Raw genomic sequence first — 71,452 nt, forward strand, 5'->3', positions numbered from 1 at the left:
TCTCCTTCACTAGCCCCCTATTCTTTCTGTTTTTTGTTTGTTTGTTTGTTTTTTGCGGTACGCGGGCCACTCACTGTTGTGGCCTCTCCCGTCACGGAGCACAGGCTCCGGACGAGCAGGCCCAGCGGCCATGGCTCACGGGCCCAGCCGCTCCGCGGCATGTGGGATCTACCAGGACCGGGGCACGAACTCATGTTCCCTGCATCCTCAGGTGGACTCTCAACCACTGCGCCACCAGGGAATCCCCCCTATTCTTTTTATAAACGCTCATTCCCCCTGAAGGTCTGTAAACAGAGCCAGAACAGGACTCATGTCCCCTCGGGCTATTCAGTGGACAGAAATAAGGGCGGCAGTATTAGCTAGCAATCAGAACAGCAAGCACTCTCATCTAGACTTAGCCGTTCCCTGCCCACGTATATACCCTGGAGAAACACACATGTTCTAAGAAACAACTCTGAGAATGTTTAGAGCAAAAATAACTTAACAGCAAAACACGGGAAACAGCCCAAATTTCCATCAGCAGAATTCATACAGCAGGATAGGATGAGATTGGAATATTCAATAGTGAAAAATAAATGAGCTACACACATTAGCATAGATCAACTTCTCATGATTTTTAAAAACATCAAAAGAATGGGATACAGTTCCACTCATGGAACCATTCTGAAACAAGCTCAAACAACAGATTGCATAGGGTACATGTTTAAAACAACGGTAGCTAAAAATGAGGGAAGAGTAAACACAAAATTGAGGACAGTTTTCTCTAGGGTGGAAAGGCTAGGTCAAGGAGGTGGACACAAGGCTGTTAGTGCTGCTGGGAATTGTTCTGTCTCTTAAGCAAGATGGTAGGTACACAGGTGTTGTATTTTTCACATTTTACTAACTCTGAAATCAGGATGGTCCTACAATCACCGTGGCAGTTGTGATGAAGTTATTGCCAATGCCTTTCTCTTTCTTTCACTTTTATTTATGCACAAAAGTGATGTCAGAAAGGCTTGGCATCTTTAAAGTACCTTTATTTAAGGTAAAGTACAAGAACACTTGTTTGGTTATTAGGAAAAGAAGGAACGAGATGCCTATTTTACAGATGAGAACACTGAGGCTCAGAGAAGGTAACCTGCTCCAGTCGCACAATGGGATCTTTGCAGAACAGTGATCCACCAGCCCACTTCTCTATGCAAAGCCCTGTCTGTAGTTTGAGAAGGAAGCAAGCAAACAAGCCCGAGATAGGGCCAGCACAAGAACCCGAGGCACCACCATTCTTACCATCATGTTCCAAAACTACAGAGATGAGCATCAATTTTACTAGATTGAGGGGAGGGAGGGGTGGGGGCTGGGAGCCGGTTTTCGAACTTCAGTGAGCTCACAGCTCTTAGCTGGCCTTTTCTCGAGAGCATCCAGTCCACCCTTGAGCTGTGTCTGGCTCCCAGGCTTCTACCTCTAGCCTCTGGCATGACCCGGGCTGCGGCCAGAAACAGGCTCCCACCTGGAATTCCAGCGTTCACTCCTGGAACGTCCAGCGTCCAGTCCTCCTCCAGCCACTAATTCAACTTTTCAATGCCCTGCTCAGAAGGGTTTCTCCACACCAAATCTGCAGGCACTTTTTTCTTCTGGGGCTCCAAAACCAAATCCTTAAACCTCACATGAGGGAGAGTATTTGTTAGGTCAGAGCATCCTTGTTGATTGGACCTACAGTTTGTGACTTCCACAGACCTCATCACGGGAGGCTGGGGAGAGGTCTCTTCTGTTGGTGGACGGAATGGTGGGCACTTGGTGGGGAGCACTGCTGAGAAAGGGAGCCAGCCCAAGACCTACACATGTGCACTGTTTCCCCTGGCCAAACAAGGTTCCTGACCCCAGAATTAACCCAGAGTTTCCGAGAAGACTAGGAGCTGCAGGGAGCCGCAATTAATGCTTTACTCTCCACCAGCTTTTCCTTGGACCCAAGGAGGAGAAGTTACAAAAAGATCACATCACACTCCTTTGATCTTATGACTTCCACACAGGCAAGTGCAGGGAAACACTAGTCTGAAGGAAGAAAATGCATTAAAAACACGTGCATAGGGACTTCGCTGGTGGCGCAGTGGTTAAGAATCCGCCTGCCGACGCAGGGGACCCGGGTTCGAGCCCTGGTCCAGGAAGATCCCACATGCCACGGAGCAACTAAGCCCGTGCGCCACAACTACCGAGGCCCGCACGCCTAGAGCCCGTGCTCCCCAACAAGAGAAGCCAAAAATAAATAATAAAATAAATTTACAGAAAAAAAAAACAAAAAAAAACCACGTGCATAGCCCTTAGCTGTTTATAAAGTTCTTGAATGTGTGTGCCCCCTTCCGATTCTCACGTCTTTCCATTTTGCAGATAAGCAAACGGAAGTTCAGAGCATTTAAAGGACTGGCTCAAGGTGGCAGGTGATGGTGCAGAGAGGGAGCTACCTCGGTGCAACAACTTTCAGACAGTGTGCCACCCCGGTCCCGCACAGAGGTACACAGATGGTGGAGGAGACAGGACAGCACGAGTAATGATCACAACTCTGAGTGACAAATACAATGAGAGGCGTGTGTTTGGGGACTGGATCTATTCAGAGGAGGGGGTCTGGGGCATGGGAAGGAGTTCTGGGTTAGGGAAGGCTTCACAGGGGAATTGGCACTCACCATCGTCCACGTTTACTGAGATTTTATGAAAGGACAGACTAAGGACCGCCACTGCCAACTCTGCCTTATTCGATACAATTAAACCACGAGCTTAAATGGTTCAAATTGATCCCATCATCTTACATTCCTATAGATTTCATCCAGTAGCTGAATTTGGGGGAGGAAAAGAAAAAGGACCCACACAAAACTTTCCCACTTGAAGACATTTTTATTTTGGTAACGCACCTGAGTCCCTGGCAGGATGGGCCTGTCCTCCGTGGGGGCAGTGGGGTGTTTGGGAGAGGATGGGGGCCCTGCCCTGAGGGGGCAGCTGGGGGATGAGGCAAAGGGCTTTGTGACAGTGATAGGTCACAAAGGGCTTTGTGACACTGATAGGTCACAAAGGGCATCAGAGGATAAATAGGCTGTGCCAGGGGGTTAGGCTGACAAAGTGGTTACTTCTCTCGCTAGGACGGAAGTTCACCACGGCCTCTTGGGGAGATAAAAACCCAGAAGCAGAAGTGAGGTGAGGCGGAGGGGGAGCCTACCGTACCTCTCGACACACTTGAAGAGAGTCAGCCTGGGCTCCAGGCGCCCTACAGCGTCCCCACTGTGATCATCTGTGCCCCTACTCACAACCCGGCCTCTGGGAGACCCTGAGGCAAACGTGGGGGCCTGTGGGGCGGGCTTGGAAGACCTGCCGTAGGGCCGCCTGTGTGACGCAGGAGCATCGCGGCTCGCTCTTCGGCCAGTGAGGCCGAGGGAGGGAAGAGCCAGGGACCCGCCTTAACCGCGCTGCCTGTCGTGATCAAAGACAGCCATGAGTGGGGACTCTCTGCTCCCGTATCACACGGCCCGGAGCAGCACCTGGGTGGACCTGTTCAACACCACCACGGGGAAGCTGCAGCAGCAACTGCACAAGGGCGAATACCACATATTCAAGTACGCAGCAATATTCGAGAGCGACTTCATCCAGGTCACGAAGAGGGGAGAAGCGATTGACGTGCACAACTGGGGCGGCATGGTGACCATGGGCATCACATCCACCAGCCCCGTCCTCCCGCTCCCAGACATCATGCTGCTGGCCCGACGGGCCACCGGCTGTGAAAAGCACGCCGAGCGCAGCCCGGCCACCAAGGGCAAGAGCCACAAGGCTGCAAAGACCTTAGAGCTCACCAGGCTCCTTCCCTTGGAGTTCGTGAGGATCTCCACTCACAATCGTGAGAAACAACAGCTGCGCGTGAAGCTTGCCACTGGCCGCTGCTTCTACCTGCAGCTGTGTCCCCCTCTGGACGCGCGGGAAGACCTCTTCGCCGAGTGGGAACAGCTGATTGACCTCCTGCGACCACCAGTGGACAGTGAAAGCAACACCTATGCCGTTCCCGTCTGGGACATGACCTGCGTGCCTGTGTTCGAGGAGGAGGAGGACGGGAGGAGCCCGGCCGTGGAGGATTTCCAAGGAAAGGGGCGTCAGGACCAGGTGAGCGTCAGCAGCCTCCACACGTGCCCTGAGGTGGCCGGGGCCACGTCTGCAGCTTTTGCGGGGGGCGAAGGGATCCAACTGGACTCCCACAAGCCCGATACCATGCCCGATGTGGCCACTGCGAAAGCAAAACCTACTACAGGGCTTGACAAAGCGTCCGCATCGCGGGCAACGACAAAGGTGGAGACAGCAGGGGTGGCAGGAGGCACCGCAGCGGGTGCTTTGAGCTCGGCAGTGATCAAGTCTCCTGCCGCTGAAGAGCAGAGCACGGCCATAGCAGCCACAGCCAGCGACGGGCCTGGAGGAAGCAAAACCAACATAGCCACTGGGGACACTGCCAGAACATCCCTGAGGAGCGGGAAAACGGCCTTGGCAGGTGCTGAGAACAATCCACAGTATGCTTCCAGCACGTCCACCAGCCTCTCCCCAGGGGCCGGCATGACTGTGGTCGGAGCAGAACCTACCAGCAAGACTGTCAAAGGAAGAGCCGACAAGGACGATGACGGGACCCTCGTCTCAAGCTTGCCACAGGAAGGCAAAGTGAGCGAACAGGATGGCAGCTCACAGAGAGTGTCCCAGGCCCACAAGGGAAGAAGGGAGAGGAGGGAGCACTGGGGAGAGGACAGAGCTCTTACGAGCCCCTCGCTCTGCAGTTCCGTGGAAAGCCACCACAAGGCAGCGGGGAGCAAGACAATCCCCAAAGCAGCTGGCCCAGGCTCAGGCGGCCGCAGAGCCACTAGAGATGACCAAAAGGCCAAAGGCCACGGCAGCCCGGGGGGCAGCGAGCAGGGCACTGCTCCCAAAGGCATCAGCCGTGCTCCCATCACCAGTGAGTCCAAGACCTCGCACAGATCGGGCAGGAGCTTATCTCCAGCGCGTTCGGGTCCCACCACCAACATACTCAGCAGGATCAGCTCTTGCTTCAGGAATATGAGAGCCAGACTCACAAAAAAGACAGTGGCCTCATCACGAAATAAACATGGGAGCATCCTGGCGAAGCCAGTGGAAGGGACCCGAATGGAGGCCATCACAGAGACAGCAGAGAGTGGCCAGGGGCTGGAAATCACTGGTGTGACATCTGAGACCATGGAGCCAGTGACCGTTGAAGCCCATCAATAGGACCTAGAGCTGGGAGCTGCAAAGGGGACCAGGGCTCTGGGAAATACCCCTGGAGAGCCCATTTCAGCTTCCTTACTGCAATTTAAATAAAAAAACATACAGTCTGAGAATGCACGCAGTGTTTTGTCTGAAGTTCTAGGTCCCGAAGCACAGCCGTAGCCTCACAGTGGATTCTGGGATGTCAGCTGTGCCACAGTCTGAGACCCAGTGTCCAGGCAAGGGCAGCCCCACCTCACACGCATGCTCAGCGCCAACAGCAGTTGGCTTCCATCTGGCTTCCACTCCTTTCTGGCTTTGCCCCTCAGGGCCATGGCTCAAAGTCAGACTATGGTCTGGGAAGCTCTCCTTCACTAGCCCCCTATTCTTTCTGTTTTTTGTTTGTTTGTTTGTTTTTTGCGGTACGCGGGCCACTCACTGTTGTGGCCTCTCCCGTCACGGAGCACAGGCTCCGGACGAGCAGGCCCAGCGGCCATGGCTCACGGGCCCAGCCGCTCCGCGGCATGTGGGATCTACCAGGACCGGGGCACGAACTCATGTTCCCTGCATCCTCAGGTGGACTCTCAACCACTGCGCCACCAGGGAATCCCCCCTATTCTTTTTATAAACGCTCATTCCCCCTGAAGGTCTGTAAACAGAGCCAGAACAGGACTCATGTCCCCTCGGGCTATTCAGTGGACAGAAATAAGGGCGGCAGTATTAGCTAGCAATCAGAACAGCAAGCACTCTCATCTAGACTTAGCCGTTCCCTGCCCACGTATATACCCTGGAGAAACACACATGTTCTAAGAAACAACTCTGAGAATGTTTAGAGCAAAAATAACTTAAGAGCAAAACACGGGAAACAGCCCAACTTTCCATCAGCAGAATTCATACAGCAGGATAGGATGAGATTGGAATATTCAATAGTGAAAAATAAATGAGCTACACACATTAGCATAGATCAACTTCTCATGATTTTTAAAAACATCAAAAGAATGGGATACAGTTCCACTCATGGAACCATTCTGAAACAAGCTCAAACAACAGATTGCATAGGGTACATGTTTAAAACAACGGTAGCTAAAAATGAGGGAAGAGTAAACACAAAATTGAGGACAGTTTTCTCTAGGGTGGAAAGGCTAGGTCAAGGAGGTGGACACAAGGCTGTTAGTGCTGCTGGGAATTGTTCTGTCTCTTAAGCAAGATGGTAGGTACACAGGTGTTGTATTTTTCACATTTTACTAACTCTGAAATCAGGATGGTCCTACAATCACCGTGGCAGTTGTGATGAAGTTATTGCCAATGCCTTTCTCTTTCTTTCACTTTTATTTATGCACAAAAGTGATGTCAGAAAGGCTTGGCATCTTTAAAGTACCTTTATTTAAGGTAAAGTACAAGAACACTTGTTTGGTTATTAGGAAAAGAAGGAACGAGATGCCTATTTGACAGATGAGAACACTGAGGCTCAGAGAAGGTAACCTGCTCCAGTCGCACAATGGGATCTTTGCAGAACAGTGATCCACCAGCCCACTTCTCTATGCAAAGCCCTGTCTGTAGTTTGAGAAGGAAGCAAGCAAACAAGCCCGAGATAGGGCCAGCACAAGAACCCGAGGCACCACCATTCTTACCATCATGTTCCAAAACTACAGAGATGAGCATCAATTTTACTAGATTGAGGGGAGGGAGGGGTGGGGGCTGGGAGCCGGTTTTCGAACTTCAGTGAGCTCACAGCTCTTAGCTGGCCTTTTCTCGAGAGCATCCAGTCCACCCTTGAGCTGTGTCTGGCTCCCAGGCTTCTACCTCTAGCCTCTGGCATGACCCGGGCTGCGGCCAGAAACAGGCTCCCACCTGGAATTCCAGCGTTCACTCCTGGAACGTCCAGCGTCCAGTCCTCCTCCAGCCACTAATTCAACTTTTGAATGCCCTGCTCAGAAGGGTTTCTCCACACCAAATCTGCAGGCACTTTTTTCTTCTGGGGCTCCAAAACCAAATCCTTAAACCTCACATGAGGGAGAGTATTTGTTAGGTCAGAGCATCCTTGTTGATTGGACCTACAGTTTGTGACTTCCACAGACCTCATCACGGGAGGCTGGGGAGAGGTCTCTTCTGTTGGTGGACGGAATGGTGGGCACTTGGTGGGGAGCACTGCTGAGAAAGGGAGCCAGCCCAAGACCTACACATGTGCACTGTTTCCCCTGGCCAAACAAGGTTCCTGACCCCAGAATTAACCCAGAGTTTCCGAGAAGACTAGGAGCTGCAGGGAGCCGCAATTAATGCTTTACTCTCCACCAGCTTTTCCTTGGACCCAAGGAGGAGAAGTTACAAAAAGATCACATCACACTCCTTTGATCTTATGACTTCCACACAGGCAAGTGCAGGGAAACACTAGTCTGAAGGAAGAAAATGCATTAAAAACACGTGCATAGGGACTTCGCTGGTGGCGCAGTGGTTAAGAATCCGCCTGCCGACGCAGGGGACCCGGGTTCGAGCCCTGGTCCAGGAAGATCCCACATGCCACGGAGCAACTAAGCCCGTGCGCCACAACTACCGAGGCCCGCACGCCTAGAGCCCGTGCTCCCCAACAAGAGAAGCCAAAAATAAATAATAAAATAAATTTACAGAAAAAAAAAACAAAAAAAAACCACGTGCATAGCCCTTAGCTGTTTATAAAGTTCTTGAATGTGTGTGCCCCCTTCCGATTCTCACGTCTTTCCATTTTGCAGATAAGCAAACGGAAGTTCAGAGCATTTAAAGGACTGGCTCAAGGTGGCAGGTGATGGTGCAGAGAGGGAGCTACCTCGGTGCAACAACTTTCAGACAGTGTGCCACCCCGGTCCCGCACAGAGGTACACAGATGGTGGAGGAGACAGGACAGCACGAGTAATGATCACAACTCTGAGTGACAAATACAATGAGAGGCGTGTGTTTGGGGACTGGATCTATTCAGAGGAGGGGGTCTGGGGCATGGGAAGGAGTTCTGGGTTAGGGAAGGCTTCACAGGGGAATTGGCACTCACCATCGTCCACGTTTACTGAGATTTTATGAAAGGACAGACTAAGGACCGCCACTGCCAACTCTGCCTTATTCGATACAATTAAACCACGAGCTTAAATGGTTCAAATTGATCCCATCATCTTACATTCCTATAGATTTCATCCAGTAGCTGAATTTGGGGGAGGAAAAGAAAAAGGACCCACACAAAACTTTCCCACTTGAAGACATTTTTATTTTGGTAACGCACCTGAGTCCCTGGCAGGATGGGCCTGTCCTCCGTGGGGGCAGTGGGGTGTTTGGGAGAGGATGGGGGCCCTGCCCTGAGGGGGCAGCTGGGGGATGAGGCAAAGGGCTTTGTGACAGTGATAGGTCACAAAGGGCTTTGTGACACTGATAGGTCACAAAGGGCATCAGAGGATAAATAGGCTGTGCCAGGGGGTTAGGCTGACAAAGTGGTTACTTCTCTCGCTAGGACGGAAGTTCACCACGGCCTCTTGGGGAGATAAAAACCCAGAAGCAGAAGTGAGGTGAGGCGGAGGGGGAGCCTACCGTACCTCTCGACACACTTGAAGAGAGTCAGCCTGGGCTCCAGGCGCCCTACAGCGTCCCCACTGTGATCATCTGTGCCCCTACTCACACCCCGGCCTCTGGGAGACCCTGAGGCAAACGTGGGGGCCTGTGGGGCGGGCTTGGAAGACCTGCCGTAGGGCCGCCTGTGTGACGCAGGAGCATCGCGGCTCGCTCTTCGGCCAGTGAGGCCGAGGGAGGGAAGAGCCAGGGACCCGCCTTAACCGCGCTGCCTGTCGTGATCAAAGACAGCCATGAGTGGGGACTCTCTGCTCCCGTATCACACGGCCCGGAGCAGCACCTGGGTGGACCTGTTCAACACCACCACGGGGAAGCTGCAGCAGCAACTGCACAAGGGCGAATACCACATATTCAAGTACGCAGCAATATTCGAGAGCGACTTCATCCAGGTCACGAAGAGGGGAGAAGCGATTGACGTGCACAACTGGGGCGGCATGGTGACCATGGGCATCACATCCACCAGCCCCGTCCTCCCGCTCCCAGACATCATGCTGCTGGCCCGACGGGCCACCGGCTGTGAAAAGCACGCCGAGCACAGCCCGGCCACCAAGGGCAAGAGCCACAAGGCTGCAAAGACCTTAGAGCTCACCAGGCTCCTTCCCTTGGAGTTCGTGAGGATCTCCACTCACAATCGTGAGAAACAACAGCTGCGCGTGAAGCTTGCCACTGGCCGCTGCTTCTACCTGCAGCTGTGTCCCCCTCTGGACGCGCGGGAAGACCTCTTCGCCGAGTGGGAACAGCTGATTGACCTCCTGCGACCACCAGTGGACAGTGAAAGCAACACCTATGCCGTTCCCGTCTGGGACATGACCTGCGTGCCTGTGTTCGAGGAGGAGGAGGACGGGAGGAGCCCGGCCGTGGAGGATTTCCAAGGAAAGGGGCGTCAGGACCAGGTGAGCGTCAGCAGCCTCCACACGTGCCCTGAGGTGGCCGGGGCCACGTCTGCAGCTTTTGCGGGGGGCGAAGGGATCCAACTGGACTCCCACAAGCCCGATACCATGCCCGATGTGGCCACTGCGAAAGCAAAACCTACTACAGGGCTTGACAAAGCGTCCGCATCGCGGGCAACGACAAAGGTGGAGACAGCAGGGGTGGCAGGAGGCACCGCAGCGGGTGCTTTGAGCTCGGCAGTGATCAAGTCTCCTGCCGCTGAAGAGCAGAGCACGGCCATAGCAGCCACAGCCAGCGACGGGCCTGGAGGAAGCAAAACCAACATAGCCACTGGGGACACTGCCAGAACATCCCTGAGGAGCGGGAAAACGGCCTTGGCAGGTGCTGAGAACAATCCACAGTATGCTTCCAGCACGTCCACCAGCCTCTCCCCAGGGGCCGGCATGACTGTGGTCGGAGCAGAACCTACCAGCAAGACTGTCAAAGGAAGAGCCGACAAGGACGATGACGGGACCCTCGTCTCAAGCTTGCCACAGGAAGGCAAAGTGAGCGAACAGGATGGCAGCTCACAGAGAGTGTCCCAGGCCCACAAGGGAAGAAGGGAGAGGAGGGAGCACTGGGGAGAGGACAGAGCTCTTACGAGCCCCTCGCTCTGCAGTTCCGTGGAAAGCCACCACAAGGCAGCGGGGAGCAAGACAATCCCCAAAGCAGCTGGCCCAGGCTCAGGCGGCCGCAGAGCCACTAGAGATGACCAAAAGGCCAAAGGCCACGGCAGCCCGGGGGGCAGCGAGCAGGGCACTGCTCCCAAAGGCATCAGCCGTGCTCCCATCACCAGTGAGTCCAAGACCTCGCACAGATCGGGCAGGAGCTTATCTCCAGCGCGTTCGGGTCCCACCACCAACATACTCAGCAGGATCAGCTCTTGCTTCAGGAATATGAGAGCCAGACTCACAAAAAAGACAGTGGCCTCGTCACGAAATAAACATGGGAGCATCCTGGCGAAGCCAGTGGAAGGGACCCGAATGGAGGCCATCACAGAGACAGCAGAGAGTGGCCAGGGGCTGGAAATCACTGGTGTGACATCTGAGACCATGGAGCCAGTGACCGTTGAAGCCCATCAATAGGACCTAGAGCTGGGAGCTGCAAAGGGGACCAGGGCTCTGGGAAATACCCCTGGAGAGCCCATTTCAGCTTCCTTACTGCAATTTAAATAAAAAAACATACAGTCTGAGAATGCACGCAGTGTTTTGTCTGAAGTTCTAGGTCCCGAAGCACAGCCGTAGCCTCACAGTGGATTCTGTGATGTCAGCTGTGCCACAGTCTGAGACCCAGTGTCCAGGCAAGGGCAGCCCCACCTCACACGCATGCTCAGCGCCAACAGCAGTTGGCTTCCATCTGGCTTCCACTCCTTTCTGGCTTTGCCCCTCAGGGCCATGGCTCAAAGTCAGACTATGGTCTGGGAAGCTCTCCTTCACTAGCCCCCTATTCTTTCTGTTTTTTGTTTGTTTGTTTGTTTTTTGCGGTACGCGGGCCACTCACTGTTGTGGCCTCTCCCGTCACGGAGCACAGGCTCCGGACGAGCAGGCCCAGCGGCCATGGCTCACGGGCCCAGCCGCTCCGCGGCATGTGGGATCTACCAGGACCGGGGCACGAACTCATGTTCCCTGCATCCTCAGGTGGACTCTCAACCACTGCGCCACCAGGGAATCCCCCCTATTCTTTTTATAAACGCTCATTCCCCCTGAAGGTCTGTAAACAGAGCCAGAACAGGACTCATGTCCCCTCGGGCTATTCAGTGGACAGAAATAAGGGCGGCAGTATTAGCTAGCAATCAGAACAGCAAGCACTCTCATCTAGACTTAGCCGTTCCCTGCCCACGTATATACCCTGGAGAAACACACATGTTCTAAGAAACAACTCTGAGAATGTTTAGAGCAAAAATAACTTAAGAGCAAAACACGGGAAACAGCCCAACTTTCCATCAGCAGAATTCATACAGCAGGATAGGATGAGATTGGAATATTCAATAGTGAAAAATAAATGAGCTACACACATTAGCATAGATCAACTTCTCATGATTTTTAAAAACATCAAAAGAATGGGATACAGTTCCACTCATGGAACCATTCTGAAACAAGCTCAAACAACAGATTGCATAGGGTACATGTTTAAAACAACGGTAGCTAAAAATGAGGGAAGAGTAAACACAAAATTGAGGACAGTTTTCTCTAGGGTGGAAAGGCTAGGTCAAGGAGGTGGACACAAGGCTGTTAGTGCTGCTGGGAATTGTTCTGTCTCTTAAGCAAGATGGTAGGTACACAGGTGTTGTATTTTTCACATTTTACTAACTCTGAAATCAGGATGGTCCTACAATCACCGTGGCAGTTGTGATGAAGTTATTGCCAATGGCTTTCTCTTTCTTTCACTTTTATTTATGCACAAAAGTGATGTCAGAAAGGCTTGGCATCTTTAAAGTACCTTTATTTAAGGTAAAGTACAAGAACACTTGTTTGGTTATTAGGAAAAGAAGGAATGAGATGCCTATTTGACAGATGAGAACACTGAGGCTCAGAGAAGGTAACCTGCTCCAGTCGCACAATGGGATCTTTGCAGAACAGTGATCCACCAGCCCACTTCTCTATGCAAAGCCCTGTCTGTAGTTTGAGAAGGAAGCAAGCAAACAAGCCCGAGATAGGGCCAGCACAAGAACCCGAGGCACCACCATTCTTACCATCATGTTCCAAAACTACAGAGATGAGCATCAATTTTACTAGATTGAGGGGAGGGAGGGGTGGGGGCTGGGAGCCGGTTTGCGAACTTCAGTGAGCTCACAGCTCTTAGCTGGCCTTTTCTCGAGAGCATCCAGTCCACCCTTGAGCTGTGTCTGGCTCCCAGGCTTCTACCTCTAGCCTCTGGCATGACCCGGGCTGCGGCCAGAAACAGGCTCCCACCTGGAATTCCAGCGTTCACTCCTGGAACGTCCAGCGTCCAGTCCTCCTCCAGCCACTAATTCAACTTTTCAATGCCCTGCTCAGAAGGGTTTCTCCACACCAAATCTGCAGGCACTTTTTTCTTCTGGGGCTCCAAAACCAAATCCTTAAACCTCACATGAGGGAGAGTATTTGTTAGGTCAGAGCATCCTTGTTGATTGGACCTCCAGTTTGTGACTTCCACAGACCTCATCACGGGAGGCTGGGGAGAGGTCTCTTCTGTTGGTGGACGGAATGGTGGGCACTTGGTGGGGAGCACTGCTGAGAAAGGGAGCCAGCCCAAGACCTACACATGTGCACTGTTTCCCCTGGCCAAACAAGGTTCCTGACCCCAGAATTAACCCAGAGTTTCCGAGAAGACTAGGAGCTGCAGGGAGCCGCAATTAATGCTTTACTCTCCACCAGCTTTTCCTTGGACCCAAGGAGGAGAAGTTACAAAAAGATCACATCACACTCCTTTGATCTTATGACTTCCACACAGGCAAGTGCAGGGAAACACTAGTCTGAAGGAAGAAAATGCATTAAAAACACGTGCATAGGGACTTCGCTGGTGGCGCAGTGGTTAAGAATCCGCCTGCCGACGCAGGGGACCCGGGTTCGAGCCCTGGTCCAGGAAGATCCCACATGCCACGGAGCAACTAAGCCCGTGCGCCACAACTACCGAGGCCCGCACGCCTAGAGCCCGTGCTCCCCAACAAGAGAAGCCAAAAATAAATAATAAAATAAATTTACAGAAAAAAAAAACAAAAAAAAACCACGTGCATAGCCCTTAGCTGTTTATAAAGTTCTTGAATGTGTGTGCCCCCTTCCGATTCTCACGTCTTTCCATTTTGCAGATAAGCAAACGGAAGTTCAGAGCATTTAAAGGACTGGCTCAAGGTGGCAGGTGATGGTGCAGAGAGGGAGCTACCTCGGTGCAACAACTTTCAGACAGTGTGCCACCCCGGTCCCGCACAGAGGTACACAGATGGTGGAGGAGACAGGACAGCACGAGTAATGATCACAACTCTGAGTGACAAATACAATGAGAGGCGTGTGTTTGGGGACTGGATCTATTCAGAGGAGGGGGTCTGGGGCATGGGAAGGAGTTCTGGGTTAGGGAAGGCTTCACAGGGGAATTGGCACTCACCATCGTCCACGTTTACTGAGATTTTATGAAAGGACAGACTAAGGACCGCCACTGCCAACTCTGCCTTATTCGATACAATTAAACCACGAGCTTAAATGGTTCAAATTGATCCCATCATCTTACATTCCTATAGATTTCATCCAGTAGCTGAATTTGGGGGAGGAAAAGAAAAAGGACCCACACAAAACTTTCCCACTTGAAGACATTTTTATTTTGGTAACGCACCTGAGTCCCTGGCAGGATGGGCCTGTCCTCCGTGGGGGCAGTGGGGTGTTTGGGAGAGGATGGGGGCCCTGCCCTGAGGGGGCAGCTGGGGGATGAGGCAAAGGGCTTTGTGACAGTGATAGGTCACAAAGGGCTTTGTGACACTGATAGGTCACAAAGGGCATCAGAGGATAAATAGGCTGTGCCAGGGGGTTAGGCTGACAAAGTGGTTACTTCTCTCGCTAGGACGGAAGTTCACCACGGCCTCTTGGGGAGATAAAAACCCAGAAGCAGAAGTGAGGTGAGGCGGAGGGGGAGCCTACCGTACCTCTCGACACACTTGAAGAGAGTCAGCCTGGGCTCCAGGCGCCCTACAGCGTCCCCACTGTGATCATCTGTGCCCCTACTCACAACCCGGCCTCTGGGAGACCCTGAGGCAAACGTGGGGGCCTGTGGGGCGGGCTTGGAAGACCTGCCGTAGGGCCGCCTGTGTGACGCAGGAGCATCGCGGCTCGCTCTTCGGCCAGTGAGGCCGAGGGAGGGAAGAGCCAGGGACCCGCCTTAACCGCGCTGCCTGTCGTGATCAAAGACAGCCATGAGTGGGGACTCTCTGCTCCCGTATCACACGGCCCGGAGCAGCACCTGGGTGGACCTGTTCAACACCACCACGGGGAAGCTGCAGCAGCAACTGCACAAGGGCGAATACCACATATTCAAGTACGCAGCAATATTCGAGAGCGACTTCATCCAGGTCACGAAGAGGGGAGAAGCGATTGACGTGCACAACTGGGGCGGCATGGTGACCATGGGCATCACATCCACCAGCCCCGTCCTCCCGCTCCCAGACATCATGCTGCTGGCCCGACGGGCCACCGGCTGTGAAAAGCACGCCGAGCGCAGCCCGGCCACCAAGGGCAAGAGCCACAAGGCTGCAAAGACCTTAGAGCTCACCAGGCTCCTTCCCTTGGAGTTCGTGAGGATCTCCACTCACAATCGTGAGAAACAACAGCTGCGCGTGAAGCTTGCCACTGGCCGCTGCTTCTACCTGCAGCTGTGTCCCCCTCTGGACGCGCGGGAAGACCTCTTCGCCGAGTGGGAACAGCTGATTGACCTCCTGCGACCACCAGTGGACAGTGAAAGCAACACCTATGCCGTTCCCGTCTGGGACATGACCTGCGTGCCTGTGTTCGAGGAGGAGGAGGACGGGAGGAGCCCGGCCGTGGAGGATTTCCAAGGAAAGGGGCGTCAGGACCAGGTGAGCGTCAGCAGCCTCCACACGTGCCCTGAGGTGGCCGGGGCCACGTCTGCAGCTTTTGCGGGGGGCGAAGGGATCCAACTGGACTCCCACAAGCCCGATACCATGCCCGATGTGGCCACTGCGAAAGCAAAACCTACTACAGGGCTTGACAAAGCGTCCGCATCGCGGGCAACGACAAAGGTGGAGACAGCAGGGGTGGCAGGAGGCACCGCAGCGGGTGCTTTGAGCTCGGCAGTGATCAAGTCTCCTGCCGCTGAAGAGCAGAGCACGGCCATAGCAGCCACAGCCAGCGACGGGCCTGGAGGAAGCAAAACCAACATAGCCACTGGGGACACTGCCAGAACATCCCTGAGGAGCGGGAAAACGGCCTTGGCAGGTGCTGAGAACAATCCACAGTATGCTTCCAGCACGTCCACCAGCCTCTCCCCAGGGGCCGGCATGACTGTGGTCGGAGCAGAACCTACCAGCAAGACTGTCAAAGGAAGAGCCGACAAGGACGATGACGGGACCCTCGTCTCAAGCTTGCCACAGGAAGGCAAAGTGAGCGAACAGGATGGCAGCTCACAGAGAGTGTCCCAGGCCCACAAGGGAAGAAGGGAGAGGAGGGAGCACTGGGGAGAGGACAGAGCTCTTACGAGCCCCTCGCTCTGCAGTTCCGTGGAAAGCCACCACAAGGCAGCGGGGAGCAAGACAATCCCCAAAGCAGCTGGCCCAGGCTCAGGCGGCCGCAGAGCCACTAGAGATGACCAAAAGGCCAAAGGCCACGGCAGCCCGGGGGGCAGCGAGCAGGGCACTGCTCCCAAAGGCATCAGCCGTGCTCCCATCACCAGTGAGTCCAAGACCTCGCACAGATCGGGCAGGAGCTTATCTCCAGCGCGTTCGGGTCCCACCACCAACATACTCAGCAGGATCAGCTCTTGCTTCAGGAATATGAGAGCCAGACTCACAAAAAAGACAGTGGCCTCATCACGAAATAAACATGGGAGCATCCTGGCGAAGCCAGTGGAAGGGACCCGAATGGAGGCCATCACAGAGACAGCAGAGAGTGGCCAGGGGCTGGAAATCACTGGTGTGACATCTGAGACCATGGAGCCAGTGACCGTTGAAGCCCATCAATAGGACCTAGAGCTGGGAGCTGCAAAGGGGACCAGGGCTCTGGGAAATACCCCTGGAGAGCCCATTTCAGCTTCCTTACTGCAATTTAAATAAAAAAACATACAGTCTGAGAATGCACGCAGTGTTTTGTCTGAAGTTCTAGGTCCCGAAGCACAGCCGTAGCCTCACAGTGGATTCTGTGATGTCAGCTGTGCCACAGTCTGAGACCCAGTGTCCAGGCAAGGGCAGCCCCACCTCACACGCATGCTCAGCGCCAACAGCAGTTGGCTTCCATCTGGCTTCCACTCCTTTCTGGCTTTGCCCCTCAGGGCCATGGCTCAAAGTCAGACTATGGTCTGGGAAGCTCTCCTTCACTAGCCCCCTATTCTTTCTGTTTTTTGTTTGTTTGTTTGTTTTTTGCGGTACGCGGGCCACTCACTGTTGTGGCCTCTCCCGTCACGGAGCACAGGCTCCGGACGAGCAGGCCCAGCGGCCATGGCTCACGGGCCCAGCCGCTCCGCGGCATGTGGGATCTACCAGGACCGGGGCACGAACTCATGTTCCCTGCATCCTCAGGTGGACTCTCAACCACTGCGCCACCAGGGAATCCCCCCTATTCTTTTTATAAACGCTCATTCCCCCTGAAGGTCTGTAAACAGAGCCAGAACAGGACTCATGTCCCCTCGGGCTATTCAGTGGACAGAAATAAGGGCGGCAGTATTAGCTAGCAATCAGAACAGCAAGCACTCTCATCTAGACTTAGCCGTTCCCTGCCCACGTATATACCCTGGAGAAACACACATGTTCTAAGAAACAACTCTGAGAATGTTTAGAGCAAAAATAACTTAACAGCAAAACACGGGAAACAGCCCAAATTTCCATCAGCAGAATTCATACAGCAGGATAGGATGAGATTGGAATATTCAATAGTGAAAAATAAATGAGCTACACACATTAGCATAGATCAACTTCTCATGATTTTTAAAAACATCAAAAGAATGGGATACAGTTCCACTCATGGAACCATTCTGAAACAAGCTCAAACAACAGATTGCATAGGGTACATGTTTAAAACAACGGTAGCTAAAAATGAGGGAAGAGTAAACACAAAATTGAGGACAGTTTTCTCTAGGGTGGAAAGGCTAGGTCAAGGAGGTGGACACAAGGCTGTTAGTGCTGCTGGGAATTGTTCTGTCTCTTAAGCAAGATGGTAGGTACACAGGTGTTGTATTTTTCACATTTTACTAACTCTGAAATCAGGATGGTCCTACAATCACCGTGGCAGTTGTGAGGAAGTTATTGCCAATGCCTTTCTCTTTCTTTCACTTTTATTTATGCACAAAAGTGATGTCAGAAAGGCTTGGCATCTTTAAAGTACCTTTATTTAAGGTAAAGTACAAGAACACTTGTTTGGTTATTAGGAAAAGAAGGAACGAGATGCCTATTTGACAGATGAGAACACTGAGGCTCAGAGAAGGTAACCTGCTCCAGTCGCACAATGGGATCTTTGCAGAACAGTGATCCACCAGCCCACTTCTCTATGCAAAGCCCTGTCTGTAGTTTGAGAAGGAAGCAAGCAAACAAGCCCGAGATAGGGCCAGCACAAGAACCCGAGGCACCACCATTCTTACCATCATGTTCCAAAACTACAGAGATGAGCATCAATTTTACTAGATTGAGGGGAGGGAGGGGTGGGGGCTGGGAGCCGGTTTTCGAACTTCAGTGAGCTCACAGCTCTTAGCTGGCCTTTTCTCGAGAGCATCCAGTCCACCCTTGAGCTGTGTCTGGCTCCCAGGCTTCTACCTCTAGCCTCTGGCATGACCCGGGCTGCGGCCAGAAACAGGCTCCCACCTGGAATTCCAGCGTTCACTCCTGGAACGTCCAGCGTCCAGTCCTCCTCCAGCCACTAATTCAACTTTTCAATGCCCTGCTCAGAAGGGTTTCTCCACACCAAATCTGCAGGCACTTTTTTCTTCTGGGGCTCCAAAACCAAATCCTTAAACCTCACATGAGGGAGAGTATTTGTTAGGTCAGAGCATCCTTGTTGATTGGACCTACAGTTTGTGACTTCCACAGACCTCATCACGGGAGGCTGGGGAGAGGTCTCTTCTGTTGGTGGACGGAATGGTGGGCACTTGGTGGGGAGCACTGCTGAGAAAGGGAGCCAGCCCAAGACCTACACATGTGCACTGTTTCCCCTGGCCAAACAAGGTTCCTGACCCCAGAATTAACCCAGAGTTTCCGAGAAGACTAGGAGCTGCAGGGAGCCGCAATTAATGCTTTACTCTCCACCAGCTTTTCCTTGGACCCAAGGAGGAGAAGTTACAAAAAGATCACATCACACTCCTTTGATCTTATGACTTCCACACAGGCAAGTGCAGGGAAACACTAGTCTGAAGGAAGAAAATGCATTAAAAACACGTGCATAGGGACTTCGCTGGTGGCGCAGTGGTTAAGAATCCGCCTGCCGACGCAGGGGACCCGGGTTCGAGCCCTGGTCCAGGAAGATCCCACATGCCACGGAGCAACTAAGCCCGTGCGCCACAACTACCGAGGCCCGCACGCCTAGAGCCCGTGCTCCCCAACAAGAGAAGCCAAAAATAAATAATAAAATAAATTTACAGAAAAAAAAAACAAAAAAAAACCACGTGCATAGCCCTTAGCTGTTTATAAAGTTCTTGAATGTGTGTGCCCCCTTCCGATTCTCACGTCTTTCCATTTTGCAGATAAGCAAACGGAAGTTCAGAGCATTTAAAGGACTGGCTCAAGGTGGCAGGTGATGGTGCAGAGAGGGAGCTACCTCGGTGCAACAACTTTCAGACAGTGTGCCACCCCGGTCCCGCACAGAGGTACACAGATGGTGGAGGAGACAGGAAAGCACGAGTAATGATCACAACTCTGAGTGACAAATACAATGAGAGGCGTGTGTTTGGGGACTGGATCTATTCAGAGGAGGGGGTCTGGGGCATGGGAAGGAGTTCTGGGTTAGGGAAGGCTTCACAGGGGAATTGGCACTCACCATCGTCCACGTTTACTGAGATTTTATGAAAGGACAGACTAAGGACCGCCACTGCCAACTCTGCCTTATTCGATACAATTAAACCACGAGCTTAAATGGTTCAAATTGATCCCATCATCTTACATTCCTATAGATTTCATCCAGTAGCTGAATTTGGGGGAGGAAAAGAAAAAGGACCCACACAAAACTTTCCCACTTGAAGACATTTTTATTTTGGTAACGCACCTGAGTCCCTGGCAGGATGGGCCTGTCCTCCGCGGGGGCAGTGGGGTGTTTGGGAGAGGATGGGGGCCCTGCCCTGAGGGGGCAGCTGGGGGATGAGGCAAAGGGCTTTGTGACAGTGATAGGTCACAAAGGGCTTTGTGACACTGATAGGTCACAAAGGGCATCAGAGGATAAATAGGCTGTGCCAGGGGGTTAGGCTGACAAAGTGGTTACTTCTCTCGCTAGGACGGAAGTTCACCACGGCCTCTTGGGGAGATAAAAACCCAGAAGCAGAAGTGAGGTGAGGCGGAGGGGGAGCCTACCGTACCTCTCGACACACTTGAAGAGAGTCAGCCTGGGCTCCAGGCGCCCTACAGCGTCCCCACTGTGATCATCTGTGCCCCTACTCACACCCCGGCCTCTGGGAGACCCTGAGGCAAACGTGGGGGCCTGTGGGGCGGGCTTGGAAGACCTGCCGTAGGGCCGCCTGTGTGACGCAGGAGCATCGCGGCTCGCTCTTCGGCCAGTGAGGCCGAGGGAGGGAAGAGCCAGGGACCCGCCTTAACCGCGCTGCCTGTCGTGATCAAAGACAGCCATGAGTGGGGACTCTCTGCTCCCGTATCACACGGCCCGGAGCAGCACCTGGGTGGACCTGTTCAACACCACCACGGGGAAGCTGCAGCAGCAACTGCACAAGGGCGAATACCACATATTCAAGTACGCAGCAATATTCGAGAGCGACTTCATCCAGGTCACGAAGAGGGGAGAAGCGATTGACGTGCACAACTGGGGCGGCATGGTGACCATGGGCATCACATCCACCAGCCCCGTCCTCCCGCTCCCAGACATCATGCTGCTGGCCCGACGGGCCACCGGCTGTGAAAAGCACGCCGAGCGCAGCCCGGCCACCAAGGGCAAGAGCCACAAGGCTGCAAAGACCTTAGAGCTCACCAGGCTCCTTCCCTTGGAGTTCGTGAGGATCTCCACTCACAATCGTGAGAAACAACAGCTGCGCGTGAAGCTTGCCACTGGCCGCTGCTTCTACCTGCAGCTGTGTCCCCCTCTGGACGCGCGGGAAGACCTCTTCGCCGAGTGGGAACAGCTGATTGACCTCCTGCGACCACCAGTGGACAGTGAAAGCAACACCTATGCCGTTCCCGTCTGGGACATGACCTGCGTGCCTGTGTTCGAGGAGGAGGAGGACGGGAGGAGCCCGGCCGTGGAGGATTTCCAAGGAAAGGGGCGTCAGGACCAGGTGAGCGTCAGCAGCCTCCACACGTGCCCTGAGGTGGCCGGGGCCACGTCTGCAGCTTTTGCGGGGGGCGAAGGGATCCAACTGGACTCCCACAAGCCCGATACCATGCCCGATGTGGCCACTGCGAAAGCAAAACCTACTACAGGGCTTGACAAAGCGTCCGCATCGCGGGCAACGACAAAGGTGGAGACAGCAGGGGTGGCAGGAGGCACCGCAGCGGGTGCTTTGAGCTCGGCAGTGATCAAGTCTCCTGCCGCTGAAGAGCAGAGCACGGCCATAGCAGCCACAGCCAGCGACGGGCCTGGAGGAAGCAAAACCAACATAGCCACTGGGGACACTGCCAGAACATCCCTGAGGAGCGGGAAAACGGCCTTGGCAGGTGCTGAGAACAATCCACAGTATGCTTCCAGCACGTCCACCAGCCTCTCCCCAGGGGCCGGCATGACTGTGGTCGGAGCAGAACCTACCAGCAAGACTGTCAAAGGAAGAGCCGACAAGGACGATGACGGGACCCTCGTCTCAAGCTTGCCACAGGAAGGCAAAGTGAGCGAACAGGATGGCAGCTCACAGAGAGTGTCCCAGGCCCACAAGGGAAGAAGGGAGAGGAGGGAGCACTGGGGAGAGGACAGAGCTCTTACGAGCCCCTCGCTCTGCAGTTCCGTGGAAAGCCACCACAAGGCAGCGGGGAGCAAGACAATCCCCAAAGCAGCTGGCCCAGGCTCAGGCGGCCGCAGAGCCACTAGAGATGACCAAAAGGCCAAAGGCCACGGCAGCCCGGGGGGCAGCGAGCAGGGCACTGCTCCCAAAGGCATCAGCCGTGCTCCCATCACCAGTGAGTCCAAGACCTCGCACAGATCGGGCAGGAGCTTATCTCCAGCGCGTTCGGGTCCCACCACCAACATACTCAGCAGGATCAGCTCTTGCTTCAGGAATATGAGAGCCAGACTCACAAAAAAGACAGTGGCCTCATCACGAAATAAACATGGGAGCATCCTGGCGAAGCCAGTGGAAGGGACCCGAATGGAGGCCATCACAGAGACAGCAGAGAGTGGCCAGGGGCTGGAAATCACTGGTGTGACATCTGAGACCATGGAGCCAGTGACCGTTGAAGCCCATCAATAGGACCTAGAGCTGGGAGCTGCAAAGGGGACCAGGGCTCTGGGAAATACCCCTGGAGAGCCCATTTCAGCTTCCTTACTGCAATTTAAATAAAAAAACATACAGTCTGAGAATGCACGCAGTGTTTTGTCTGAAGTTCTAGGTCCCGAAGCACAGCCGTAGCCTCACAGTGGATTCTGTGATGTCAGCTGTGCCACAGTCTGAGACCCAGTGTCCAGGCAAGGGCAGCCCCACCTCACACGCATGCTCAGCGCCAACAGCAGTTGGCTTCCATCTGGCTTCCACTCCTTTCTGGCTTTGCCCCTCAGGGCCATGGCTCAAAGTCAGACTATGGTCTGGGAAGCTCTCCTTCACTAGCCCCCTATTCTTTCTGTTTTTTGTTTGTTTGTTTGTTTTTTGCGGTACGCGGGCCACTCACTGTTGTGGCCTCTCCCGTCACGGAGCACAGGCTCCGGACGAGCAGGCCCAGTGGCCATGGCTCACGGGCCCAGCCGCTCCGCGGCATGTGGGATCTACCAGGACCGGGGCACGAACTCATGTTCCCTGCATCCTCAGGTGGACTCTCAACCACTGCGCCACCAGGGAATCCCCCCTATTCTTTTTATAAACGCTCATTCCCCCTGAAGGTCTGTAAACAGAGCCAGAACAGGACTCATGTCCCCTCGGGCTATTCAGTGGACAGAAATAAGGGCGGCAGTATTAGCTAGCAATCAGAACAGCAAGCACTCTCATCTAGACTTAGCCGTTCCCTGCCCACGTATATACCCTGGAGAAACACACATGTTCTAAGAAACAACTCTGAGAATGTTTAGAGCAAAAATAACTTAAGAGCAAAACACGGGAAACAGCCCAAATTTCCATCAGCAGAATTCATACAGCAGGATAGGATGAGATTGGAATATTCAATAGTGAAAAATAAATGAGCTACACACATTAGCATAGATCAACTTCTCATGATTTTTAAAAACATCAAAAGAATGGGATACAGTTCCACTCATGGAACCATTCTGAAACAAGCTCAAACAACAGATTGCATAGGGTACATGTTTAAAACAACGGTAGCTAAAAATGAGGGAAGAGTAAACACAAAATTGAGGACAGTTTTCTCTAGGGTGGAAAGGCTAGGTCAAGGAGGTGGACACAAGGCTGTTAGTGCTGCTGGGAATTGTTCTGTCTCTTAAGCAAGATGGTAGGTACACAGGTGTTGTATTTTTCACATTTTACTAACTCTGAAATCAGGATGGTCCTACAATCACCGTGGCAGTTGTGAGGAAGTTATTGCCAATGCCTTTCTCTTTCTTTCACTTTTATTTATGCACAAAAGTGATGTCAGAAAGGCTTGGCATCTTTAAAGTACCTTTATTTAAGGTAAAGTACAAGAACACTTGTTTGGTTATTAGGAAAAGAAGGAACGAGATGCCTATTTGACAGATGAGAACACTGAGGCTCAGAGAAGGTAACCTGCTCCAGTCGCACAATGGGATCTTTGCAGAACAGTGATCCACCAGCCCACTTCTCTATGCAAAGCCCTGTCTGTAGTTTGAGAAGGAAGCAAGCAAACAAGCCCGAGATAGGACCAGCACAAGAACCCGAGGCACCACCATTCTTACCATCATGTTCCAAAACTACAGAGATGAGCATCAATTTTACTAGATTGAGGGGAGGGAGGGGTGGGGGCTGGGAGCCGGTTTTCGAACTTCAGTGAGCTCACAGCTCTTAGCTGGCCTTTTCTCGAGAGCATCCAGTCCACCCTTGAGCTGTGTCTGGCTCCCAGGCTTCTACCTCTAGCCTCTGGCATGACCCGGGCTGCGGCCAGAAACAGGCTCCCACCTGGAATTCCAGCGTCCAGTCCTCCTCCAGCCACTAATTCAACTTTTCAATGCCCTGCTCAGAAGGGTTTCTCCACACCAAATCTGCAGGCACTTTTTTCTTCTGGGGCTCCAAAACCAAATCCTTAAACCTCACATGAGGGAGAGTATTTGTTAGGTCAGAGCATCCTTGTTGATTGGACCTACAGTTTGTGACTTCCACAGACCTCATCACGGGAGGCTGGGGAGAGGTCTCTTCTGTTGGTGGACGGAATGGTGGGCACTTGGTGGGGAGCACTGCTGAGAAAGGGAGCCAGCCCAAGACCTACACATGTGCACTGTTTCCCCTGGCCAAACAAGGTTCCTGACCCCAGAATTAACCCAGAGTTTCCGAGAAGACTAGGAGCTGCAGGGAGCCGCAATTAATGCTTTACTCTCCACCAGCTTTTCCTTGGACCCAAGGAGGAGAAGTTACAAAAAGATCACATCACACTCCTTTGATCTTATGACTTCCACACAGGCAAGTGCAGGGAAACACTAGTCTGAAGGAAGAAAATGCATTAAAAACACGTGCATAGGGACTTCGCTGGTGGCGCAGTGGTTAAGAATCCGCCTGCCGACGCAGGGGACCCGGGTTCGAGCCCTGGTCCAGGAAGATCCCACATGCCACGGAGCAACTAAGCCCGTGCGCCACAACTACCGAGGCCCGCACGCCTAGAGCCCGTGCTCCCCAACAAGAGAAGCCAAAAATAAATAATAAAATAAATTTACAGAAAAAAAAAACAAAAAAAAACCACGTGCATAGCCCTTAGCTGTTTATAAAGTTCTTGAATGTGTGTGCCCCCTTCCGATTCTCACGTCTTTCCATTTTGCAGATAAGCAAACGGAAGTTCAGAGCATTTAAAGGACTGGCTCAAGGTGGCAGGTGATGGTGCAGAGAGGGAGCTACCTCGGTGCAACAACTTTCAGACAGTGTGCCACCCCGGTCCCGCACAGAGGTACACAGATGGTGGAGGAGACAGGACAGCACGAGTAATGATCACAACTCTGAGTGACAAATACAATGAGAGGCGTGTGTTTGGGGACTGGATCTATTCAGAGGAGGGGGTCTGGGGCATGGGAAGGAGTTCTGGGTTAGGGAAGGCTTCACAGGGGAATTGGCACTCACCATCGTCCACGTTTACTGAGATTTTATGAAAGGACAGACTAAGGACCGCCACTGCCAACTCTGCCTTATTCGATACAATTAAACCACGAGCTTAAATGGTTCAAATTGATCCCATCATCTTACATTCCTATAGATTTCATCCAGTAGCTGAATTTGGGGGAGGAAAAGAAAAAGGACCCACACAAAACTTTCCCACTTGAAGACATTTTTATTTTGGTAACGCACCTGAGTCCCTGGCAGGATGGGCCTGTCCTCCGCGGGGGCAGTGGGGTGTTTGGGAGAGGATGGGGGCCCTGCCCTGAGGGGGCAGCTGGGGGATGAGGCAAAGGGCTTTGTGACAGTGATAGGTCACAAAGGGCTTTGTGACACTGATAGGTCACAAAGGGCATCAGAGGGTAAATAGGCTGTGCCAGGGGGTTAGGCTGACAAAGTGGTTACTTCTCTCGCTAGGACGGAAGTTCACCACGGCCTCTTGGGGAGATAAAAACCCAGAAGCAGAAGTGAGGTGAGGCGGAGGGGGAGCCTACCGTACCTCTCGACACACTTGAAGAGAGTCAGCCTGGGCTCCAGGCGCCCTACAGCGTCCCCACTGTGATCATCTGTGCCCCTACTCACACCCCGGCCTCTGGGAGACCCTGAGGCAAACGTGGGGGCCTGTGGGGCGGGCTTGGAAGACCTGCCGTAGGGCCGCCTGTGTGACGCAGGAGCATCGCGGCTCGCTCTTCGGCCAGTGAGGCCGAGGGAGGGAAGAGCCAGGGACCCGCCTTAACCGCGCTGCCTGTCGTGATCAAAGACAGCCATGAGTGGGGACTCTCTGCTCCCGTATCACACGGCCCGGAGCAGCACCTGGGTGGACCTGTTCAACACCACCACGGGGAAGCTGCAGCAGCAACTGCACAAGGGCGAATACCACATATTCAAGTACGCAGCAATATTCGAGAGCGACTTCATCCAGGTCACGAAGAGGGGAGAAGCGATTGACGTGCACAACTGGGGCGGCATGGTGACCATGGGCATCACATCCACCAGCCCCGTCCTCCCGCTCCCAGACATCATGCTGCTGGCCCGACGGGCCACCGGCTGTGAAAAGCACGCCGAGCGCAGCCCGGCCACCAAGGGCAAGAGCCACAAGGCTGCAAAGACCTTAGAGCTCACCAGGCTCCTTCCCTTGGAGTTCGTGAGGATCTCCACTCACAATCGTGAGAAACAACAGCTGCGCGTGAAGCTTGCCACTGGCCGCTGCTTCTACCTGCAGCTGTGTCCCCCTCTGGACGCGCGGGAAGACCTCTTCGCCGAGTGGGAACAGCTGATTGACCTCCTGCGACCACCAGTGGACAGTGAAAGCAACACCTATGCCGTTCCCGTCTGGGACATGACCTGCGTGCCTGTGTTCGAGGAGGAGGAGGACGGGAGGAGCCCGGCCGTGGAGGATTTCCAAGGAAAGGGGCGTCAGGACCAGGTGAGCGTCAGCAGCCTCCACACGTGCCCTGAGGTGGCCGGGGCCACGTCTGCAGCTTTTGCGGGGGGCGAAGGGATCCAACTGGACTCCCACAAGCCCGATACCATGCCCGATGTGGCCACTGCGAAAGCAAAACCTACTACAGGGCTTGACAAAGCGTCCGCATCGCGGGCAACGACAAAGGTGGAGACAGCAGGGGTGGCAGGAGGCACCGCAGCGGGTGCTTTGAGCTCGGCAGTGATCAAGTCTCCTGCCGCTGAAGAGCAGAGCACGGCCATAGCAGCCACAGCCAGCGACGGGCCTGGAGGAAGCAAAACCAACATAGCCACTGGGGACACTGCCAGAACATCCCTGAGGAGCGGGAAAACGGCCTTGGCAGGTGCTGAGAACAATCCACAGTATGCTTCCAGCACGTCCACCAGCCTCTCCCCAGGGGCCGGCATGACTGTGGTCGGAGCAGAACCTACCAGCAAGACTGTCAAAGGAAGAGCCGACAAGGACGATGACGGGACCCTCGTCTCAAGCTTGCCACAGGAAGGCAAAGTGAGCGAACAGGATGGCAGCTCACAGAGAGTGTCCCAGGCCCACAAGGGAAGAAGGGAGAGGAGGGAGCACTGGGGAGAGGACAGAGCTCTTACGAGCCCCTCGCTCTGCAGTTCCGTGGAAAGCCACCACAAGGCAGCGGGGAGCAAGACAATCCCCAAAGCAGCTGGCCCAGGCTCAGGCGGCCGCAGAGCCACTAGAGATGACCAAAAGGCCAAAGGCCACGGCAGCCCGGGGGGCAGCGAGCAGGGCACTGCTCCCAAAGGCATCAGCCGTGCTCCCATCACCAGTGAGTCCAAGACCTCGCACAGATCGGGCAGGAGCTTATCTCCAGCGCGTTCGGGTCCCACCACCAACATACTCAGCAGGATCAGCTCTTGCTTCAGGAATATGAGAGCCAGACTCACAAAAAAGACAGTGGCCTCATCACGAAATAAACATGGGAGCATCCTGGCGAAGCCAGTGGAAGGGACCCGAATGGAGGCCATCACAGAGACAGCAGAGAGTGGCCAGGGGCTGGAAATCACTGGTGTGACATCTGAGACCATGGAGCCAGTGACCGTTGAAGCCCATCAATAGGACCTAGAGCTGGGAGCTGCAAAGGGGACCAGGGCTCTGGGAAATACCCCTGGAGAGCCCATTTCAGCTTCCTTACTGCAATTTAAATAAAAAAACATACAGTCTGAGAATGCACGCAGTGTTTTGTCTGAAGTTCTAGGTCCCGAAGCACAGCCGTAGCCTCACAGTGGATTCTGTGATGTCAGCTGTGCCACAGTCTGAGACCCAGTGTCCAGGCAAGGGCAGCCCCACCTCACACGCATGCTCAGCGCCAACAGCAGTTGGCTTCCATCTGGCTTCCACTCCTTTCTGGCTTTGCCCCTCAGGGCCATGGCTCAAAGTCAGACTATGGTCTGGGAAGCTCTCCTTCACTAGCCCCCTATTCTTTCTGTTTTTTGTTTGTTTGTTTGTTTTTTGCGGTACGCGGGCCACTCACTGTTGTGGCCTCTCCCGTCACGGAGCACAGGCTCCGGACGAGCAGGCCCAGCGGCCATGGCTCACGGGCCCAGCCGCTCCGCGGCATGTGGGATCTACCAGGACCGGGGCACGAACTCATGTTCCCTGCATCCTCAGGTGGACTCTCAACCACTGCGCCACCAGGGAATCCCCCCTATTCTTTTTATAAACGCTCATTCCCCCTGAAGGTCTGTAAACAGAGCCAGAACAGGACTCATGTCCCCTCGGGCTATTCAGTGGACAGAAATAAGGGCGGCAGTATTAGCTAGCAATCAGAACAGCAAGCACTCTCATCTAGACTTAGCCGTTCCCTGCCCACGTATATACCCTGGAGAAACACACATGTTCTAAGAAACAACTCTGAGAATGTTTAGAGCAAAAATAACTTAAGAGCAAAACACGGGAAACAGCCCAACTTTCCATCAGCAGAATTCATACAGCAGGATAGGATGAGATTGGAATATTCAATAGTGAAAAATAAATGAGCTACACACATTAGCATAGATCAACTTCTCATGATTTTTAAAAACATCAAAAGAATGGGATACAGTTCCACTCATGGAACCATTCTGAAACAAGCTCAAACAACAGATTGCATAGGGTACATGTTTAAAACAACGGTAGCTAAAAATGAGGGAAGAGTAAACACAAAATTGAGGACAGTTTTCTCTAGGGTGGAAAGGCTAGGTCAAGGAGGTGGACACAAGGCTGTTAGTGCTGCTGGGAATTGTTCTGTCTCTTAAGCAAGATGGTAGGTACACAGGTGTTGTATTTTTCACATTTTACTAACTCTGAAATCAGGATGGTCCTACAATCACCGTGGCAGTTGTGATGAAGTTATTGCCAATGCCTTTCTCTTTCTTTCACTTTTATTTATGCACAAAAGTGATGTCAGAAAGGCTTGGCATCTTTAAAGTACCTTTATTTAAGGTAAAGTACAAGAACACTTGTTTGGTTATTAGGAAAAGAAGGAACGAGATGCCTATTTGACAGATGAGAACACTGAGGCTCAGAGAAGGTAACCTGCTCCAGTCGCACAATGGGATCTTTGCAGAACAGTGATCCACCAGCCCACTTCTCTATGCAAAGCCCTGTCTGTAGTTTGAGAAGGAAGCAAGCAAACAAGCCCGAGATAGGACCAGCACAAGAACCCGAGGCACCACCATTCTTACCATCATGTTCCAAAACTACAGAGATGAGCATCAATTTTACTAGATTGAGGGGAGGGAGGGGTGGGGGCTGGGAGCCGGTTTTCGAACTTCAGTGAGCTCACAGCTCTTAGCTGGCCTTTTCTCGAGAGCATCCAGTCCACCCTTGAGCTGTGTCTGGCTCCCAGGCTTCTACCTCTAGCCTCTGGCATGACCCGGGCTGCGGCCAGAAACAGGCTCCCACCTGGAATTCCAGCGTTCACTCCTGGAACGTCCAGCGTCCAGTCCTCCTCCAGCCACTAATTCAACTTTTCAATGCCCTGCTCAGAAGGGTTTCTCCACACCAAATCTGCAGGCACTTTTTTCTTCTGGGGCTCCAAAACCAAATCCTTAAACCTCACATGAGGGAGAGTATTTGTTAGGTCAGAGCATCCTTGTTGATTGGACCTACAGTTTGTGACTTCCACAGACCTCATCACGGGAGGCTGGGGAGAGGTCTCTTCTGTTGGTGGACGGAATGGTGGGCACTTGGTGGGGAGCACTGCTGAGAAAGGGAGCCAGCCCAAGACCTACACATGTGCACTGTTTCCCCTGGCCAAACAAGGTTCCTGACCCCAGAATTAACCCAGAGTTTCCGAGAAGACTAGGAGCTGCAGGGAGCCGCAATTAATGCTTTACTCTCCACCAGCTTTTCCTTGGACCCAAGGAGGAGAAGTTACAAAAAGATCACATCACACTCCTTTGATCTTATGACTTCCACACAGGCAAGTGCAGGGAAACACTAGTCTGAAGGAAGAAAATGCATTAAAAACACGTGCATAGGGACTTCGCTGGTGGCGCAGTGGTTAAGAATCCGCCTGCCGACGCAGGGGACCCGGGTTCGAGCCCTGGTCCAGGAAGATCCCACATGCCACGGAGCAACTAAGCCCGTGCGCCACAACTACCGAGGCCCGCACGCCTAGAGCCCGTGCTCCCCAACAAGAGAAGCCAAAAATAAATAATAAAATAAATTTACAGAAAAAAAAAACAAAAAAAAACCACGTGCATAGCCCTTAGCTGTTTATAAAGTTCTTGAATGTGTGTGCCCCCTTCCGATTCTCACGTCTTTCCATTTTGCAGATAAGCAAACGGAAGTTCAGAGCATTTAAAGGACTGGCTCAAGGTGGCAGGTGATGGTGCAGAGAGGGAGCTACCTCGGTGCAACAACTTTCAGACAGTGTGCCACCCCGGTCCCGCACAGAGGTACACAGATGGTGGAGGAGACAGGACAGCACGAGTAATGATCACAACTCTGAGTGACAAATACAATGAGAGGCGTGTGTTTGGGGACTGGATCTATTCAGAGGAGGGGGTCTGGGGCATGGGAAGGAGTTCTGGGTTAGGGAAGGCTTCACAGGGGAATTGGCACTCACCATCGTCCACGTTTACTGAGATTTTATGAAAGGACAGACTAAGGACCGCCACTGCCAACTCTGCCTTATTCGATACAATTAAACCACGAGCTTAAATGGTTCAAATTGATCCCATCATCTTACATTCCTATAGATTTCATCCAGTAGCTGAATTTGGGGGAGGAAAAGAAAAAGGACCCACACAAAACTTTCCCACTTGAAGACATTTTTATTTTGGTAACGCACCTGAGTCCCTGGCAGGATGGGCCTGTCCTCCGCGGGGGCAGTGGGGTGTTTGGGAGAGGATGGGGGCCCTGCCCTGAGGGGGCAGCTGGGGGATGAGGCAAAGGGCTTTGTGACAGTGATAGGTCACAAAGGGCTTTGTGACACTGATAGGTCACAAAGGGCATCAGAGGGTAAATAGGCTGTGCCAGGGGGTTAGGCTGACAAAGTGGTTACTTCTCTCGCTAGGACGGAAGTTCACCACGGCCTCTTGGGGAGATAAAAACCCAGAAGCAGAAGTGAGGTGAGGCGGAGGGGGAGCCTACCGTACCTCTCGACACACTTGAAGAGAGTCAGCCTGGGCTCCAGGCGCCCTACAGCGTCCCCACTGTGATCATCTGTGCCCCTACTCACACCCCGGCCTCTGGGAGACCCTGAGGCAAACGTGGGGGCCTGTGGGGCGGGCTTGGAAGACCTGCCGTAGGGCCGCCTGTGTGACGCAGGAGCATCGCGGCTCGCTCTTCGGCCAGTGAGGCCGAGGGAGGGAAGAGCCAGGGACCCGCCTTAACCGCGCTGCCTGTCGTGATCAAAGACAGCCATGAGTGGGGACTCTCTGCTCCCGTATCACACGGCCCGGAGCAGCACCTGGGTGGACCTGTTCAACACCACCACGGGGAAGCTGCAGCAGCAACTGCACAAGGGCGAATACCACATATTCAAGTACGCAGCAATATTCGAGAGCGACTTCATCCAGGTCACGAAGAGGGGAGAAGCGATTGACGTGCACAACTGGGGCGGCATGGTGACCATGGGCATCACATCCACCAGCCCCGTCCTCCCGCTCCCAGACATCATGCTGCTGGCCCGACGGGCCACCGGCTGTGAAAAGCACGCCGAGCGCAGCCCGGCCACCAAGGGCAAGAGCCACAAGGCTGCAAAGACCTTAGAGCTCACCAGGCTCCTTCCCTTGGAGTTCGTGAGGATCTCCACTCACAATCGTGAGAAACAACAGCTGCGCGTGAAGCTTGCCACTGGCCGCTGCTTCTACCTGCAGCTGTGTCCCCCTCTGGACGCGCGGGAAGACCTCTTCGCCGAGTGGGAACAGCTGATTGACCTCCTGCGACCACCAGTGGACAGTGAAAGCAACACCTATGCCGTTCCCGTCTGGGACATGACCTGCGTGCCTGTGTTCGAGGAGGAGGAGGACGGGAGGAGCCCGGCCGTGGAGGATTTCCAAGGAAAGGGGCGTCAGGACCAGGTGAGCGTCAGCAGCCTCCACACGTGCCCTGAGGTGGCCGGGGCCACGTCTGCAGCTTTTGCGGGGGGCGAAGGGATCCAACTGGACTCCCACAAGCCCGATACCATGCCCGATGTGGCCACTGCGAAAGCAAAACCTACTACAGGGCTTGACAAAGCGTCCGCATCGCGGGCAACGACAAAGGTGGAGACAGCAGGGGTGGCAGGAGGCACCGCAGCGGGTGCTTTGAGCTCGGCAGTGATCAAGTCTCCTGCCGCTGAAGAGCAGAGCACGGCCATAGCAGCCACAGCCAGCGACGGGCCTGGAGGAAGCAAAACCAACATAGCCACTGGGGACACTGCCAGAACATCCCTGAGGAGCGGGAAAACGGCCTTGGCAGGTGCTGAGAACAATCCACAGTATGCTTCCAGCACGTCCACCAGCCTCTCCCCAGGGGCCGGCATGACTGTGGTCGGAGCAGAACCTACCAGCAAGACTGTCAAAGGAAGAGCCGACAAGGACGATGACGGGACCCTCGTCTCAAGCTTGCCACAGGAAGGCAAAGTGAGCGAACAGGATGGCAGCTCACAGAGAGTGTCCCAGGCCCACAAGGGAAGAAGGGAGAGGAGGGAGCACTGGGGAGAGGACAGAGCTCTTACGAGCCCCTCGCTCTGCAGTTCCGTGGAAAGCCACCACAAGGCAGCGGGGAGCAAGACAATCCCCAAAGCAGCTGGCCCAGGCTCAGGCGGCCGCAGAGCCACTAGAGATGACCAAAAGGCCAAAGGCCACGGCAGCCCGGGGGGCAGCGAGCAGGGCACTGCTCCCAAAGGCATCAGCCGTGCTCCCATCACCAGTGAGTCCAAGACCTCGCACAGATCGGGCAGGAGCTTATCTCCAGCGCGTTCGGGTCCCACCACCAACATACTCAGCAGGATCAGCTCTTGCTTCAGGAATATGAGAGCCAGACTCACAAAAAAGACAGTGGCCTCATCACGAAATAAACATGGGAGCATCCTGGCGAAGCCAGTGGAAGGGACCCGAATGGAGGCCATCACAGAGACAGCAGAGAGTGGCCAGGGGCTGGAAATCACTGGTGTGACATCTGAGACCATGGAGCCAGTGACCGTTGAAGCCCATCAATAGGACCTAGAGCTGGGAGCTGCAAAGGGGACCAGGGCTCTGGGAAATACCCCTGGAGAGCCCATTTCAGCTTCCTTACTGCAATTTAAATAAAAAAACATACAGTCTGAGAATGCACGCAGTGTTTTGTCTGAAGTTCTAGGTCCCGAAGCACAGCCGTAGCCTCACAGTGGATTCTGTGATGTCAGCTGTGCCACAGTCTGAGACCCAGTGTCCAGGCAAGGGCAGCCCCACCTCACACGCATGCTCAGCGCCAACAGCAGTTGGCTTCCATCTGGCTTCCACTCCTTTCTGGCTTTGCCCCTCAGGGCCATGGCTCAAAGTCAGACTATGGTCTGGGAAGCTCTCCTTCACTAGCCCCCTATTCTTTCTGTTTTTTGTTTGTTTGTTTGTTTTTTGCGGTACGCGGGCCACTCACTGTTGTGGCCTCTCCCGTCACGGAGCACAGGCTCCGGACGAGCAGGCCCAGCGGCCATGGCTCACGGGCCCAGCCGCTCCGCGGCATGTGGGATCTACCAGGACCGGGGCACGAACTCATGTTCCCTGCATCCTCAGGTGGACTCTCAACCACTGCGCCACCAGGGAATCCCCCCTATTCTTTTTATAAACGCTCATTCCCCCTGAAGGTCTGTAAACAGAGCCAGAACAGGACTCATGTCCCCTCGGGCTATTCAGTGGACAGAAATAAGGGCGGCAGTATTAGCTAGCAATCAGAACAGCAAGCACTCTCATCTAGACTTAGCCGTTCCCTGCCCACGTATATACCCTGGAGAAACACACATGTTCTAAGAAACAACTCTGAGAATGTTTAGAGCAAAAATAACTTAAGAGCAAAACACGGGAAACAGCCCAACTTTCCATCAGCAGAATTCATACAGCAGGATAGGATGAGATTGGAATATTCAATAGTGAAAAATAAATGAGCTACACACATTAGCATAGATCAACTTCTCATGATTTTTAAAAACATCAAAAGAATGGGATACAGTTCCACTCATGGAACCATTCTGAAACAAGCTCAAACAACAGATTGCATAGGGTACATGTTTAAAACAACGGTAGCTAAAAATGAGGGAAGAGTAAACACAAAATTGAGGACAGTTTTCTCTAGGGTGGAAAGGCTAGGTCAAGGAGGTGGACACAAGGCTGTTAGTGCTGCTGGGAATTGTTCTGTCTCTTAAGCAAGATGGTAGGTACACAGGTGTTGTATTTTTCACATTTTACTAACTCTGAAATCAGGATGGTCCTACAATCACCGTGGCAGTTGTGATGAAGTTATTGCCAATGCCTTTCTCTTTCTTTCACTTTTATTTATGCACAAAAGTGATGTCAGAAAGGCTTGGCATCTTTAAAGTACCTTTATTTAAGGTAAAGTACAAGAACACTTGTTTGGTTATTAGGAAAAGAAGGAACGAGATGCCTATTTGACAGATGAGAACACTGAGGCTCAGAGAAGGTAACCTGCTCCAGTCGCACAATGGGATCTTTGCAGAACAGTGATCCACCAGCCCACTTCTCTATGCAAAGCCCTGTCTGTAGTTTGAGAAGGAAGCAAGCAAACAAGCCCGAGATAGGGCCAGCACAAGAACCCGAGGCACCACCATTCTTACCATCATGTTCCAAAACTACAGAGATGAGCATCAATTTTACTAGATTGAGGGGAGGGAGGGGTGGGGGCTGGGAGCCGGTTTTCGAACTTCAGTGAGCTCACAGCTCTTAGCTGGCCTTTTCTCGAGAGCATCCAGTCCACCCTTGAGCTGTGTCTGGCTCCCAGGCTTCTACCTCTAGCCTCTGGCATGACCCGGGCTGCGGCCAGAAACAGGCTCCCACCTGGAATTCCAGCGTTCACTCCTGGAACGTCCAGCGTCCAGTCCTCCTCCAGCCACTAATTCAACTTTTCAATGCCCTGCTCAGAAGGGTTTCTCCACACCAAATCTGCAGGCACTTTTTTCTTCTGGGGCTCCAAAACCAAATCCTTAAACCTCACATGAGGGAGAGTATTTGTTAGGTCAGAGCATCCTTGTTGATTGGACCTACAGTTTGTGACTTCCACAGACCTCATCACGGGAGGCTGGGGAGAGGTCTCTTCTGTTGGTGGACGGAATGGTGGGCACTTGGTGGGGAGCACTGCTGAGAAAGGGAGCCAGCCCAAGACCTACACATGTGCACTGTTTCCCCTGGCCAAACAAGGTTCCTGACCCCAGAATTAACCCAGAGTTTCCGAGAAGACTAGGAGCTGCAGGGAGCCGCAATTAATGCTTTACTCTCCACCAGCTTTTCCTTGGACCCAAGGAGGAGAAGTTACAAAAAGATCACATCACACTCCTTTGATCTTATGACTTCCACACAGGCAAGTGCAGGGAAACACTAGTCTGAAGGAAGAAAATGCATTAAAAACACGTGCATAGGGACTTCGCTGGTGGCGCAGTGGTTAAGAATCCGCCTGCCGACGCAGGGGACCCGGGTTCGAGCCCTGGTCCAGGAAGATCCCACATGCCACGGAGCAACTAAGCCCGTGCGCCACAACTACCGAGGCCCGCACGCCTAGAGCCCGTGCTCCCCAACAAGAGAAGCCAAAAATAAATAATAAAATAAATTTACAGAAAAAAAAAACAAAAAAAAACCACGTGCATAGCCCTTAGCTGTTTATAAAGTTCTTGAATGTGTGTGCCCCCTTCCGATTCTCACGTCTTTCCATTTTGCAGATAAGCAAACGGAAGTTCAGAGCATTTAAAGGACTGGCTCAAGGTGGCAGGTGATGGTGCAGAGAGGGAGCTACCTCGGTGCAACAACTTTCAGACAGTGTGCCACCCCGGTCCCGCACAGAGGTACACAGATGGTGGAGGAGACAGGACAGCACGAGTAATGATCACAACTCTGAGTGACAAATACAATGAGAGGCGTGTGTTTGGGGACTGGATCTATTCAGAGGAGGGGGTCTGGGGCATGGGAAGGAGTTCTGGGTTAGGGAAGGCTTCACAGGGGAATTGGCACTCACCATCGTCCACGTTTACTGAGATTTTATGAAAGGACAGACTAAGGACCGCCACTGCCAACTCTGCCTTATTCGATACAATTAAACCACGAGCTTAAATGGTTCAAATTGATCCCATCATCTTACATTCCTATAGATTTCATCCAGTAGCTGAATTTGGGGGAGGAAAAGAAAAAGGACCCACACAAAACTTTCCCACTTGAAGACATTTTTATTTTGGTAACGCACCTGAGTCCCTGGCAGGATGGGCCTGTCCTCCGCGGGGGCAGTGGGGTGTTTGGGAGAGGATGGGGGCCCTGCCCTGAGGGGGCAGCTGGGGGATGAGGCAAAGGGCTTTGTGACAGTGATAGGTCACAAAGGGCTTTGTGACACTGATAGGTCACAAAGGGCATCAGAGGGTAAATAGGCTGTGCCAGGGGGTTAGGCTGACAAAGTGGTTACTTCTCTCGCTAGGACGGAAGTTCACCACGGCCTCTTGGGGAGATAAAAACCCAGAAGCAGAAGTGAGGTGAGGCGGAGGGGGAGCCTACCGTACCTCTCGACACACTTGAAGAGAGTCAGCCTGGGCTCCAGGCGCCCTACAGCGTCCCCACTGTGATCATCTGTGCCCCTACTCACACCCCGGCCTCTGGGAGACCCTGAGGCAAACGTGGGGGCCTGTGGGGCGGGCTTGGAAGACCTGCCGTAGGGCCGCCTGTGTGACGCAGGAGCATCGCGGCTCGCTCTTCGGCCAGTGAGGCCGAGGGAGGGAAGAGCCAGGGACCCGCCTTAACCGCGCTGCCTGTCGTGATCAAAGACAGCCATGAGTGGGGACTCTCTGCTCCCGTATCACACGGCCCGGAGCAGCACCTGGGTGGACCTGTTCAACACCACCACGGGGAAGCTGCAGCAGCAACTGCACAAGGGCGAATACCACATATTCAAGTACGCAGCAATATTCGAGAGCGACTTCATCCAGGTCACGAAGAGGGGAGAAGCGATTGACGTGCACAACTGGGGCGGCATGGTGACCATGGGCATCACATCCACCAGCCCCGTCCTCCCCCTCCCAGACATCATGCTGCTGGCCCGACGGGCCACCGGCTGTGAAAAGCACGCCGAGCGCAGCCCGGCCACCAAGGGCAAGAGCCACAAGGCTGCAAAGACCTTAGAGCTCACCAGGCTCCTTCCCTTGGAGTTCGTGAGGATCTCCACTCACAATCGTGAGAAACAACAGCTGCGCGTGAAGCTTGCCACTGGCCGCTGCTTCTACCTGCAGCTGTGTCCCCCTCTGGACGCGCGGGAAGACCTCTTCGCCGAGTGGGAACAGCTGATTGACCTCCTGCGACCACCAGTGGACAGTGAAAGCAACACCTATGCCGTTCCCGTCTGGGACATGACCTGCGTGCCTGTGTTCGAGGAGGAGGAGGACGGGAGGAGCCCGGCCGTGGAGGATTTCCAAGGAAAGGGGCGTCAGGACCAGGTGAGCGTCAGCAGCCTCCACACGTGCCCTGAGGTGGCCGGGGCCACGTCTGCAGCTTTTGCGGGGGGCGAAGGGATCCAACTGGACTCCCACAAGCCCGATACCATGCCCGATGTGGCCACTGCGAAAGCAAAACCTACTACAGGGCTTGACAAAGCGTCCGCATCGCGGGCAACGACAAAGGTGGAGACAGCAGGGGTGGCAGGAGGCACCGCAGCGGGTGCTTTGAGCTCGGCAGTGATCAAGTCTCCTGCCGCTGAAGAGCAGAGCACGGCCATAGCAGCCACAGCCAGCGACGGGCCTGGAGGAAGCAAAACCAACATAGCCACTGGGGACACTGCCAGAACATCCCTGAGGAGCGGGAAAACGGCCTTGGCAGGTGCTGAGAACAATCCACAGTATGCTTCCAGCACGTCCACCAGCCTCTCCCCAGGGGCCGGCATGACTGTGGTCGGAGCAGAACCTACCAGCAAGACTGTCAAAGGAAGAGCCGACAAGGACGATGACGGGACCCTCGTCTCAAGCTTGCCACAGGAAGGCAAAGTGAGCGAACAGGATGGCAGCTCACAGAGAGTGTCCCAGGCCCACAAGGGAAGAAGGGAGAGGAGGGAGCACTGGGGAGAGGACAGAGCTCTTACGAGCCCCTCGCTCTGCAGTTCCGTGGAAAGCCACCACAAGGCAGCGGGGAGCAAGACAATCCCCAAAGCAGCTGGCCCAGGCTCAGGCGGCCGCAGAGCCACTAGAGATGACCAAAAGGCCAAAGGCCACGGCAGCCCGGGGGGCAGCGAGCAGGGCACTGCTCCCAAAGGCATCAGCCGTGCTCCCATCACCAGTGAGTCCAAGACCTCGCACAGATCGGGCAGGAGCTTATCTCCAGCGCGTTCGGGTCCCACCACCAACATACTCAGCAGGATCAGCTCTTGCTTCAGGAATATGAGAGCCAGACTCACAAAAAAGACAGTGGCCTCATCACGAAATAAACATGGGAGCATCCTGGCGAAGCCAGTGGAAGGGACCCGAATGGAGGCCATCACAGAGACAGCAGAGAGTGGCCAGGGGCTGGAAATCACTGGTGTGACATCTGAGACCATGGAGCCAGTGACCGCTTAAGCCCATCAATAGGACCTAGAGCTGGGAGCTGCAAAGGGGACCAGGGCTCTGGGAAATACCCCTGGAGAGCCCATTTCAGCTTCCTTACTGCAATTTAAATAAAAAAAACATACAGTCTGAGAATGCACGCAGTGTTTTGTCTGAAGTTCTAGGTCCCGAAGCACAGCCGTAGCCTCACAGTGGATTCTGTGATGTCAGCTGTGCCACAGTCTGAGACCCAGTGTCCAGGCAAGGGCAGCCCCACCTCACACGCATGCTCAGCGCCAACAGCAGTTGGCTTCCATCTGGCTTCCACTCCTTTCTGGCTTTGCCCCTCAGGGCCATGGCTCAAAGTCAGACTATGGTCTGGGAAGCTCTCCTTCACTAGCCCCCCATTCTTTCTGTTTTATGTTTGTTTGTTTTTTGCGGTACGCGGGCCACTCACTGTTGTGGCCTCTCCCGTCACGGAGCACAGGCTCCGGATGAGCAGGCCCAGCGGCCATGGCTCACGGGCCCAGCCACTCCGCGGCATGTGGGATCTACCAGGACCGGGGCACGAACTCATGTTCCCTGCATCCTCAGGTGGACTCTCAACCACTGCGCCACCAGGGAATCCCCCCTATTCTTTTTATAAACGCTTATTCCCCCTGAAGGTCTGTAAACAGAGCCAGAACAGGACTCATGTCCCCTCGGGCTATTCAGTGGACAGAAATAAGGGCGGCAGTATTAGCTAGCAATCAGAACAGCAAGCACTCTCATCTAGACTTAGCCGTTCCCTGCCCAGGTATATACCCTGGAGAAACACACATGTTCTAAGAAACAACTCTGAGAATGTTTAGAGCAAAAATAACTTAACAGCAAAACACGGGAAACAGCCCAAATTTCCATCAGCAGAATTCATACAGCAGGATAGGATGAGATTGGAATATTCAATAGTGAAAAATAAATGAGCTACACACATTAGCATAGATCAACTTCTCATGATTTTTAAAAACATCAAAAGAATGGGATACAGTTCCACTCATGGAACCATTCTGAAACAAGCTCAAACAACAGATTGCATAGGGTACATGTTTAAAACAACGGTAGCTAAAAATGAGGGAAGAGTAAACACAAAATTGAGGACAGTTTTCTCTAGGGTGGAAAGGCTAGGTCAAGGAGGTGGACACAAGGCTGTTAGTGCTGCTGGGAATTGTTCTGTCTCTTAAGCAAGATGGTAGGTACACAGGTGTTGTATTTTTCACATTTTACTAACTCTGAAATCAGGATGGTCCTACAATCACCGTGGCAGTTGTGATGAAGTTATTGCCAATGCCTTTCTCTTTCTTTCACATTTATTTATGCACAAAAGTGATGTCAGAAAGGCTTGGCATCTTTAAAGTACCTTTATTTAAGGTAAAGTACAAGAACACTTGTTTGGTTATTAGGAAAAGAAGGAACGATATGCCTATTTTACAGATGAGAACACTGAGGCTCAGAGAAGGTAACCTGCTCCAGTCACACAATGGGATCTTTGCAGAACAGTGATCCACCAGCCCACTTCTCTATGCAAAGCCCTGTCTGTAGTTTGAGAAGGAAGCAAGCAAACAAGCCCGAGATAGGACCAGCACAAGAACCCGAGGCACCACCATTCTTACCATCATGTTCCAAAACTACAGAGATGAGCATCAATTTTACTAGATTGAGGGGAGGGAGGGGTGGGGGCTGGGAGCCGGTTTTCGAACTTCAGTGAGCTCACAGCTCTTAGCTGGCCTTTTCTCGAGAGCATCCAGTCCACCCTTGAGCTGTGTCTGGCTCCCAGGCTTCTACCTCTAGCCTCTGGCATGACCCGGGCTGCGGCCAGAAACAGGCTCCCACCTGGAATTCCAGCGTTCACTCCTGGAACGTCCAGCGTCCAGTCCTCCTCCAGCCACTAATTCAACTTTTCAATGCCCTGCTCAGAAGGGTTTCTCCACACCAAATCTGCAGGCACTTTTTTCTTCTGGGGCTCCAAAACCAAATCCTTAAACCTCACATGAGGGAGAGTATTTGTTAGGTCAGAGCATCCTTGTTGATTGGACCTCCAGTTTGTGACTTCCACAGACCTCATCACGGGAGGCTGGGGAGAGGTCTCTTCTGTTGGTGGACGGAATGGTGGGCACTTGGTGGGGAGCACTGCTGAGAAAGGGAGCCAGCCCAAGACCTACACATGTGCACTGTTTCCCCTGGCCAAACAAGGTTCCTGACCCCAGAATTAACCCAGAGTTTCCGAGAAGACTAGGAGCTGCAGGGAGCCGCAATTAATGCTTTACTCTCCACCAGCTTTTCCTTGGACCCAAGGAGGAGAAGTTACAAAAAGATCACATCACACTCCTTTGATCTTATGACTTCCACACAGGCAAGTGCAGGGAAACACTAGTCTGAAGGAAGAAAATGCATTAAAAACACGTGCATAGGGACTTCGCTGGTGGCGCAGTGGTTAAGAATCCGCCTGCCGACGCAGGGGACCCGGGTTCGAGCCCTGGTCCAGGAAGATCCCACATGCCACGGAGCAACTAAGCCCGTGCGCCACAACTACCGAGGCCCGCACGCCTAGAGCCCGTGCTCCCCAACAAGAGAAGCCAAAAATAAATAATAAAATAAATTTACAGAAAAAAAAAAACAAAAAAAACACGTGCATAGCCCTTAGCTGTTTATAAAGTTCTTGAATGTGTGTGCCCCCTTCCGATTCTCACGTCTTTCCATTTTGCAGATAAGCAAACGGAAGTTCAGAGCATTTAAAGGACTGGCTCAAGGTGGCAGGTGATGGTGCAGAGAGGGAGCTACCTCGGTGCAACAACTTTCAGACAGTGTGCCACCCCGGTCCCGCACAGAGGTACACAGATGGTGGAGGAGACAGGACAGCACGAGTAATGATCACAACTCTGAGTGACAAATACAATGAGAGGCGTGTGTTTGGGGACTGGATCTATTCAGAGGAGGGGGTCTGGGGCATGGGAAGGAGTTCTGGGTTAGGGAAGGCTTCACAGGGGAATTGGCACTCACCATCGTCCACGTTTACTGAGATTTTATGAAAGGACAGACTAAGGACCGCCACTGCCAACTCTGCCTTATTCGATACAATTAAACCACGAGCTTAAATGGTTCAAATTGATCCCATCATCTTACATTCCTATAGATTTCATCCAGTAGCTGAATTTGGGGGAGGAAAAGAAAAAGGACCCACACAAAACTTTCCCACTTGAAGACATTTTTATTTTGGTAACGCACCTGAGTCCCTGGCAGGATGGGCCTGTCCTCCGCGGGGGCAGTGGGGTGTTTGGGAGAGGATGGGGGCCCTGCCCTGAGGGGGCAGCTGGGGGATGAGGCAAAGGGCTTTGTGACAGTGATAGGTCACAAAGGGCTTTGTGACACTGATAGGTCACAAAGGGCATCAGAGGATAAATAGGCTGTGCCAGGGGGTTAGGCTGACAAAGTGGTTACTTCTCTCGCTAGGACGGAAGTTCACCACGGCCTCTTGGGGAGATAAAAACCCAGAAGCAGAAGTGAGGTGAGGCGGAGGGGGAGCCTACCGTACCTCTCGACACACTTGAAGAGAGTCAGCCTGGGCTCCAGGCGCCCTACAGCGTCCCCACTGTGATCATCTGTGCCCCTACTCACACCCCGGCCTCTGGGAGACCCTGAGGCAAACGTGGGGGCCTGTGGGGCGGGCTTGGAAGACCTGCCGTAGGGCCGCCTGTGTGACGCAGGAGCATCGCGGCTCGCTCTTCGGCCAGTGAGGCCGAGGGAGGGAAGAGCCAGGGACCCGCCTTAACCGCGCTGCCTGTCGTGATCAAAGACAGCCATGAGTGGGGACTCTCTGCTCCCGTATCACACGGCCCGGAGCAGCACCTGGGTGGACCTGTTCAACACCACCACGGGGAAGCTGCAGCAGCAACTGCACAAGGGCGAATACCACATATTCAAGTACGCAGCAATATTCGAGAGCGACTTCATCCAGGTCACGAAGAGGGGAGAAGCGATTGACGTGCACAACTGGGGCGGCATGGTGACCATGGGCATCACATCCACCAGCCCCGTCCTCCCGCTCCCAGACATCATGCTGCTGGCCCGACGGGCCACCGGCTGTGAAAAGCACGCCGAGCGCAGCCCGGCCACCAAGGGCAAGAGCCACAAGGCTGCAAAGACCTTAGAGCTCACCAGGCTCCTTCCCTTGGAGTTCGTGAGGATCTCCACTCACAATCGTGAGAAACAACAGCTGCGCGTGAAGCTTGCCACTGGCCGCTGCTTCTACCTGCAGCTGTGTCCCCCTCTGGACGCGCGGGAAGACCTCTTCGCCGAGTGGGAACAGCTGATTGACCTCCTGCGACCACCAGTGGACAGTGAAAGCAACACCTATGCCGTTCCCGTCTGGGACATGACCTGCGTGCCTGTGTTCGAGGAGGAGGAGGACGGGAGGAGCCCGGCCGTGGAGGATTTCCAAGGAAAGGGGCGTCAGGACCAGGTGAGCGTCAGCAGCCTCCACACGTGCCCTGAGGTGGCCGGGGCCACGTCTGCAGCTTTTGCGGGGGGCGAAGGGATCCAACTGGACTCCCACAAGCCCGATACCATGCCCGATGTGGCCACTGCGAAAGCAAAACCTACTACAGGGCTTGACAAAGCGTCCGCATCGCGGGCAACGACAAAGGTGGAGACAGCAGGGGTGGCAGGAGGCACCGCAGCGGGTGCTTTGAGCTCGGCAGTGATCAAGTCTCCTGCCGCTGAAGAGCAGAGCACGGCCATAGCAGCCACAGCCAGCGACGGGCCTGGAGGAAGCAAAACCAACATAGCCACTGGGGACACTGCCAGAACATCCCTGAGGAGCGGGAAAACGGCCTTGGCAGGTGCTGAGAACAATCCACAGTATGCTTCCAGCACGTCCACCAGCCTCTCCCCAGGGGCCGGCATGACTGTGGTCGGAGCAGAACCTACCAGCAAGACTGTCAAAGGAAGAGCCGACAAGGACGATGACGGGACCCTCGTCTCAAGCTTGCCACAGGAAGGCAAAGTGAGCGAACAGGATGGCAGCTCACAGAGAGTGTCCCAGGCCCACAAGGGAAGAAGGGAGAGGAGGGAGCACTGGGGAGAGGACAGAGCTCTTACGAGCCCCTCGCTCTGCAGTTCCGTGGAAAGCCACCACAAGGCAGCGGGGAGCAAGACAATCCCCAAAGCAGCTGGCCCAGGCTCAGGCGGCCGCAGAGCCACTAGAGATGACCAAAAGGCCAAAGGCCACGGCAGCCCGGGGGGCAGCGAGCAGGGCACTGCTCCCAAAGGCATCAGCCGTGCTCCCATCACCAGTGAGTCCAAGACCTCGCACAGATCGGGCAGGAGCTTATCTCCAGCGCGTTCGGGTCCCACCACCAACATACTCAGCAGGATCAGCTCTTGCTTCAGGAATATGAGAGCCAGACTCACAAAAAAGACAGTGGCCTCGTCACGAAATAAACATGGGAGCATCCTGGCGAAGCCAGTGGAAGGGACCCGAATGGAGGCCATCACAGAGACAGCAGAGAGTGGCCAGGGGCTGGAAATCACTGGTGTGACATCTGAGACCATGGAGCCAGTGACCGTTGAAGCCCATCAATAGGACCTAGAGCTGGGAGCTGCAAAGGGGACCAGGGCTCTGGGAAATACCCCTGGAGAGCCCATTTCAGCTTCCTTACTGCAATTTAAATAAGAAAACATACAGTCTGAGAATGCACGCAGTGTTTTGTCTGAATTTCTAGGTCCCGAAGCACAGCCGTAGCCTCACAGTGGATTCTGTGATGTCAGCTGTGCCACAGTCTGAGACCCAGTGTCCAGGCAAGGGCAGCCCCACCTCACACGAATGCTCAGCGCCAACAGCAGTTGGCTTCCATCTGGCTTCCACTCCTTTCTGGCTTTGCCCCTCAGGGCCATGGCTCAAAGTCAGACTATGGTCTGGGAAGCTCTCCTTCACTAGCCCCCCATTCTTTCTGTTTTTTGTTTGTTTGTTTGTTTTTTGCGGTACGCGGGCCACTCACTGTTGTGGCCTCTCCCGTCACGGAGCACAGGCTCCGGACGAGCAGGCCCAGCGGCCATGGCTCACGGGCCCAGCCGCTCCGCGGCATGTGGGACCTACCAGGACCGGGGCACGAACTCATGTTCCCTGCATCCTCAGGTGGACTCTCAACCACTGCGCCACCAGGGAATCCCCCCTATTCTTTTTATAAACGCTTATTCCCCCTGAAGGTCTGTAAACAGAGCCAGAACAGGACTCATGTCCCCTCGGGCTATTCAGTGGACAGAAATAAGGGCGGCAGTATTAGCTAGCAATCAGAACAGCAAGCACTCTCATCTAGACTTAGCCGTTCCCTGCCCACGCATATACCCTGGAGAAACACACATGTTCTAAGAAACAACTCTGAGAATGTTTAGAGCAAAAATAACTTAACAGCAAAACACGGGAAACAGCCCAAATTTCCATCAGCAGAATTCATACAGCAGGATAGGATGAGATTGGAATATTCAATAGTGAAAAATAAATGAGCTACACACATTAGCATAGATCAACTTCTCATGATTTTTAAAAACATCAAAAGAATGGGATACAGTTCCACTCATGGAACCATTCTGAAACAAGCTCAAACAACAGATTGCATAGGGTACGTGTTTAAAACAACGGTAGCTAAAAATGAGGGAAGAGTAAACACAAAATTGAGGACAGTTTTCTCTAGGGTGGAAAGGCTAGGTCAAGGAGGTGGACACAAGGCTGTTAGTGCTGCTGGGAATTGTTCTGTCTCTTAAGCAAGATGGTAGGTACACAGGTGTTGTATTTTTCACATTTTACTAACTCTGAAATCAGGATGGTCCTACAATCACCGTGGCAGTTGTGATGAAGTTATTGCCAATGCCTTTCTCTTTCTTTCACTTTTATTTATGCACAAAAGTGATGTCAGAAAGGCTTGGCATCTTTAAAGTACCTTTATTTAAGGTAAAGTACAAGAACACTTGTTTGGTTATTAGGAAAAGAAGGAACGATATGCCTATTTTACAGATGAGAACACTGAGGCTCAGAGAAGGTAACCTGCTCCAGTCGCACAATGGGATCTTTGCAGAACAGTGATCCACCAGCCCACTTCCCTATGCAAAGCCCTGTCTGTAGTTTGAGAAGGAAGCAAGCAAACAAGCCCGAGATAGGACCAGCACAAGAACCCGAGGCACCACCATTCTTACCATCATGTTCCAAAACTACAGAGATGAGCATCAATCTTACTAGATTGAGGGGAGGGAGGGGTGGGGGCTGGGAGCCGGTTTTCGAACTTCAGTGAGCTCACAGCTCTTAGCTGGCCTTTTCTCGAGAGCATCCAGTCCACCCTTGAGCTGTGTCTGGCTCCCAGGCTTCTACCTCTAGCCTCTGGCATGACCCGGGCTGCGGCCAGAAACAGGCTCCCACCTGGAATTCCAGCGTTCACTCCTGGAACGTCCAGCGTCCAGTCCTCCTCCAGCCACTAATTCAACGTTTGAATGCCCTGCTCAGAAGGGTTTCTCCACACCAAATCTGCAGGCACTTTTTTCTTCTGGGGCTCCAAAACCAAATCCTTAAACCTCACATGAGGGAGAGTATTTGTTAGGTCAGAGCATCCTTGTTGATTGGACCTCCAGTTTGTGACTTCCACAGACCTCATCACGGGAGGCTGGGGAGAGGTCTCTTCTGTTGGTGGACGGAATGGTGGGCACTTGGTGGGGAGCACTGCTGAGAAAGGGAGCCAGCCCAAGACCTACACATGTGCACTGTTTCCCCTGGCCAAACAAGGTTCCTGACCCCAGAATTAACCCAGAGTTTCTGAGAAGACTAGGAGCTGCAGGGAGCCGCAATTAATGCTTTACTCTCCACCAGCTTTTCCTTGGACCCAAGGAGGAGAAGTTACAAAAAGATCACATCACACTCCTTTGATCTTATGACTTCCACACAGGCAAGTGCAGGGAAACACTAGTCTGAAGGAAGAAAATGCATTAAAAACACGTGCATAGGGACTTCGCTGGTGGCGCAGTGGTTAAGAATCCGCCTGCCGACGCAGGGGACCCGGGTTCGAGCGCTGGTCCAGGAAGATCCCACATGCCACGGAGCAACTAAGCCCGTGCGCCACAACTACCGAGGCCCGCACGCCTAGAGCCCGTGCTCCCCAACAAGAGAAGCCAAAAATAAATAATAAAATAAATTTACAGAAAAAAAAAAACAAAAAAAAAAAACACGTGCATAGCCCTTAGCTGTTTATAAAGTTCTTGAATGTGTGTGCCCCCTTCCGATTCTCACGTCTTTCCATTTTGCAGATAAGCAAACGGAAGTTCAGAGCATTTAAAGGACTGGCTCAAGGTGGCAGGTGATGGTGCAGAGAGGGAGCTACCTCGGTGCAACAACTTTCAGACAGTGTGCCACCCCGGTCCCGCACAGAGGTACACAGATGGTGGAGGAGACAGGACAGCACGAGTAATGATCACAACTCTGAGTGACAAATACAATGAGAGGCGTGTGTTTGGGGACTGGATCTATTCAGAGGAGGGGGTCTGGGGCATGGGAAGGAGTTCTGGGTTAGGGAAGGCTTCACAGGGGAATTGGCACTCACCATCGTCCACGTTTACTGAGATTTTATGAAAGGACAGACTAAGGACCGCCACTGCCAACTCTGCCTTATTCGATACAATTAAACCACGAGCTTAAATGGTTCAAATTGATCCCATCATCTTACATTCCTATAGATTTCATCCAGTAGCTGAATTTGGGGGAGGAAAAGAAAAAGGACCCACACAAAACTTTCCCACTTGAAGACATTTTTATTTTGGTAACGCACCTGAGTCCCTGGCAGGATGGGCCTGTCCTCCGCGGGGGCAGTGGGGTGTTTGGGAGAGAATGGGGGCCCTGCCCTGAGGGGGCAGCTGGGGGATGAGGCAAAGGGCTTTGTGACAGTGATAGGTCACAAAGGGCTTTGTGACACTGATAGGTCACAAAGGGCATCAGAGGATAAATAGGCTGTGCCAGGGGGTTAGGCTGACAAAGTGGTTACTTCTCTCGCTAGGACGGAAGTTCACCACGGCCTCTTGGGGAGATAAAAACCCAGAAGCAGAAGTGAGGTGAGGCGGAGGGGGAGCCTACCGTACCTCTCGACACACTTGAAGAGAGTCAGCCTGGGCTCCAGGCGCCCTACAGCGTCCCCACTGTGATCATCTGTGCCCCTACTCACACCCCGGCCTCTGGGAGACCCTGAGGCAAACGTGGGGGCCTGTGGGGCGGGCTTGGAAGACCTGCCGTAGGGCCGCCTGTGTGACGCAGGAGCATCGCGGCTCGCTCTTCGGCCAGTGAGGCCGAGGGAGGGAAGAGCCAGGGACCCGCCTTAACCGCGCTGCCTGTCGTGATCAAAGACAGCCATGAGTGGGGACTCTCTGCTCCCGTATCACACGGCCCGGAGCAGCACCTGGGTGGACCTGTTCAACACCACCACGGGGAAGCTGCAGCAGCAACTGCACAAGGGCGAATACCACATATTCAAGTACGCAGCAATATTCGAGAGCGACTTCATCCAGGTCACGAAGAGGGGAGAAGCGATTGACGTGCACAACTGGGGCGGCATGGTGACCATGGGCATCACATCCACCAGCCCCGTCCTCCCGCTCCCAGACATCATGCTGCTGGCCCGACGGGCCACCGGCTGTGAAAAGCACGCCGAGCGCAGCCCGGCCACCAAGGGCAAGAGCCACAAGGCTGCAAAGACCTTAGAGCTCACCAGGCTCCTTCCCTTGGAGTTCGTGAGGATCTCCACTCACAATCGTGAGAAACAACAGCTGCGCGTGAAGCTTGCCACTGGCCGCTGCTTCTACCTGCAGCTGTGTCCCCCTCTGGACGCGCGGGAAGACCTCTTCGCCGAGTGGGAACAGCTGATTGACCTCCTGCGACCACCAGTGGACAGTGAAAGCAACACCTATGCCGTTCCCGTCTGGGACATGACCTGCGTGCCTGTGTTCGAGGAGGAGGAGGACGGGAGGAGCCCGGCCGTGGAGGATTTCCAAGGAAAGGGGCGTCAGGACCAGGTGAGCGTCAGCAGCCTCCACACGTGCCCTGAGGTGGCCGGGGCCACGTCTGCAGCTTTTGCGGGGGGCGAAGGGATCCAACTGGACTCCCACAAGCCCGATACCATGCCCGATGTGGCCACTGCGAAAGCAAAACCTACTACAGGGCTTGACAAAGCGTCCGCATCGCGGGCAACGACAAAGGTGGAGACAGCAGGGGTGGCAGGAGGCACCGCAGCGGGTGCTTTGAGCTCGGCAGTGATCAAGTCTCCTGCCGCTGAAGAGCAGAGCACGGCCATAGCAGCCACAGCCAGCGACGGGCCTGGAGGAAGCAAAACCAACATAGCCACTGGGGACACTGCCAGAACATCCCTGAGGAGCGGGAAAACGGCCTTGGCAGGTGCTGAGAACAATCCACAGTATGCTTCCAGCACGTCCACCAGCCTCTCCCCAGGGGCCGGCATGACTGTGGTCGGAGCAGAACCTACCAGCAAGACTGTCAAAGGAAGAGCCGACAAGGACGATGACGGGACCCTCGTCTCAAGCTTGCCACAGGAAGGCAAAGTGAGCGAACAGGATGGCAGCTCACAGAGAGTGTCCCAGGCCCACAAGGGAAGAAGGGAGAGGAGGGAGCACTGGGGAGAGGACAGAGCTCTTACGAGCCCCTCGCTCTGCAGTTCCGTGGAAAGCCACCACAAGGCAGCGGGGAGCAAGACAATCCCCAAAGCAGCTGGCCCAGGCTCAGGCGGCCGCAGAGCCACTAGAGATGACCAAAAGGCCAAAGGCCACGGCAGCCCGGGGGGCAGCGAGCAGGGCACTGCTCCCAAAGGCATCAGCCGTGCTCCCATCACCAGTGAGTCCAAGACCTCGCACAGATCGGGCAGGAGCTTATCTCCAGCGCGTTCGGGTCCCACCACCAACATACTCAGCAGGATCAGCTCTTGCTTCAGGAATATGAGAGCCAGACTCACAAAAAAGACAGTGGCCTCGTCACGAAATAAACATGGGAGCATCCTGGCGAAGCCAGTGGAAGGGACCCGAATGGAGGCCATCACAGAGACAGCAGAGAGTGGCCAGGGGCTGGAAATCACTGGTGTGACATCTGAGACCATGGAGCCAGTGACCGTTGAAGCCCATCAATAGGACCTAGAGCTGGGAGCTGCAAAGGGGACCAGGGCTCTGGGAAATACCCCTGGAGAGCCCATTTCAGCTTCCTTACTGCAATTTAAATAAGAAAACATACAGTCTGAGAATGCACGCAGTGTTTTGTCTGAATTTCTAGGTCCCGAAGCACAGCCGTAGCCTCACAGTGGATTCTGTGATGTCAGCTGTGCCACAGTCTGAGACCCAGTGTCCAGGCAAGGGCAGCCCCACCTCACACGAATGCTCAGCGCCAACAGCAGTTGGCTTCCATCTGGCTTCCACTCCTTTCTGGCTTTGCCCCTCAGGGCCATGGCTCAAAGTCAGACTATGGTCTGGGAAGCTCTCCTTCACTAGCCCCCCATTCTTTCTGTTTTTTGTTTGTTTGTTTGTTTTTTGCGGTACGCGGGCCACTCACTGTTGTGGCCTCTCCCGTCACGGAGCACAGGCTCCGGACGAGCAGGCCCAGCGGCCATGGCTCACGGGCCCAGCCGCTCCGCGGCATGTGGGACCTACCAGGACCGGGGCACGAACTCATGTTCCCTGCATCCTCAGGTGGACTCTCAACCACTGCGCCACCAGGGAATCCCCCCTATTCTTTTTATAAACGCTTATTCCCCCTGAAGGTCTGTAAACAGAGCCAGAACAGGACTCATGTCCCCTCGGGCTATTCAGTGGACAGAAATAAGGGCGGCAGTATTAGCTAGCAATCAGAACAGCAAGCACTCTCATCTAGACTTAGCCGTTCCCTGCCCACGTATATACCCTGGAGAAACACACATGTTCTAAGAAACAACTCTGAGAATGTTTAGAGCAAAAATAACTTAACAGCAAAACACGGGAAACAGCCCAAATTTCCATCAGCAGAATTCATACAGCAGGATAGGATGAGATTGGAATATTCAATAGTGAAAAATAAATGAGCTACACACATTAGCATAGATCAACTTCTCATGATTTTTAAAAACATCAAAAGAATGGGATACAGTTCCACTCATGGAACCATTCTGAAACAAGCTCAAACAACAGATTGCATAGGGTACGTGTTTAAAACAACGGTAGCTAAAAATGAGGGAAGAGTAAACACAAAATTGAGGACAGTTTTCTCTAGGGTGGAAAGGCTAGGTCAAGGAGGTGGACACAAGGCTGTTAGTGCTGCTGGGAATTGTTCTGTCTCTTAAGCAAGATGGTAGGTACACAGGTGTTGTATTTTTCACATTTTACTAACTCTGAAATCAGGATGGTCCTACAATCACCGTGGCAGTTGTGATGAAGTTATTGCCAATGCCTTTCTCTTTCTTTCACTTTTATTTATGCACAAAAGTGATGTCAGAAAGGCTTGGCATCTTTAAAGTACCTTTATTTAAGGTAAAGTACAAGAACACTTGTTTGGTTATTAGGAAAAGAAGGAACGATATGCCTATTTTACAGATGAGAACACTGAGGCTCAGAGAAGGTAACCTGCTCCAGTCGCACAATGGGATCTTTGCAGAACAGTGATCCACCAGCCCACTTCCCTATGCAAAGCCCTGTCTGTAGTTTGAGAAGGAAGCAAGCAAACAAGCCCGAGATAGGACCAGCACAAGAACCCGAGGCACCACCATTCTTACCATCATGTTCCAAAACTACAGAGATGAGCATCAATCTTACTAGATTGAGGGGAGGGAGGGGTGGGGGCTGGGAGCCGGTTTTCGAACTTCAGTGAGCTCACAGCTCTTAGCTGGCCTTTTCTCGAGAGCATCCAGTCCACCCTTGAGCTGTGTCTGGCTCCCAGGCTTCTACCTCTAGCCTCTGGCATGACCCGGGCTGCGGCCAGAAACAGGCTCCCACCTGGAATTCCAGCGTTCACTCCTGGAACGTCCAGCGTCCAGTCCTCCTCCAGCCACTAATTCAACGTTTGAATGCCCTGCTCAGAAGGGTTTCTCCACACCAAATCTGCAGGCACTTTTTTCTTCTGGGGCTCCAAAACCAAATCCTTAAACCTCACATGAGGGAGAGTATTTGTTAGGTCAGAGCATCCTTGTTGATTGGACCTCCAGTTTGTGACTTCCACAGACCTCATCACGGGAGGCTGGGGAGAGGTCTCTTCTGTTGGTGGACGGAATGGTGGGCACTTGGTGGGGAGCACTGCTGAGAAAGGGAGCCAGACAAGACCTACACATGTGCACTGTTTCCCCTGGCCAAACAAGGTTCCTGACCCCAGAATTAACCCAGAGTTTCTGAGAAGACTAGGAGCTGCAGGGAGCCGCAATTAATGCTTTACTCTCCACCAGCTTTTCCTTGGACCCAAGGAGGAGAAGTTACAAAAAGATCACATCACACTCCTTTGATCTTATGACTTCCACACAGGCAAGTGCAGGGAAACACTAGTCTGAAGGAAGAAAATGCATTAAAAACACGTGCATAGGGACTTCGCTGGTGGCGCAGTGGTTAAGAATCCGCCTGCCGACGCAGGGGACCCGGGTTCGAGCCCTGGTCCAGGAAGATCCCACATGCCACGGAGCAACTAAGCCCGTGCGCCACAACTACCGAGGCCCGCACGCCTAGAGCCCGTGCTCCCCAACAAGAGAAGCCAAAAATAAATAATAAAATAAATTTACAGAAAAAAAAAAACAAAAAAAAAACCACGTGCACAGCCCTTAGCTGTTTATAAAGTTCTTGAATGTGTGTGCCCCCTTCCGATTCTCACGTCTTTCCATTTTGCAGATAAGCAAACGGAAGTTCAGAGCATTTAAAGGACTGGCTCAAGGTGGCAGGTGATGGTGCAGAGAGGGAGCTACCTCGGTGCAACAACTTTCAGACAGTGTGCCACCCCGGTCCCGCACAGAGGTACACAGATGGTGGAGGAGACAGGACAGCACGAGTAATGATCACAACTCTGAGTGACAAATACAATGAGAGGCGTGTGTTTGGGGACTGGATCTATTCAGAGGAGGGGGTCTGGGGCATGGGAAGGAGTTCTGGGTTAGGGAAGGCTTCACAGGGGAATTGGCACTCACCATCGTCCACGTTTACTGAGATTTTATGAAAGGACAGACTAAGGACCGCCACTGCCAACTCTGCCTTATTCGATACAATTAAACCACGAGCTTAAATGGTTCAAATTGATCCCATCATCTTACATTCCTATAGATTTCATCCAGTAGCTGAATTTGGGGGAGGAAAAGAAAAAGGACCCACACAAAACTTTCCCACTTGAAGACATTTTTATTTTGGTAACGCACCTGAGTCCCTGGCAGGATGGGCCTGTCCTCCGCGGGGGCAGTGGGGTGTTTGGGAGAGGATGGGGGCCCTGCCCTGAGGGGGCAGCTGGGGGATGAGGCAAAGGGCTTTGTGACAGTGATAGGTCACAAAGGGCTTTGTGACACTGATAGGTCACAAAGGGCATCAGAGGATAAATAGGCTGTGCCAGGGGGTTAGGCTGACAAAGTGGTTACTTCTCTCGCTAGGACGGAAGTTCACCACGGCCTCTTGGGGAGATAAAAACCCAGAAGCAGAAGTGAGGTGAGGCGGAGGGGGAGCCTACCGTACCTCTCGACACACTTGAAGAGAGTCAGCCTGGGCTCCAGGCGCCCTACAGCGTCCCCACTGTGATCATCTGTGCCCCTACTCACACCCCGGCCTCTGGGAGACCCTGAGGCAAACGTGGGGGCCTGTGGGGCGGGCTTGGAAGACCTGCCGTAGGGCCGCCTGTGTGACGCAGGAGCATCGCGGCTCGCTCTTCGGCCAGTGAGGCCGAGGGAGGGAAGAGCCAGGGACCCGCCTTAACCGCGCTGCCTGTCGTGATCAAAGACAGCCATGAGTGGGGACTCTCTGCTCCCGTATCACACGGCCCGGAGCAGCACCTGGGTGGACCTGTTCAACACCACCACGGGGAAGCTGCAGCAGCAACTGCACAAGGGCGAATACCACATATTCAAGTACGCAGCAATATTCGAGAGCGACTTCATCCAGGTCACGAAGAGGGGAGAAGCGATTGACGTGCACAACTGGGGCGGCATGGTGACCATGGGCATCACATCCACCAGCCCCGTCCTCCCGCTCCCAGACATCATGCTGCTGGCCCGACGGGCCACCGGCTGTGAAAAGCACGCCGAGCGCAGCCCGGCCACCAAGGGCAAGAGCCACAAGGCTGCAAAGACCTTAGAGCTCACCAGGCTCCTTCCCTTGGAGTTCGTGAGGATCTCCACTCACAATCGTGAGAAACAACAGCTGCGCGTGAAGCTTGCCACTGGCCGCTGCTTCTACCTGCAGCTGTGTCCCCCTCTGGACGCGCGGGAAGACCTCTTCGCCGAGTGGGAACAGCTGATTGACCTCCTGCGACCACCAGTGGACAGTGAAAGCAACACCTATGCCGTTCCCGTCTGGGACATGACCTGCGTGCCTGTGTTCGAGGAGGAGGAGGACGGGAGGAGCCCGGCCGTGGAGGATTTCCAAGGAAAGGGGCGTCAGGACCAGGTGAGCGTCAGCAGCCTCCACACGTGCCCTGAGGTGGCCGGGGCCACGTCTGCAGCTTTTGCGGGGGGCGAAGGGATCCAACTGGACTCCCACAAGCCCGATACCATGCCCGATGTGGCCACTGCGAAAGCAAAACCTACTACAGGGCTTGACAAAGCGTCCGCATCGCGGGCAACGACAAAGGTGGAGACAGCAGGGGTGGCAGGAGGCACCGCAGCGGGTGCTTTGAGCTCGGCAGTGATCAAGTCTCCTGCCGCTGAAGAGCAGAGCACGGCCATAGCAGCCACAGCCAGCGACGGGCCTGGAGGAAGCAAAACCAACATAGCCACTGGGGACACTGCCAGAACATCCCTGAGGAGCGGGAAAACGGCCTTGGCAGGTGCTGAGAACAATCCACAGTATGCTTCCAGCACGTCCACCAGCCTCTCCCCAGGGGCCGGCATGACTGTGGTCGGAGCAGAACCTACCAGCAAGACTGTCAAAGGAAGAGCCGACAAGGACGATGACGGGACCCTCGTCTCAAGCTTTCCACAGGAAGGCAAAGTGAGCGAACAGGATGGCAGCTCACAGAGAGTGTCCCAGGCCCACAAGGGAAGAAGGGAGAGGAGGGAGCACTGGGGAGAGGACAGAGCTCTTACGAGCCCCTCGCTCTGCAGTTCCGTGGAAAGCCACCACAAGGCAGCGGGGAGCAAGACAATCCCCAAAGCAGCTGGCCCAGGCTCAGGCGGCCGCAGAGCCACTAGAGATGACCAAAAGGCCAAAGGCCACGGCAGCCCGGGGGGCAGCGAGCAGGGCACTGCTCCCAAAGGCATCAGCCGTGCTCCCATCACCAGTGAGTCCAAGACCTCGCACAGATCGGGCAGGAGCTTATCTCCAGCGCGTTCGGGTCCCACCACCAACATACTCAGCAGGATCAGCTCTTGCTTCAGGAATATGAGAGCCAGACTCACAAAAAAGACAGTGGCCTCGTCACGAAATAAACATGGGAGCATCCTGGCGAAGCCAGTGGAAGGGACCCGAATGGAGGCCATCACAGAGACAGCAGAGAGTGGCCAGGGGCTGGAAATCACTGGTGTGACATCTGAGACCATGGAGCCAGTGACCGTTGAAGCCCATCAATAGGACCTAGAGCTGGGAGCTGCAAAGGGGACCAGGGCTCTGGGAAATACCCCTGGAGAGCCCATTTCAGCTTCCTTACTGCAATTTAAATAAAAAAACATACAGTCTGAGAATGCACGCAGTGTTTTGTCTGAAGTTCTAGGTCCCGAAGCACAGCCGTAGCCTCACAGTGGATTCTGTGATGTCAGCTGTGCCACAGTCTGAGACCCAGTGTCCAGGCAAGGGCAGCCCCACCTCACACGCATGCTCAGTGCCAACAGCAGTTGGCTTCCATCTGGCTTCCACTCCTTTCTGGCTTTGCCCCTCAGGGCCATGGCTCAAAGTCAGACTATGGTCTGGGAAGCTCTCCTTCACTAGCCCCCTATTCTTTCTGTTTTTTGTTTGTTTGTTTGTTTTTTGCGGTACGCGGGCCACTCACTGTTGTGGCCTCTCCCGTCACGGAGCACAGGCTCCGGACGAGCAGGCCCAGCGGCCATGGCTCACGGGCCCAGCCGCTCCGCGGCATGTGGGATCTACCAGGACCGGGGCACGAACTCATGTTCCCTGCATCCTCAGGTGGACTCTCAACCACTGCGCCACCAGGGAATCCCCCCTATTCTTTTTATAAACGCTTATTCCCCCTGAAGGTCTGTAAACAGAGCCAGAACAGGACTCATGTCCCCTCGGGCTATTCAGTGGACAGAAATAAGGGCGGCAGTATTAGCTAGCAATCAGAACAGCAAGCACTCTCATCTAGACTTAGCCGTTCCCTGCCCACGTATATACCCTGGAGAAACACACATGTTCTAAGAAACAACTCTGAGAATGTTTAGAGCAAAAATAACTTAACAGCAAAACACGGGAAACAGCCCAAATTTCCATCAGCAGAATTCATACAGCAGGATAGGATGAGATTGGAATATTCAATAGTGAAAAATAAATGAGCTACACACATTAGCATAGATCAACTTCTCATGATTTTTAAAAACATCAAAAGAATGGGATACAGTTCCACTCATGGAACCATTCTGAAACAAGCTCAAACAACAGATTGCATAGGGTACGTGTTTAAAACAACGGTAGCTAAAAATGAGGGAAGAGTAAACACAAAATTGAGGACAGTTTTCTCTAGGGTGGAAAGGCTAGGTCAAGGAGGTGGACACAAGGCTGTTAGTGCTGCTGGGAATTGTTCTGTCTCTTAAGCAAGATGGTAGGTACACAGGTGTTGTATTTTTCACATTTTACTAACTCTGAAATCAGGATGGTCCTACAATCACCGTGGCAGTTGTGAGGAAGTTATTGCCAATGCCTTTCTCTTTCTTTCACTTTTATTTATGCACAAAAGTGATGTCAGAAAGGCTTGGCATCTTTAAAGTACCTTTATTTAAGGTAAAGTACAAGAACACTTGTTTGGTTATTAGGAAAAGAAGGAACGATATGCCTATTTGACAGATGAGAACACTGAGGCTCAGAGAAGGTAACCTGCTCCAGTCGCACAATGGGATCTTTGCAGAACAGTGATCCACCAGCCCACTTCTCTATGCAAAGCCCTGTCTGTAGTTTGAGAAGGAAGCAAGCAAACAAGCCCGAGATAGGACCAGCACAAGAACCTGAGGCACCACCATTCTTACCATCATGTTCCAAAACTACAGAGATGAGCATCAATTTTACTAGATTGAGGGGAGGGAGGGGTGGGGGCTGGGAGCCGGTTTGCGAACTTCAGTGAGCTCACAGCTCTTAGCTGGCCTTTTCTCGAGAGCATCCAGTCCACCCTTGAGCTGTGTCTGGCTCCCAGGCTTCTACCTCTAGCCTCTGGCATGACCCGGGCTGCGGCCAGAAACAGGCTCCCACCTGGAATTCCAGCGTTCACTCCTGGAACGTCCAGCGTCCAGTCCTCCTCCAGCCACTAATTCAACGTTTGAATGCCCTGCTCAGAAGGGTTTCTCCACACCAAATCTGCAGGCACTTTTTTCTTCTGGGGCTCCAAAACCAAATCCTTAAACCTCACATGAGGGAGAGTATTTGTTAGGTCAGAGCATCCTTGTTGATTGGACCTCCAGTTTGTGACTTCCACAGACCTCATCACGGGAGGCTGGGGAGAGGTCTCTTCTGTTGGTGGACGGAATGGTGGGCACTTGGTGGGGAGCACTGCTGAGAAAGGGAGCCAGCCCAAGACCTACACATGTGCACTGTTTCCCCTGGCCAAACAAGGTTCCTGACCCCAGAATTAACCCAGAGTTTCCGAGAAGACTAGGAGCTGCAGGGAGCCGCAATTAATGCTTTACTCTCCACCAGCTTTTCCTTGGACCCAAGGAGGAGAAGTTACAAAAAGATCACATCACACTCCTTTGATCTTATGACTTCCACACAGGCAAGTGCAGGGAAACACTAGTCTGAAGGAAGAAAATGCATTAAAAACACGTGCATAGGGACTTCGCTGGTGGCGCAGTGGTTAAGAATCCGCCTGCCGACGCAGGGGACCCGGGTTCGAGCCCTGGTCCAGGAAGATCCCACATGCCACGGAGCAACTAAGCCCGTGCGCCACAACTACCGAGGCCCGCACGCCTAGAGCCCGTGCTCCCCAACAAGAGAAGCCAAAAATAAATAATAAAATAAATTTACGGAAAACAAAAAAACAAAAAAACACGTGCATAGCCCTTAGCTGTTTATAAAGTTCTTGAATGTGTGTGCCCCCTTCCGATTCTCACGTCTTTCCATTTTGCAGATAAGCAAACGGAAGTTCAGAGCATTTAAAGGACTGGCTCAAGGTGGCAGGTGATGGTGCAGAGAGGGAGCTACCTCGGTGCAACAACTTTCAGACAGTGTGCCACCCCGGTCCCGCACAGAGGTACACAGATGGTGGAGGAGACAGGACAGCACGAGTAATGATCACAACTCTGAGTGACAAATACAATGAGAGGCGTGTGTTTGGGGACTGGATCTATTCAGAGGAGGGGGTCTGGGGCATGGGAAGGAGTTCTGGGTTAGGGAAGGCTTCACAGGGGAATTGGCACTCACCATCGTCCACGTTTACTGAGATTTTATGAAAGGACAGACTAAGGACCGCCACTGCCAACTCTGCCTTATTCGATACAATTAAACCACGAGCTTAAATGGTTCAAATTGATCCCATCATCTTACATTCCTATAGATTTCATCCAGTAGCTGAATTTGGGGGAGGAAAAGAAAAAGGACCCACACAAAACTTTCCCACTTGAAGACATTTTTATTTTGGTAACGCACCTGAGTCCCTGGCAGGATGGGCCTGTCCTCCGCGGGGGCAGTGGGGTGTTTGGGAGAGGATGGGGGCCCTGCCCTGAGGGGGCAGCTGGGGGATGAGGCAAAGGGCTTTGTGACAGTGATAGGTCACAAAGGGCTTTGTGACACTGATAGGTCACAAAGGGCATCAGAGGATAAATAGGCTGTGCCAGGGGGTTAGGCTGACAAAGTGGTTACTTCTCTCGCTAGGACGGAAGTTCACCACGGCCTCTTGGGGAGATAAAAACCCAGAAGCAGAAGTGAGGTGAGGCGGAGGGGGAGCCTACCGTACCTCTCGACACACTTGAAGAGAGTCAGCCTGGGCTCCAGGCGCCCTACAGCATCCCCACTGTGATCATCTGTGCCCCTACTCACACCCCGGCCTCTGGGAGACCCTGAGGCAAACGTGGGGGCCTGTGGGGCGGGCTTGGAAGACCTGCCGTAGGGCCGCCTGTGTGACGCAGGAGCATCGCGGCTCGCTCTTCGGCCAGTGAGGCCGAGGGAGGGAAGAGCCAGGGACCCGCCTTAACCGCGCTGCCTGTCGTGATCAAAGACAGTCATGAGTGGGGACTCTCTGCTCCCGTATCACACGGCCCGGAGCAGCACCTGGGTGGACCTGTTCAACACCACCACGGGGAAGCTGCAGCAGCAACTGCACAAGGGCGAATACCACATATTCAAGTATGCAGCAATATTCGAGAGCGACTTCATCCAGGTCACGAAGAGGGGAGAAGCGATTGACGTGCACAACTGGGGCGGCATGGTGACCATGGGCATCACATCCACCAGCCCCGTCCTCCCGCTCCCAGACATCATGCTGCTGGCCCGACGGGCCACCGGCTCTGAAAAGCACGCCGAGCGCAGCCCGGCCACCAAGGGCAAGAGCCACAAGGCTGCAAAGACCTTAGAGCTCACCAGGCTCCTTCCCTTGGAGTTCGTGAGGATCTCCACTCACAATCGTGAGAAACAACAGCTGCGCGTGAAGCTTGCCACTGGCCGCTGCTTCTACCTGCAGCTGTGTCCACCTCTGGACGCGCGGGAAGACCTCTTCGCCGAGTGGGAACAGCTGATTGACCTCCTGCGACCACCAGTGGACAGTGAAAGCAACACCTATGCCGTTCCCGTCTGGGACATGACCTGCGTGCCTGTGTTCGAGGAGGAGGAGGACGGGAGGAGCCCGGCCGTGGAGGATTTCCAAGGAAAGGGGCGTCAGGACCAGGTGAGCGTCAGCAGCCTCCACACGTGCCCTGAGGTGGCCGGGGCCACGTCTGCAGCTTTTGCGGGGGGCGAAGGGATCCAACTGGACTCCCACAAGCCCGATACCATGCCCGATGTGGCCACTGCGAAAGCAAAACCTACTACAGGGCTTGACAAAGCGTCCGCATCGCGGGCAACGACAAAGGTGGAGACAGCAGGGGTGGCAGGAGGCACCGCAGCGGGTGCTTTGAGCTCGGCAGTGATCAAGTCTCCTGCCGCTGAAGAGCAGAGCACGGCCATAGCAGCCACAGCCAGCGACGGGCCTGGAGGAAGCAAAACCAACATAGCCACTGGGGACACTGCCAGAACATCCCTGAGGAGCGGGAAAACGGCCTTGGCAGGTGCTGAGAACAATCCACAGTATGCTTCCAGCACGTCCACCAGCCTCTCCCCAGGGGCCGGCATGACTGTGGTCGGAGCAGAACCTACCAGCAAGACTGTCAAAGGAAGAGCCGACAAGGACGATGACGGGACCCTCGTCTCAAGCTTGCCACAGGAAGGCAAAGTGAGCGAACAGGATGGCAGCTCACAGAGAGTGTCCCAGGCCCACAAGGGAAGAAGGGAGAGGAGGGAGCACTGGGGAGAGGACAGAGCTCTTACGAGCCCCTCGCTCTGCAGTTCCGTGGAAAGCCACCACAAGGCAGCGGGGAGCAAGACAATCCCCAAAGCAGCTGGCCCAGGCTCAGGCGGCCGCAGAGCCACTAGAGATGACCAAAAGGCCAAAGGCCACGGCAGCCCGGGGGGCAGCGAGCAGGGCACTGCTCCCAAAGGCATCAGCCGTGCTCCCATCACCAGTGAGTCCAAGACCTCGCACAGATCGGGCAGGAGCTTATCTCCAGCGCGTTCGGGTCCCACCACCAACATACTCAGCAGGATCAGCTCTTGCTTCAGGAATATGAGAGCCAGACTCACAAAAAAGACAGTGGCCTCGTCACGAAATAAACATGGGAGCATCCTGGCGAAGCCAGTGGAAGGGACCCGAATGGAGGCCATCACAGAGACAGCAGAGAGTGGCCAGGGGCTGGAAATCACTGGTGTGACATCTGAGACCATGGAGCCAGTGACCGTTGAAGCCCATCAATAGGACCTAGAGCTGGGAGCTGCAAAGGGGACCAGGGCTCTGGGAAATACCCCTGGAGAGCCCATTTCAGCTTCCTTACTGCAATTTAAATAAAAAAACATACAGTCTGAGAATGCACGCAGTGTTTTGTCTGAAGTTCTAGGTCCCGAAGCACAGCCGTAGCCTCACAGTGGATTCTGTGATGTCAGCTGTGCCACAGTCTGAGACCCAGTGTCCAGGCAAGGGCAGCCCCACCTCACACGCATGCTCAGCGCCAACAGCAGTTGGCTTCCATCTGGCTTCCACTCCTTTCTGGCTTTGCCCCTCAGGGCCATGGCTCAAAGTCAGACTATGGTCTGGGAAGCTCTCCTTCACTAGCCCCCCATTCTTTCTGTTTTTTGTTTGTTTGTTTGTTTTTTGCGGTACGCGGGCCACTCACTGTTGTGGCCTCTCCCGTCACGGAGCACAGGCTCCGGACGAGCAGGCCCAGCGGCCATGGCTCACGGGCCCAGCCGCTCCGCGGCATGTGGGATCTACCAGGACCGGGGCACGAACTCATGTTCCCTGCATCCTCAGGTGGACTCTCAACCACTGCGCCACCAGGGAATCCCCCCTATTCTTTTTATAAACGCTTATTCCCCCTGAAGGTCTGTAAACAGAGCCAGAACAGGACTCATGTCCCCTCGGGCTATTCAGTGGACAGAAATAAGGGCGGCAGTATTAGCTAGCAATCAGAACAGCAAGCACTCTCATCTAGACTTAGCCGTTCCCTGCCCACGTATATACCCTGGAGAAACACACATGTTCTAAGAAACAACTCTGAGAATGTTTAGAGCAAAAATAACTTAACAGCAAAACACGGGAAACAGCCCAAATTTCCATCAGCAGAATTCATACAGCAGGATAGGATGAGATTGGAATATTCAATAGTGAAAAATAAATGAGCTACACACATTAGCATAGATCAACTTCTCATGATTTTTAAAAACATCAAAAGAATGGGATACAGTTCCACTCATGGAACCATTCTGAAACAAGCTCAAACAACAGATTGCATAGGGTACATGTTTAAAACAACGGTAGCTAAAAATGAGGGAAGAGTAAACACAAAATTGAGGACAGTTTTCTCTAGGGTGGAAAGGCTAGGTCAAGGAGGTGGACACAAGGCTGTTAGTGCTGCTGGGAATTGTTCTGTCTCTTAAGCAAGATGGTAGGTACACAGGTGTTGTATTTTTCACATTTTACTAACTCTGAAATCAGGATGGTCCTACAATCACCGTGGCAGTTGTGAGGAAGTTATTGCCAATGCCTTTCTCTTTCTTTCACTTTTATTTATGCACAAAAGTGATGTCAGAAAGGCTTGGCATCTTTAAAGTACCTTTATTTAAGGTAAAGTACAAGAACACTTGTTTGGTTATTAGGAAAAGAAGGAACGATATGCCTATTTGACAGATGAGAACACTGAGGCTCAGAGAAGGTAACCTGCTCCAGTCGCACAATGGGATCTTTGCAGAACAGTGATCCACCAGCCCACTTCTCTATGCAAAGCCCTGTCTGTAGTTTGAGAAGGAAGCAAGCAAACAAGCCCGAGATAGGACCAGCACAAGAACCCGAGGCACCACCATTCTTACCATCATGTTCCAAAACTACAGAGATGAGCATCAATCTTACTAGATTGAGGGGAGGGAGGGGTGGGAGCTGGGAGCCGGTTTTCGAACTTCAGTGAGCACACAGCTCTTAGCTGGCCTTTTCTCGAGAGCATCCAGTCCACCCTTGAGCTGTGTCTGGCTCCCAGGCTTCTACCTCTAGCCTCTGGCATGTCCCGGGCTGCGGCCAGAAACAGGCTCCCACCTGGAATTCCAGCGTTCACTCCTGGAACGTCCAGCGTCCAGTCCTCCTCCAGCCACTAATTCAACGTTTGAATGCCCTGCTCAGAAGGGTTTCTCCACACCAAATCTGCAGGCACTTTTTTCTTCTGGGGCTCCAAAACCAAATCCTTAAACCTCACATGAGGGAGAGTATTTGTTAGGTCAGAGCATCCTTGTTGATTGGACCTCCAGTTTGTGACTTCCACAGACCTCATCACGGGAGGCTGGGGAGAGGTCTCTTCTGTTGGTGGACGGAATGGTGGGCACTTGGTGGGGAGCACTGCTGAGAAAGGGAGCCAGCCCAAGACCTACACATGTGCACTGTTTCCCCTGGCCAAACAAGGTTCCTGACCCCAGAATTAACCCAGAGTTTCCGAGAAGACTAGGAGCTGCAGGGAGCCGCAATTAATGCTTTACTCTCCACCAGCTTTTCCTTGGACCCAAGGAGGAGAAGTTACAAAAAGATCACATCACACTCCTTTGATCTTATGACTTCCACACAGGCAAGTGCAGGGAAACACTAGTCTGAAGGAAGAAAATGCATTAAAAACACGTGCATAGGGACTTCGCTGGTGGCGCAGTGGTTAAGAATCCGCCTGCCGACGCAGGGGACCCGGGTTCGAGCCCTGGTCCAGGAAGATCCCACATGCCACGGAGCAACTAAGCCCGTGCGCCACAACTACCGAGGCCCGCACGCCTAGAGCCCGTGCTCCCCAACAAGAGAAGCCAAAAATAAATAATAAAATAAATTTACAGAAAAAAGAAAACAAAAAAAACACGTGCATAGCCCTTAGCTGTTTATAAAGTTCTTGAATGTGTGTGCCCCCTTCCGATTCTCACGTCTTTCCATTTTGCAGATAAGCAAACGGAAGTTCAGAGCATTTAAAGGACTGGCTCAAGGTGGCAGGTGATGGTGCAGAGAGGGAGCTACCTCGGTGCAACAACTTTCAGACAGTGTGCCACCCCGGTCCCGCACAGAGGTACACAGATGGTGGAGGAGACAGGACAGCACGAGTAATGATCACAACTCTGAGTGACAAATACAATGAGAGGCGTGTGTTTGGGGACTGGATCTATTCAGAGGAGGGGGTCTGGGGCATGGGAAGGAGTTCTGGGTTAGGGAAGGCTTCACAGGGGAATTGGCACTCACCATCGTCCACGTTTACTGAGATTTTATGAAAGGACAGACTAAGGACCGCCACTGCCAACTCTGCCTTATTCGATACAATTAAACCACGAGCTTAAATGGTTCAAATTGATCCCATCATCTTACATTCCTATAGATTTCATCCAGTAGCTGAATTTGGGGGAGGAAAAGAAAAAGGACCCACACAAAACTTTCCCACTTGAAGACATTTTTATTTTGGTAACGCACCTGAGTCCCTGGCAGGATGGGCCTGTCCTCCGCGGGGGCAGTGGGGTGTTTGGGAGAGGATGGGGGCCCTGCCCTGAGGGGGCAGCTGGGGGATGAGGCAAAGGGCTTTGTGACAGTGATAGGTCACAAAGGGCTTTGTGACACTGATAGGTCACAAAGGGCATCAGAGGATAAATAGGCTGTGCCAGGGGGTTAGGCTGACAAAGTGGTTACTTCTCTCGCTAGGACGGAAGTTCACCACGGCCTCTTGGGGAGATAAAAACCCAGAAGCAGAAGTGAGGTGAGGCGGAGGGGGAGCCTACCGTACCTCTCGACACACTTGAAGAGAGTCAGCCTGGGCTCCAGGCGCCCTACAGCGTCCCCACTGTGATCATCTGTGCCCCTACTCACACCCCGGCCTCTGGGAGACCCTGAGGCAAACGTGGGGGCCTGTGGGGCGGGCTTGGAAGACCTGCCGTAGGGCCGCCTGTGTGACGCAGGAGCATCGCGGCTCGCTCTTCGGCCAGTGAGGCCGAGGGAGGGAAGAGCCAGGGACCCGCCTTAACCGCGCTGCCTGTCGTGATCAAAGACAGCCATGAGTGGGGACTCTCTGCTCCCGTATCACACGGCCCGGAGCAGCACCTGGGTGGACCTGTTCAACACCACCACGGGGAAGCTGCAGCAGCAGCTGCACAAGGGCGAATACCACATATTCAAGTACGCAGCAATATTCGAGAGCGACTTCATCCAGGTCACGAAGAGGGGAGAAGCGATTGACGTGCACAACTGGGGCGGCATGGTGACCATGGGCATCACATCCACCAGCCCCGTCCTCCCGCTCCCAGACATCATGCTGCTGGCCCGACGGGCCACCGGCTGTGAAAAGCACGCCGAGCGCAGCCCGGCCACCAAGGGCAAGAGCCACAAGGCTGCAAAGACCTTAGAGCTCACCAGGCTCCTTCCCTTGGAGTTCGTGAGGATCTCCACTCACAATCGTGAGAAACAACAGCTGCGCGTGAAGCTTGCCACTGGCCGCTGCTTCTACCTGCAGCTGTGTCCCCCTCTGGACGCGCGGGAAGACCTCTTCGCCGAGTGGGAACAGCTGATTGACCTCCTGCGACCACCAGTGGACAGTGAAAGCAACACCTATGCCGTTCCCGTCTGGGACATGACCTGCGTGCCTGTGTTCGAGGAGGAGGAGGACGGGAGGAGCCCGGCCGTGGAGGATTTCCAAGGAAAGGGGCGTCAGGACCAGGTGAGCGTCAGCAGCCTCCACACGTGCCCTGAGGTGGCCGGGGCCACGTCTGCAGCTTTTGCGGGGGGCGAAGGGATCCAACTGGACTCCCACAAGCCCGATACCATGCCCGATGTGGCCACTGCGAAAGCAAAACCTACTACAGGGCTTGACAAAGCGTCCGCATCGCGGGCAACGACAAAGGTGGAGACAGCAGGGGTGGCAGGAGGCACCGCAGCGGGTGCTTTGAGCTCGGCAGTGATCAAGTCTCCTGCCGCTGAAGAGCAGAGCACGGCCATAGCAGCCACAGCCAGCGACGGGCCTGGAGGAAGCAAAACCAACATAGCCACTGGGGACACTGCCAGAACATCCCTGAGGAGCGGGAAAACGGCCTTGGCAGGTGCTGAGAACAATCCACAGTATGCTTCCAGCACGTCCACCAGCCTCTCCCCAGGGGCCGGCATGACTGTGGTCGGAGCAGAACCTACCAGCAAGACTGTCAAAGGAAGAGCCGACAAGGACGATGACGGGACCCTCGTCTCAAGCTTGCCACAGGAAGGCAAAGTGAGCGAACAGGGTGGCAGCTCACAGAGAGTGTCCCAGGCCCACAAGGGAAGAAGGGAGAGGAGGGAGCACTGGGGAGAGGACAGAGCTCTTACGAGCCCCTCGCTCTGCAGTTCCGTGGAAAGCCACCACAAGGCAGCGGGGAGCAAGACAATCCCCAAAGCAGCTGGCCCAGGCTCAGGCGGCCGCAGAGCCACTAGAGATGACCAAAAGGCCAAAGGCCACGGCAGCCCGGGGGGCAGCGAGCAGGGCACTGCTCCCAAAGGCATCAGCCGTGCTCCCATCACCAGTGAGTCCAAGACCTCGCACAGATCGGGCAGGAGCTTATCTCCAGCGCGTTCGGGTCCCACCACCAACATACTCAGCAGGATCCGCTCTTGCTTCAGGAATATGAGAGCCAGACTCACAAAAAAGACAGTGGCCTCGTCACGAAATAAACATGGGAGCATCCTGGCGAAGCCAGTGGAAGGGACCCGAATGGAGGCCATCACAGAGACAGCAGAGAGTGGCCAGGGGCTGGAAATCACTGGTGTGACATCTGAGACCATGGAGCCAGTGACCGTTGAAGCCCATCAATAGGACCTAGAGCTGGGAGCTGCAAAGGGGACCAGGGCTCTGGGAAATACCCCTGGAGAGCCCATTTCAGCTTCCTTACTGCAATTTAAATAAGAAAACATACAGTCTGAGAATGCACGCAGTGTTTTGTCTGAATTTCTAGGTCCCGAAGCACAGCCGTAGCCTCACAGTGGATTCTGGGATGTCAGCTGTGCCACAGTCTGAGACCCAGTGTCCAGGCAAGGGCAGCCCCACCTCACACGCATGCTCAGCGCCAACAGCAGTTGGCTTCCATCTGGCTTCCACTCCTTTCTGGCTTTGCCCCTCAGGGCCATGGCTCAAAGTCAGACTATGGTCTGGGAAGCTCTCCTTCACTAGCCCCCTATTCTTTCTGTTTTTTGTTTGTTTGTTTGTTTTTTGCGGTACGCGGGCCACTCACTGTTGTGGCCTCTCCCGTCACGGAGCACAGGCTCCGGACGAGCAGGCCCAGCGGCCATGGCTCACGGGCCCAGCCGCTCCGCGGCATGTGGGATCTACCAGGACCGGGGCACGAACTCATGTTCCCTGCATCCTCAGGTGGACTCTCAACCACTGCGCCACCAGGGAATCCCCCCTATTCTTTTTATAAACGCTTATTCCCCCTGAAGGTCTGTAAACAGAGCCAGAACAGGACTCATGTCCCCTCGGGCTATTCAGTGGACAGAAATAAGGGCGGCAGTATTAGCTAGCAATCAGAACAGCAAGCACTCTCATCTAGACTTAGCCGTTCCCTGCCCACGTATATACCCTGGAGAAACACACATGTTCTAAGAAACAACTCTGAGAATGTTTAGAGCAAAAATAACTTAAGAGCAAAACACGGGAAACAGCCCAAATTTCCATCAGCAGAATTCATACAGCAGGATAGGATGAGATTGGAATATTCAATAGTGAAAAATAAATGAGCTACACACATTAGCATAGATCAACTTCTCATGATTTTTAAAAACATCAAAAGAATGGGATACAGTTCCACTCATGGAACCATTCTGAAACAAGCTCAAACAACAGATTGCATAGGGTACATGTTTAAAACAACGGTAGCTAAAAATGAGGGAAGAGTAAACACAAAATTGAGGACAGTTTTCTCTAGGGTGGAAAGGCTAGGTCAAGGAGGTGGACACAAGGCTGTTAGTGCTGCTGGGAATTGTTCTGTCTCTTAAGCAAGATGGTAGGTACACAGGTGTTGTATTTTTCACATTTTACTAACTCTGAAATCAGGATGGTCCTACAATCACCGTGGCAGTTGTGAGGAAGTTATTGCCAATGCCTTTCTCTTTCTTTCACTTTTATTTATGCACAAAAGTGATGTCAGAAAGGCTTGGCATCTTTAAAGTACCTTTATTTAAGGTAAAGTACAAGAACACTTGTTTGGTTATTAGGAAAAGAAGGAACGATATGCCTATTTGACAGATGAGAACACTGAGGCTCAGAGAAGGTAACCTGCTCCAGTCGCACAATGGGATCTTTGCAGAACAGTGATCCACCAGCCCACTTCTCTATGCAAAGCCCTGTCTGTAGTTTGAGAAGGAAGCAAGCAAACAAGCCCGAGATAGGACCAGCACAAGAACCCGAGGCACCACCATTCTTACCATCATGTTCCAAAACTACAGAGATGAGCATCAATTTTACTAGATTGAGGGGAGGGAGGGGTGGGGGCTGGGAGCCGGTTTTCGAACTTCAGTGAGCTCACAGCTCTTAGCTGGCCTTTTCTCGAGAGCATCCAGTCCACCCTTGAGCTGTGTCTGGCTCCCAGGCTTCTACCTCTAGCCTCTGGCATGACCCGGGCTGCGGCCAGAAACAGGCTCCCACCTGGAATTCCAGCGTTCACTCCTGGAACGTCCAGCGTCCAGTCCTCCTCCAGCCACTAATTCAACTTTTCAATGCCCTGCTCAGAAGGGTTTCTCCACACCAAATCTGCAGGCACTTTTTTCTTCTGGGGCTCCAAAACCAAATCCTTAAACCTCACATGAGGGAGAGTATTTGTTAGGTCAGAGCATCCTTGTTGATTGGACCTCCAGTTTGTGACTTCCACAGACCTCATCACGGGAGGCTGGGGAGAGGTCTCTTCTGTTGGTGGACGGAATGGTGGGCACTTGGTGGGGAGCACTGCTGAGAAAGGGAGCCAGCCCAAGACCTACACATGTGCACTGTTTCCCCTGGCCAAACAAGGTTCCTGACCCCAGAATTAACCCAGAGTTTCCGAGAAGACTAGGAGCTGCAGGGAGCCGCAATTAATGCTTTACTCTCCACCAGCTTTTCCTTGGACCCAAGGAGGAGAAGTTACAAAAAGATCACATCACACTCCTTTGATCTTATGACTTCCACACAGGCAAGTGCAGGGAAACACTAGTCTGAAGGAAGAAAATGCATTAAAAACACGTGCATAGGGACTTCGCTGGTGGCGCAGTGGTTAAGAATCCGCCTGCCGACGCAGGGGACCCGGGTTCGAGCCCTGGTCCAGGAAGATCCCACATGCCACGGAGCAACTAAGCCCGTGCGCCACAACTACCGAGGCCCGCACGCCTAGAGCCCGTGCTCCCCAACAAGAGAGGCCAAAAATAAATAATAAAATAAATTTACAGAAAAAAGAAAACAAAAAAAACACGTGCATAGCCCTTAGCTGTTTATAAAGTTCTTGAATGTGTGTGCCCCCTTCCGATTCTCACGTCTTTCCATTTTGCAGATAAGCAAACGGAAGTTCAGAGCATTTAAAGGACTGGCTCAAGGTGGCAGGTGATGGTGCAGAGAGGGAGCTACCTCGGTGCAACAACTTTCAGACAGTGTGCCACCCCGGTCCCGCACAGAGGTACACAGATGGTGGAGGAGACAGGACAGCACGAGTAATGATCACAACTCTGAGTGACAAATACAATGAGAGGCGTGTGTTTGGGGACTGGATCTATTCAGAGGAGGGGGTCTGGGGCATGGGAAGGAGTTCTGGGTTAGGGAAGGCTTCACAGGGGAATTGGCACTCACCATCGTCCACGTTTACTGAGATTTTATGAAAGGACAGACTAAGGACCGCCACTGCCAACTCTGCCTTATTCGATACAATTAAACCACGAGCTTAAATGGTTCAAATTGATCCCATCATCTTACATTCCTATAGATTTCATCCAGTAGCTGAATTTGGGGGAGGAAAAGAAAAAGGACCCACACAAAACTTTCCCACTTGAAGACATTTTTATTTTGGTAACGCACCTGAGTCCCTGGCAGGATGGGCCTGTCCTCCGCGGGGGCAGTGGGGTGTTTGGGAGAGGATGGGGGCCCTGCCCTGAGGGGGCAGCTGGGGGATGAGGCAAAGGGCTTTGTGACAGTGATAGGTCACAAAGGGCTTTGTGACACTGATAGGTCACAAAGGGCATCAGAGGATAAATAGGCTGTGCCAGGGTGTTAGGCTGACAAAGTGGTTACTTCTCTCGCTAGGACGGAAGTTCACCACGGCCTCTTGGGGAGATAAAAACCCAGAAGCAGAAGTGAGGTGAGGCGGAGGGGGAGCCTACCGTACCTCTCGACACACTTGAAGAGAGTCAGCCTGGGCTCCAGGCGCCCTACAGCGTCCCCACTGTGATCATCTGTGCCCCTACTCACACCCCGGCCTCTGGGAGACCCTGAGGCAAACGTGGGGGCCTGTGGGGCGGGCTTGGAAGACCTGCCGTAGGGCCGCCTGTGTGACGCAGGAGCATCGCGGCTCGCTCTTCGGCCAGTGAGGCCGAGGGAGGGAAGAGCCAGGGACCCGCCTTAACCGCGCTGCCTGTCGTGATCAAAGACAGCCATGAGTGGGGACTCTCTGCTCCCGTATCACACGGCCCGGAGCAGCACCTGGGTGGACCTGTTCAACACCACCACGGGGAAGCTGCAGCAGCAGCTGCACAAGGGCGAATACCACATATTCAAGTACGCAGCAATATTCGAGAGCGACTTCATCCAGGTCACGAAGAGGGGAGAAGCGATTGACGTGCACAACTGGGGCGGCATGGTGACCATGGGCATCACATCCACCAGACCCGTCCTCCCGCTCCCAGACATCATGCTGCTGGCCCGACGGGCCACCGGCTGTGAAAAGCACGCTGAGCACAGCCCGGCCACCAAGGGCAAGAGCCACAAGGCTGCAAAGACCTTAGAGCTCACCAGGCTCCTCCCCTTGGAGTTCGTGAGGATCTCCACTCACAATCGTGAGAAACAACAGCTGCGCGTGAAGCTTGCCACTGGCCGCTGCTTCTACCTGCAGCTGTGTCCACCTCTGGACGCGCGGGAAGACCTCTTCGCCGAGTGGGAACAGCTGATTGACCTCCTGCGACCACCAGTGGACAGTGAAAGCAACACCTATGCCGTTCCCGTCTGGGACATGACCTGCGTGCCTGTGTTCGAGGAGGAGGAGGACGGGAGGAGCCCGGCCGTGGAGGATTTCCAAGGAAAGGGGCGTCAGGACCAGGTGAGCGTCAGCAGCCTCCACACGTGCCCTGAGGTGGCCGGGGCCACGTCTGCAGCTTTTGCGGGGGGCGAAGGGATCCAACTGGACTCCCACAAGCCCGATACCATGCCCGATGTGGCCACTGCGAAAGCAAAACCTACTACAGGGCTTGACAAAGCATCCGCATCGCGGGCAACGACAAAGGTGGAGACAGCAGGGGTGGCAGGAGGCACCGCAGCGGGTGCTTTGAGCTCGGCAGTGATCAAGTCTCCTGCCGCTGAAGAGCAGAGCACGGCCATAGCAGCCACAGCCAGCGACGGGCCTGGAGGAAGCAAAACCAACATAGCCACTGGGGACACTGCCAGAACATCCCTGAGGAGTGGGAAAACGGCCTTGGCAGGTGCTGAGAACAATCCACAGTATGCTTCCAGCACGTCCACCAGCCTCTCCCCAGGGGCCGGCATGACTGTGGT

The 71,452-nt window shown here is 53.6% G+C and overlaps 2 protein-coding genes across 2 annotated transcripts; both read left to right on the plus strand.

Moving 5' to 3' along the window:
- Positions 1-20,181: 20,181 nt before the first annotated feature.
- Positions 20,182-21,963, plus strand: LOC307065762 (Golgi-associated RAB2 interactor protein 4-like; the record flags this gene model as incomplete). Its single annotated transcript, XM_079722710.1, has 2 exons — positions 20,182-20,910; positions 21,253-21,963. The coding sequence occupies 2 exons, from the start codon at positions 20,182-20,184 to the stop codon at positions 21,961-21,963; spliced, it is 1,440 nt and encodes a 479-aa protein (XP_079578836.1).
- A 20,496-nt stretch (positions 21,964-42,459) lies between these two features.
- On the plus strand, positions 42,460-43,271 carry LOC307065772 (Golgi-associated RAB2 interactor protein 4-like; the record flags this gene model as incomplete). Its single annotated transcript, XM_079722720.1, has 2 exons — positions 42,460-43,214; positions 43,265-43,271. The coding sequence occupies 2 exons, from the start codon at positions 42,460-42,462 to the stop codon at positions 43,269-43,271; spliced, it is 762 nt and encodes a 253-aa protein (XP_079578846.1).
- Between the last annotated feature and the right edge of the window lie 28,181 nt (positions 43,272-71,452).

Source organism: Hyperoodon ampullatus (assembly GCF_949752795.1).
Source record: "Hyperoodon ampullatus genome assembly, chromosome: 2".
Classification (NCBI taxonomy): domain Eukaryota; kingdom Metazoa; phylum Chordata; class Mammalia; order Artiodactyla; family Ziphiidae; genus Hyperoodon; species Hyperoodon ampullatus.